This window comes from Anser brachyrhynchus (genome assembly GCF_964034855.1).
Source record: "Anser brachyrhynchus genome assembly, chromosome: 1".
Classification (NCBI taxonomy): Eukaryota; Metazoa; Chordata; class Aves; order Anseriformes; family Anatidae; genus Anser; species Anser brachyrhynchus.
The window spans coordinates 18,045,502-18,117,590 of record NC_137694.1 but is presented as its reverse complement, the minus strand read 5'-3'; the positions used below and the strand labels follow the sequence as shown (position 1 = coordinate 18,117,590).

The 72,089-nt window shown below is 37.6% G+C and overlaps 1 protein-coding gene and 2 long non-coding RNA genes across 6 annotated transcripts in view; 2 read left to right on the top strand and 1 right to left on the bottom strand.

The window, feature by feature from the left end:
- TAFA5 (TAFA chemokine like family member 5) overlaps nucleotides 1-5,364 on the bottom strand; it is a 440,326-nt gene extending 434,962 nt beyond the window's left edge. For 2 of the 4 annotated variants that reach the window (XM_080598081.1, XM_080598082.1), the window contains exon 1: nucleotides 4,420-4,552. In XM_080598081.1, coding sequence (XP_080454207.1) covers nucleotides 4,420-4,531 — 112 coding nt within the window. In that variant the 5' untranslated portion in view covers nucleotides 4,532-4,552. Of the gene's footprint in view, nucleotides 1-4,419 lie in introns of all 4 variants that reach the window. The other 2 variants (XR_013953050.1, XM_080598078.1) reach the window with 2 other exon arrangements.
- Nucleotides 5,365-11,997: 6,633 nt separating this feature from the next.
- Nucleotides 11,998-42,498, top strand: LOC308197538. The gene is made up of 3 exons (XR_013953061.1): nucleotides 11,998-12,371; nucleotides 37,289-37,353; nucleotides 41,277-42,498. It is a non-coding gene; the product is annotated as an uncharacterized lncRNA (long non-coding RNA).
- Nucleotides 42,499-50,034: 7,536 nt separating this feature from the next.
- On the top strand, nucleotides 50,035-71,106 carry LOC308197532. Its single transcript, XR_013953057.1, has 3 exons — nucleotides 50,035-52,882; nucleotides 53,295-53,392; nucleotides 69,574-71,106. It is a non-coding gene; the product is annotated as an uncharacterized lncRNA (long non-coding RNA).
- Nucleotides 71,107-72,089: the final 983 nt, after the last annotated feature.

Sequence of the window (72,089 nt, the reverse complement as noted above, 5' to 3'; positions counted from 1 at the left end):
AGGATACTATATAAAGAAACAAAACTTTAATATCTTTTCTTATTTAATGTCGCAAAAGATTAATTTTCATTTCTATACACCAACTAGACTGAAATAAAGTTTGAATTATTACTGTTGCTCTGTATGTCACATTAATTCTGAGTGCAGAGTTTTGGAAAAATACAAGCACAGTAATTCTCGTAGAAAAACTAATAAAACTACAGATCTGTTGTACAGATTTATTAATCTTTTTCATTTGTAAAAAAAAAAAAGACACCAGAGAAAAAAAAAAGACACCAGAGAAAGTGATCTGAATGATATAGGATCAGTAATAGGAGCTGCAGCCCTTCATTCAGAGGTGACTTATTTGCAGTAGTCTTTGCTTTCTAGACAGCAAGTAATTCCAGAACAGGGTGATGAAAAGGAATTTCTCAAGTGAGCAGTGTCCACTCAACATATAAAAACAGGATTTCAATTTAGGGTGAGATTAATATATTTTTTAATTAGAATTATCTTCATTTTCAACAGTACCAAAGTCTTTCAGATGCTTTTTTTTATTTGTGCTAAGGGCTTGATTTATGAATAGTGTGAAGGAACTTGCACTTTTAATGAACAATTGTATTGGTACATGAAATATTCTGCATCTTGATAACAAAAGAAAAAAATCTAAAAGTTCATTACTTAGCATAAATACTGGGCCTCATATTGCTCTCTTCGAAGCATAACATTTAAAACATGAAGGTGAACTTTCCAAGTACCACTTGGTTTTGATGCTGCCTTTAAAAGTATGACTTTAATAGAACAGCAAAGGCTATAACACCACAGGGGTGTAATGTTCTATTCCTAATGCTTTCAAAACAGTACAAAATATGGAAAGCCAAAAGCTTATAACAGTGACAACTTTAGTAAAGCTGAATCATTTGTTGTTTAAAAAGTCATCATTTACATATAAAAAGGACCTCTGTATTTTCAGCCAAGCTAACTGAATAAATGAACTAAAAATTGGTTCTGAATCAACCACATTGTTTGGATTTCTGATGTAGCATAAAGCTGTGATATCACAGAAATTTTCCTTACTTTGGCTGAACTTTGTAACATGGAAAAAAATGTAAAACTAAATTACAAAAGGAGAAAAAAAAGCAATTCAGTGTACCTTCACAACATTAAGACAGTAACTGAAATAATTCATTTTAGGTACTTCTGTGTGGTCTACTACTGACCATTAAACAAGCATGTCTGGGATCCAAAATTACCACAGCTCCTAACTCTGAATTGCAACTAAAGGTGTTCCCCCTTCTGCTAGAACAGCCTTTCTAGACTGCTTTTACATTTACTGATGCTTCTGCTAAGTAAACCAACTCCTTGGTAGTCACACAAGTGGACTTCATATATAAACATCCTAATTTACTACTTTACATTTGCCTTCCCTTGTTGAGAACCTACCAAATAGAACCACTTTTCTTTAGGAGGAGAGTATTACATTCTATTTATCACTATAGCAACTAACCTAACTGATTTGATGCAGGTTTCTCTTCCACCATAGGATGGAGCCACTATCCCTCAGTATAGTCTAAACATTTAAGAAAGAAAAAGTGATTTGATAAAGAACATAATTGTGCTTCAGAAACTGAAGTATAAATTAAAGTCTAATGGACTGTACATATACAGCCAGAACAGGCTTTATAACTATCTGTTTAGCTATCAACTGGAACTCAGTATGGTGTTTACTAGATGCCCCCAGTAATAGGGACAACTATTGAACAAATACATTCCCAGAAACAAAAGCTACACAAAGTAATTAGGGGAAGAAACATTTATATAACTGATTCAGGAACAAGCTTTGTCAGACTAGTATATTAAAAACTAAAATAAGCAATGTAGCTCAAAAGTTTTATTTATACTGCTATACAAAAAGTTCTGATTTTTTTTTTTTTGGAGCTACAGGGTTTGATGTAAATATAGTAAAATGATACCATGAGAGATAATCAGGTATGAGGTTCCTGCTATTACTTTAATAATAGATTTATTTATTTATTTTTAATAGAAGTGTGCTTTATATATGAAATATAAGTCAGTATACTTCCATATACCTGAGTATAAGGTGTATAGAAAAATACAGAACACCTTACCTGGTCAGGTGGTTTTCCTTTACTTTATAAGAAATACTGAAAAGCTGTTACTCTTAAAATGTAACTAGTTGTCATTTCCCACACTCCTACTATGCTTTTTCCTCAAAAAATAAGGCATCTAATGAAATAAAAATTGAATAAGCGCTATGTGATTTTGAAAAGAATTCAAAAAATTTGCAGTACTACTTCACCTAGAAAGAGCTGCACTTTTTTTTTTTTTTGATTTTTTAGACATCCTCAGCCTTTCCACAGAGCAAAAAACGTTTTTGCAATTTTTCAGATACTACAGCTAGATGAAACGTTCATGGTGCTTCATTAACATTTGGAATTGCAGTTGTCAAATCAGTGAAACATTATATAAATGGTGGAGTGTTTTGACACTGCATATTTTAAGCTGCATGGTGTTTTTTCAGCCCTATATGGCACGAAGACCGTACTACATGTTTCAGGAACACCAACGATGCTGGCTGAGAGAAGTAATTAGGAACTGGCCATTCAGACACATCAGAAATTGTCTTCATATTAGCAGCTAACATCTACATTGTTCAGCATCAGTAAACAATGCCAAAAATAAAGAACAAGATGTAACAATTCAAATGAACAACTCCACTCCTTAAAACAGGACATGTCAGACCTCTCATCACTGAATAGAGGTGATCATTAAGGAGTCAGAGTTTACAGTTAACCCCTTCTGAGGCTATGCTTATAGAAGATATGTTCAGAGAAAAATTCTTCTCATAAAAAGCCTAGGACTCTCCAGAGACTTCTAACACAAATTTAACAAAATATTTTGCATTGCTATCATCCAGCTGAATTCCCTTTACACTTGCATCCTCTGATATGCTTTTACTGAAGCACTTATCTCTCAGTATGAATATAAATTCTTTTAAATCTATGTGTTGTTTAGTATAGCCTCCATATTAACACACTGGATACGGCATTATGTACAAAATTAAATTATTTAGAAATGTGGCCTGTTTGATATGATTTTTAGTTAGAAGTGTAATGCAAAATGTGTTAAATTACAAAAAGTAATTACGAAATATGCTATTCCTTTTGGAATAAGCCTCTTTCACTGTTGTCAGTACAAGTCCCTGTAACATGTAAAGAAGTGAATTACAGGTTTTCTTGGGCAATTACAATCTTATAATTCAGAAAAAGAAAAAAAAAAAGAATTGGAGAATATGATACAGTTTGAGGCAATGGAGTAGAGGGTTAAGAAATGCAGCAGGCATGCTCCTGAAAACCAGAATTCATTTCCTAGTCATTACAACCGCCACCTATTACAGCCCAACAAGACAAGCCTAGTGCAAAGTCTTTTATGCTACAGCAAAGGAAAGGAATGCACACTATGGGAAAATTAGAGACCACATTCAACTCGGGTTGGGAAAATACAGATTATATTCACTCTGGCAAAGTTGTGCAGGCCACTCCTGATAAATTACATTTTTTATTGTTGTAGCATAGAAACTGTTTTTTTCTTGTTCTTCCTGTTGAAAAATTCTCACCCTGGTACTATGGACAAACTTGCATTTCACAGAAGTACAGACACTAATAGCATTTATACTGCACAACTTCTTGAAAATTACACTTGCTGAGGAATAAAAAAAACCAACAAAACTTTAAAAGTATTAATATTCCAGGTACTTGACTCTTACAGATTTATCTGTAAATCAGTGTGATTGACAGACAATCTACCAACCCTGAAAAATAATATGCAAAACTCTACCAATAACCTGTGAAGCAGCTCTAAAACCAATAGCATAGGCTCACTAAACTGCTGAGGATACACGTAGGAAGTTCCAGGGCTTGCTCCAGTGCAATTTCACAGTCAGAGGATCATGATGATCCCAGTAATGTAAAGACATCTGTCACTTGACTAAGTATGTTCTTCCTAAAGGAATTAACATAAGCAAAATAGCTCCTGTTGATGCAACGTGGCCTGGAGTAGGAGTGTGTGTGTGTGAAGCAGTGCAGGGAAGAGCTGGTACTATCTGATAACAAACAGCGAGCGCTGGGTCACTGTTACTACAACTGAAAAGTTCATTCTTAAGATCCAGTAAGCATTCCTGTTTGGAGTGGAAATGCCACATCCACAACCTAAAGGCACCTCATGCTCCCAAGAAACAGCAGTGCTAAAGTGTCGGTTTCCCTGCTTTACCGTGGGGGGAAAAGGGCCGAGGCAGTAAGCCTGAGGCACAGTACCTACGTCTGCCAGCCTCAGACCTCGGCCTCTGCCAGAAGCATCACCTCAGACAGGAAGGGCGTGGATTTATGTCCAGGAAAAGCACCAGGACAAATATGTACTTACTGCAGTAAGCGATTAGTAGACTGGCCAGGATCATGATAGCCCAGAAAGTTGAGGACATGCTTGGCAAGGCGTTGGCATCTTTCCTACTGCTTCTCCTGGGAGCTGGAGCCATTGAAGCCACTTCCCCAGAGGGGGAGAAAGTCAGACAGTTTCACCAGCCAGCTCTCCCCTTGACCGATGGCCTTTCTCCACGTGTAATCCCAAAAGCAGGCATCTTCCACAGCCCCTCAGGAGCAACACGGCCCTGCTTCAGGTCCTCAGCAGCAACACGGTCCTGCTGCAGGAAGCATCTTCCAGCCAGAAAGCCAAGGCACCTCTGAAGCACGCAGGACTTCGGTGCAGCGTCCACAGCCAGGCTTTCCTCCTGCTGCTGTGGCGATGTTCACAAGCGTGGCAGGCTTTATACAAACTCAGACACCCGGCGTGATGCTGAGCTTTGAGGATGTCCCACAGAAAAGCTTTTTTTTTTTTTTCCTCCTCCTCCTCCTTGTTAATTTCCACAAGTTGTCCCGCTAGCTTTTCTTCCCCCAGGAGAGGGAAACCTCCTCAGGAGGGCCCTGGGCCGAGGCGGGGCCGTGAGGGGCAGCCTCCCCCGCCCCACCGCCGCTTTAGGGCGCCCACCGCCTCACGGCGCACAGCGCCATGGTCGCGGAGAGCCGAGGGCACCTGGGCGCCCGCCGCCGCCCTCCGGCGGGGCACGGCTCCGCCGGGCGGCTCCGCGGAGGGCCGAGGGCGATCCCCCGGAGGAGGAGGAGGAGGATGAAGGGGAGGACGGCGGCAGAGACGAGTGCTGCGTTCCCCCAGTGGCGAGCCCAGCCTGAGCTCCCCCCTTCAGCTGCTCCTGCGCTGGGGGCGCCCGGCCGGACACTTTACAAGGGTCGGCGGGTGAGCGTCCTCCTCTCCGCAGCCACCGTCTCCGCTCGCAGGCTCTGCAGCTCGAGCAGCGCCGGCCCTTCAAGTAAAACGAAGGAGGAGGCGGAGGAGGAGGAGGAGGGCGGTCACGCCCACAGGTGAAGAGCGCATGGAGCCGCCCTTCCCTCGGCTCCGCCACCGGAGCCATCCCGGCCCGGCGTCTCCCCGCGGCCTTCCCCGAGGAGGGAAATGGGGGAGCCCTCAGAGCCCTAAGACGGTGTCTGGAAGGGAAGGGGCCCGGGGTCTCTTCTCTCCCCCTCACCTCCGCGGCTCGACGCCCCGCCGTGCCCCAGGGCAGCGGAGGGATGCATCGGTGTGAAACCCGGTCTAGGAGGTCCACCGGTGCTCAGTAGCTTTCAGGGTAATAATAAAGGGTGTTCAGAGGGACCAGGTCGTTGAGCTTTTCCATTTGGAGTCACCATGGCGATGTCCTCGAGTTAGTATTTGAAGTTCTGCGCAAGGGATTCACCTCAGGGTGCAGGTGGGGTTGGCAGAGTGGAAGAGGAGTTGGGCACAAAATATCTCAGCCACATCCTCTGGTGTTTTGCATGCATAATGAAAATAGTGTTAAAAAGTAGATCCATGTTCCTCTGATAGCCCCAGGTTTGTCTGATTGTTTACTGCTTAAATATATGGACCTCTAATTGTATGAGTGGTGCGTTATTTACAAGACAGAACTGTAGGGATTATTATTTATTTATTTTAGTACGGCCGCACTTGACTGGACACTTAGAGCAAAGTTCACTTTTGCATCATGAGGACATCATCAATGTGGTCACTTTGATTTCAGGTCTGATTATCTACTAGAATGGTCTGCATCCTTAACTGGTAGGGCAGTAAGCTCACGTGTTCAAGTGTGCTTCACAGAGATAAAGCTATAGCTATCACTTTGGTATATGTGCAACATGTGGCTTTCCTTCCCCTTATTTTCAGTGGAAATTTCTTTTCTATTACAGTTAAAAATCAGAATGTAGCATTAAGGTAACATGATAAGCTTTATTCTCCACCTCCGCACCATTTAAAAGAGCATTTTATTATTATTTTGTATTTAGAGACTAAATCTTTGTAACACTTTCAATCCCTACTTAGACACTAGATTTTCTTTGTAAGTCAATATAAATTCCATACCTCCTTTGGTATCCTCAAGTATTACTTCAATTTGATGTTGTAAAGTACTATTGCATAATGAGTTTTTTAAAAGAACTGGACTTTCAAATTTCCTGTTCTCAGAACAGATGTAAATAAGTATTAAGCAACAAAAATGTCTCAGCATGATGTGCTGCTGTTCACAGCAATTCCAGGACTAACATGTAAATTAAGCCATTTTCTGTATATAAGAAAAGAAATTTGATTTCCATTCGACCTGCATGTATTGAGCATACTGCTGAATGATATATTTTAACTATTGCAGAAAGGAGAAAAGCACAAGTAGCTTGACAAGAGACATATGACATGGCGTATAGATTAATAGACTTTAGAGCCACAGGGCATAGCTACAACTGTATACAGGCTTCTATACCTTTCGGTATAGTCCATAGAATTTTATAAAGTAAATCTTACATTTTACCCATTAAGTCATGGTTATACAAGAGGATTTCCCCTGGAAGTACATCCAGCTTTCAGTCTGAGGAGTGGGAGTCATGATTTTTGTTCACCTAAATAAAGCCTGAAGCCTGATGCAGAAATGAAAGTATTGCTTTGCTAGTTCTGAAAGTTGCCATGGTTCACTTGAGACCAGGTTAGCTCTGCTCGCTGAGAACTACCCAGCTACTCAGAAAGTAAGGTACCACTCACTGAAAACAAGGATTAGTGAGCTGGGGCCTTTGTGTTTCTATTCACATCCACCTGTAATAGTTTTATGTGAGTCATATTACTTTCTGATTTGTTTGTCAAAAGCAAGATAAGCCTTAAAACTCTGTAAAAATAAATTTATGTCACAGCTGCTTTGTTAGGAAGGTGTATGCTTTGAGCCCCAGTAATGGTCTGGCTTTTCTTCACTGTATTGTATTGAGAAGTACCTCACTGTAGAGGGACATTACTCACAGACTAAAATTCTGCTTGGTGAAAGAGTGGCAGGATGTGACCTTAAATTAATTTGCTTGCATATTTCCTGACGTGGTGACATGGGGTGGCATCACCCCACCGGTGGTGATTTTGAAGGAAAATGTGTGATGCCTTCTTTAAAAGGAAGTTCTTCCTGGGGTTTTCAGACACTACCTCTTCTTCCAACAAAGTCCCAGTATTCAGACCTTTGAGTGTGCAGAGATGTAGAAACAATGATTAAACCCACAGACAGATGTCTGAAAGCAGACGAACCTTGAATAGGAAAACAGAAACCCACGTTAAAGGCTGTATATCAAAGAGAAATAAGCTCATCAGAAACCAGATTTATTCCCATACAATCAGGGACACAGATCTCTTGTTCTACCATTGCTGTTGGCAGAGTTAATATCTAAAAGGAAATTAAAATAATAGTTATGCTATTTATTAAGATAGGGTGTGCCATTGCTCCAACCGAAATCACAAGCAAAATGTTTCTATCGACTTGAAACAAGCATCGTTTGAAGTCTGTTGTATGTTGTATCTGTGTGCCAGGCAGTTTGTCCATGATGTGTATACGCACCACTGCTTTCTGCTAGAATGTCAGACCTGGAAAGCACGTGCAGTGATGTTGACCTCTATTACAGGTGCAGTCTCAGAGGATAAATCCTGGCATTCAGTTAGCATAGAGCACTTAGAGTGTAGAGGGAAAGTAACATTTTTCAGATCCTACAGAGACCTCCCATTATTTCTGAGTTTGTTCATTTACTTTGATAATAGAAGTTTTAAGTAAAAAGTGGGTAAACTTTCATCCATGTTAGCGATTCAGTGCACTTAATTACCAACCAATAATATATATGCCAATAATTGAGTTTTAGCTTTAGGTAAAATGCTTTAGTTGATTCTAAATGTTGATTTTAAAGAAAGAACAGAATAATTTCTGAACAGAAACTATTGTTTAGATGTGTTAAAGTCGTGGGAAATGTAAGACAAATGGATGTAAAAAAATAGCGTCAAAACTTTTTCTTTCCAATGTTACAAACATGAATGAAATAAAAAAACAGCAATGTACCATCACTTGTTATTTTATCTCACAAGAATTTTCAGAGGAAAGGCATTGGAGCATAATACTGAGAAAGCAAGTACTCCAACTTTATTTAAGCATTTACATTTACAACAATGTTGTTAAAAGCCTGTATGTCTTTCTCTGACAATACATAGCATCTCTTTAACAACCATAACAAGTATCAGAAAAACTGCAAGGGAATTGCAATGTTTTTCCATCTTCTTTGAGAAGAAGGGATCAGTGGAGACTGGAAGATGATACAGATTTATGGTTAAAGAAAACTAATATTTTTAGTTAGATTTTTGTGAGAAGATTTGCTATCTTTGTTTTTACCAATCTTAAGCCATGTTTGGAAAAAAAAAAAGGCTTAAACACATACTTCAGTGATTTTATGTTATATATGTATTTTTATGCCTGTACGTTGATTTAATAGGGAATGTTATTAGTTCCTATTAGTTCCTATTAGGCAGAAAATTATTGTGTTTGTGGCAAAGAAAGAGGAAGGAGGATAGAGTGTGTAGATGCATGCTGATTTCACTGTCAAGTTATAATTTAGAGACTGAGTTCAGTCTTTCAATAACAGGAATCATGTTTGAGTCTAAATGGCTAAGAACTGCATACATCAGAAACTACTGAATCAGGAACTTAGTTCTCACGCAGTACTTTAGTAAAAGCCTTTATTTACAGGGTACTAAAAAAAAAAACGTAGAGAGAGATTTTGATACATTTTCATGCAACAGTTTTTTTTCAAGGGCAGTTATGGTAAGGTCCTTGAGAGCTGCCCACAATTCTCTAAACATATATTTAGAGGGAAGCTATTGACAACTCATTCTTTCAGTGACCAAAGTTAGGTCATATTGCTTACTGCATTATATCGCATATATGCCAGATGCTCTCACTGATGAGTGCTTTTGCTGGTTATTACAGACCTCTAGATATGATGTATCACTCCTAGACTGTGCCTTTTCACTGATCTTTCTGTAACAGACTCAAGCTACTGGTTGGCAGTATTTTTCTTGTAGCCATTATTTTTTTTTTATAATATTCCAATTGCCTGCTAATGACATGCTATATATAGTTTGAAAAACTGTACGTGTTTCCAATTAAACATTAATACTTTCATAAGTCACGGGAAACCCTCACCCTGTAAAACAAAATATGTAAAGTTGTTCACTGCAGCTGTGTTAAACAATTACCCAGTTATTTGCAAAGATGAATTTAAAAACATTTAAAAAACAAGATAGTGATAGTGGAAATACACTGCCAATACAAAACATGTTTTTATCTGTCTGTACAACTGATGTGTCGTCACAACATCCACATTATCATTCTGACCAAATACTATTTATAAAATTTACATTAAATTCCAGGAAATGTCTGAAGTAGAAACACTTAAGATCCATTTTAATTTCACTTTCTGTCAAAGGCAAGTGTATAGTTTTTAGGAAAATCTTGACACCAATAAAATATTCTATCAAAATGTGCCATTTTTTTCAAGAAAACCTAGCTCTAAATAACCAAAAAATTAAATGAAGTTTTGCAAAAATGCTATGTTCTCATTTAGATCCTTAAAATACTTAGGAAAAAAAAAAAGTAGTAAATGTTGATATGCAAAATAAAACACAGCCCAAATGTCAGAACTAAGATTGGGTTATAATAAAATACATCTCCTTATAGCACATACTAATAAAATGTTTATTTTTATGATGTGGGTGTGTAAGATTGTTTCTTTGCACTGAAGTGCCTACAACTGATGTGGTAGATAAGTACGTTTCTGTAACTTAGCAACCTTCACTGGTTCAGAAAAAAATTTGGGGTATCTAGAATGCTATTATTGAAATTGTCTGGAGTTTAGCAAATTACCAAATCATTTAGAAGTGAGTCATTAACTGAGCTACAGTGATGCAATAGACTGGATTTGACAGCAAGAACAGAAATAACTAACTTGCATACAGGGGTAATTTAGGAAGGTGAGTTATTTTTAAATATTAGGATTAAAAAAAACTGGACATGAAATGGCAAACAAAACTGAAATAAATCCAAATATAGCAAATTACTTTCATTTCAGTAAGTAGATAAAGAATAATAGGGATATGAAATCATAACTAACTGGGAGCAAATTTCTGTCTTGGAGATTATATAAATTAATCAAATATAGATTAATCAAATCTGTTGTGGGTAAGGTCTAGTTTCATTTAATGTATTAACGTGAAAGGGACATTGAATTCAATACCTGTTCCAAAGTGTCCAGGAAAATCTGCTTTTAATACATAGCCATTAATAAAATTCTTTGTCATTAGATTTTAAGTAAGGACAGAATAAACAGACTTTTTGATAATTTATTCCATTTTGTCTTTTGTTGTTGTTGCTGTTCTAATTCCTTTTTATATGTTTTCCTTGCATGACCTACCAAAATTTGTGATAACTCACTTTTTAATACCTGTGTGATATATGAGTAAGCTCACAAAAATAAACAAACAAACCCTCATTCACTCCTTGGTATTTTTCAGTCCTGTAGGAGATAGTTTCCCTGCATTGAGTTCAACAGGAGAGAGAGAGGTATATCCTTTACATCCTGTACACTCAGCAACTACCTATTTGAGAGAAATAATTATTTCATCAACTGCATGACCCTGGCATATGTCTTTCAGTACATGTGCTCCAAACAGTGATTGTTTCTTTTGATGCTCTAATACCCACCAGAGATGTAAGGGCGTATGTGGCTAACTGTTTCTCCCTGGCATTTGCTCGAAATCTCACCAAGACAGGAGAAGAAAGAGGTGGTATTGTCTGGAGGTAGAGTACTGGGTCACTTCTTCCTGTTGATAACTAAGCCAGTAAGTTTTCTGAGCAGCTATCTGGCAATCGTTTCAATGTCTTATTTCCTCAGTTTTTGCTGGAACCATGAATGTTTAAAGATTTCTCTGTAAAGTATTTAGAGCTATATGATGAAATGTTCTGTTTGAAAATAAAGCAAGGCACAAACATTTTACTAATACATTGTGAAGAACTCATGTCAATGATAGGGAAATGAGTATGTGACTAAGCTGGTACTTGAATTATTAAATTCACCATGCAGCAATGTGGTTTATCAGTGAATAGATGGGAGTTTCCCCAGAAAAGAAGATTCTTGACAAACTAAGAAAAGCTGCAGATATAAAAGCTAAAATTTTCATCTAGATCTGACAAGACTTACAGACAATGTGGTTTGTTTGCCAATTCCCATTTGCCAATTCAGCTACTAGCTCTTCAGAGTAGAATGAAATAATGTTTCTTGCATCATTACACTGCATTTCAGAAAGCATCTAACATTGTGTAACCGGGAAAGCTCTCAAACAAATCAGCACCTTCCTGAGTGGAAATTAGAAGCTATCAGTGTACAGTAAATAATAAGTGTACAAACTGTATCCTGGTGGACTTTTTTTGAGAAGCAGACAAACTGTCAATTTTTTTTTAATTTTTTTTTTTTGGAAGGCTCCGAAGGTGGATTAGTGATTTACTACAGAGCTTGATGGTAAAATCATTTTTCCTGTGGGATTTGAGGCTGTGTTGATTTGTGTTTGTGGCTTTTTGTTTGTTTGTTGTTTTTTTTTTTTGGGGGGGGTTAGGGAGGTGAGGAGCAGAAGAGGTGGCATGGATGCAGGGAATTCTGAATTACAAAAGGGACTTTTTTTCCATAAAACATTTAAGAACCGATTTGATTCTGAACGTGTTGCTCCTGTGTGCATCCTGTAAAATTAAGTCCATGATGAAGGATGGCTTTGGATACTATGTTTTTCTTTTACAGAACACTAAGCTCATGAAGCTCAAAAATAGGAAGTGCAAGATCCTGCACCTGGGGAGGAATAATGCCATGCATCAGCATGGACTGGGGGCCAACCATCTGGAAAGCAGCTTTGCAGAAAAGGACCTGGAAGTCCTGGTGGACATGAAGGTAACCACAAACCAGCAATGTGCTCTTGCAAGAAAGCAAGCCAGTAGCCTCCTAGGATTGCATTAGGCAGAGCATCACTAGGAGGTTGAGGGAGGTGATTCTTCACCTCAGCACTAGTGAGACAGCTGGGCTGCCACAAGAGGTAGTACGAGAGAAAGCAAGAGAGATATGTCCATCTCTTCTGTATGACAGACATAGACATATTGGACACAGTGGAACAAAGGAATCAGAGCATCTGCTGTACAAAGACAAGCTGAGAGAGTTGGGATTGTTTATCATCAAAAAGAGAAAGAACAAGGGGGTTCTTACCAATGGGTCATGTTGGGGGGGACAGACTCTTCTCCGTAATATACAGTGAAAGGGCAAGTGACAAAAGGCACAAATACAGGAAGTTCCACTTAAATGTAAGAAAAGATATTTTCCTGTGAGGATTAGCATATGCTGGAACAGGTTGTACCAGGTCATTTTGGAGTCTCCACCCTTGGAGACAGTCAAAACATGTCTGGACAACGTCCTTAGCAGGGTGCTGTAGTTGATACTCTCTGAGCCCTTTGAGTGCTCTTTCTAGTGCACTTTGAGCAGGCAGGTTGGACTACATAATCTCTAGAGGTCTTTACTAGCTGCAATTATTCTTTAAAAAGTAATTGAATAATGCCAAAAAAAATAAAATAAAATAAAATAAAGTGATGCACATTAGATGCTGTCATGCCTCTTTTTAAAGTAATTAACTATCATCTAAGACTTTGAGCAAAATTTATCCTTTTAGATGGCATGATGAAAGCTAGGCACTTCAGCACAGGATCTAAACATCAAGTCAGCACATGGATGAAGTTTAAGAAATATCTAGTTGATAGCCACTAGAAAATGCTGAGGACAAGGATTACTCCTGTCCCATCATTAGGACTATTTTTCTATTCATTTGGGTCTTCATCCCAGCTAGTAGGTAGTTGCCTATAATTCTAAGTGTTATGTCTAGGGGAGAACAAAGTGATGGTGGTAGGGCAGATGCCACGCCATGTCCTCAAGGCATCCTAGTCATTACAGTATTTGTTCAGGATGTATAGGAGCTCAGTTCAGTTCTCTTCTCTGCTTCAGGCAAATCTGCATCAATCAATGGTTCTATAATGGGGCACTTAAAATCCCCATGTTGAAACAGTGTCACCATACATATAATAAATCAAGACTCACAGGGCAGAAGGAGAAAGTATAAAAGTGAAACTGGTTCTGTAGCTAACTATTTATGTGGGTACTCACCTTGAGAGGAGACCAATCTTTTCTAGCCTGATCCCAGGATGGTTTCTGTAATTTTAACAATGACTGTATGATGTGCTTAATTATAAAAAAGACAGGCCATTGAAGAAGATTGATATCACAAAACTTTGATTTACTTGGTCTTAGCTCCCATGCTTTGTCTGTGGATTGGATAATACCTAGTGTGAGTGTGCAACATTCATGACAAATTTTGTATCACATTGCATAAAATGAGATAACCCATGACATTGACTTTCTGACTTTGAATCAGTTTCCACCCAATTCATAGGTTTTTTTTTTTTCTGAATGGATGCATTTAGGACAGGTTTCACCAAACAAAAATGTTATATTAATATTCACAATACGTTTTCTGACAAGATCAAAGAAATACAACAATTAATACACTGTTGTTCACTCGTCTGAACTCTCCCTTTCTTCAGATTCACATTCTTTTTCATTCTATCCAGACCAAGTTTGTTTTCTTTTATTAAGAGGCACCTAATTAGGAAATTGATCTTTCTGGAAATGCCATTTTTCTTACAAAAAATACTTTTCCCTTGTGCCAAAATTTTTTGCCTTCTCCCGTACACCTTCATTTTTTAACCTTCAAAATCTGCAAGTTCTATGAAATGAGAACTCAATTTCTTCTTTACTGCAATTCTCCATTACAATCCAAATTGAGCAGTATTATGTAGTGTTTATGCATGGCACTTCTGCATATAAACCACACCTGCATATAAACTATAGCAGCTCTTCATGCCTAGCACAGGAACCTCTGTAGGGAGTGGGGACACAGACACACCATGCTTTGCCACACTCCCATGGCCCCGCACCACTGGCCCCAGGCCTGATGGGGAGCAGCAGGAACCACCCCACACCTCTGCCTCAATAAGTTGAGTCTGGGATTTTTAGAGCAGGTCTTGGTGTGGATGAGGGGTGGGGACCTGGTGTAGCAGCAGAATGAGATGGTAGAATCAACTGCCTGTGGATCCCGTGGATGTTGTGGCAACTGAATGGGTGGATGTAAGAAACTGCAAGAGACTGTCTTTCATTAATTTTGCCCAGAGAAGCTGTGGAGTTCTACATCTGTGGAGATATTCAAAACCCAATTGGACATGATCCTGAGCAAGCTGCTTTAGCTTACCCTGCTTGAGCAGGCGAGTTGGACAGGATGCTCTCAGGAGGTCCATTCCAATCTAAACCTGTGATTCCATGATTTGGTAAATAAACAGCATTATCTTTCTTCTTTATAGAAATGGATACTATGTAATATCGAAACCTGTTGAATATATAGTGTAAGCGGGAAGACAGAATGGCTCAGCTGTACATGCTAATTTGGCATAGACACATTTGATTTACAAAGCTTTAATAAGTAACAATTCCTCAAAGTGTTCAGCTCATTAGAACTGGTTCATCACTACCCCAGAAAGGTCTCTATGCCTAGGGCAGTTTGGTTCTGTCTCCTGTTGGGCACACTAGCAAGAGGCTGGTCAACTCATGCCTCAGGCTGCGAATATTGATTTTGCAGGTTTCTTTTAAGATATCCTTTTGATGTTCCCCTGTAGAGCTTCACTATTTCCATCATGCCCAAAGCCTTCGATATTATCTCCAGTTGAATAGAATTGCTTTCAATTTGGAATAGGGTGACCCACACCATTTGTTAATACAATTGGAGCTACTGGACTGGAAAAATGATGCGCAAAATTTTAAAAATAATGGCCTTGTCTTCTAATGGGGAAGCAATGTATTTGTTTACAAGAACACTAACAAATATTTTACTTAATTTTTATTCCAGTGCTGAGGTTAGCAGGACAGTAAAAATGAAACCCAAACACATTTTCTGTGTCATCATGAATTAAGGCAATCAGTAGAATTCATTGACAAGCTGCCAGCCCTCATCATTAGGGGCTTTTCTGATGCTTATTCCACAATGGGTTTTTAAATCTCATCAGCTGCATAAGCCATCTTTGTCAGACAGAAAGGACATTAATAATGTCTTTATTTATTACATGAACATTGCAAACATGAAACTAACATGACACTTCAAGTCTGTTGTAAATGCCTGTATGTCCATAGACTCTCTTTTGAGCATGTTCAATGTTGGCACCTAGTATGACATGAACTTTGAGTTATCTGTGTTGGTTAAAATTATACAGAATTGTTCCTTCTGCAACCCTCCCCCACCCCCATAAAAAACACAAACCATACCAAACCAACCAAGCAACCAACCAAACAAAAAACACATGACCTGATATAACCAAAATGCCCTATCATATGCAAAAATCTTTGTGATTTATGTTAGATCTATTTTTTTAAAACAATATTTTAAGGAGGTCATAAGAAGTATTGAATTTGAGAACAGATTGAGTAAAAATCTTGCGTACTTTTAATGGCTCTTCTGAAAAGTTTAGATGCAGCAGAACTGTACAAGTTTTGATTGATGTGGATGTTCTTCAAACTTCAGAAGTGATAAAAATTAGAGTTAAAGGAACTTTTTTAGATAGAACTTTTCAGTGATGTCTTCATACATGATTTCTCCTGCCTTATGATTAACTGTGGTGCTGGATGAAGCTTTTCTATACAGTATTCTTCCCTTTCTGTCTTGTCAGTTTTAGTTTCAATATAATTTTAAGAGAGAGCTTCTGAATCATTAGACTTTCCACCTAATTGCAAAGCCATTACAGGCTTAAATATGGCAAGAGCTGAGCCTGTCACAGCATACATTTCCTTTAGTTTAATTGCAGTCCAGCCACCTTAGCTTTCTTCTAAGCTACTTTTAAACTTAGATAACATCCTTTATGAGATTTCCCATAAACTAAAATGTCATTCTCGGAAACTCTGATACCTTTCCAACGTTGCAGAATCACACCAATTTTTCTATGATGATTCTGATGCCAAATGGGAAGCAAAAGAATAGATATCTTTTAAATAATGTCATAATAAGTTGTCTTCTTGTCTCTTTCAGAAAGATGTGGTAAGAATAATTTTGACAAAACATTTTTTATCAGAAAATGTTGAGTTGGTAAAACCAAATCTTTTCACAAAAATGCAACTCTTTTCAATAAAAGTTTAGTAATGATTTTTTTTTTTTTTCAGTTCCAAAGTAGAATTTCTAATCAAATCCTGGCAGATGGAGGTACACCTGTCTTTGTGGTCAGTGCAAATTAAAGAGACATAAGCTTAAATCTCTCACTTTTTGCTTCAGCAGGTAGCTGAGCCTGGGTCTATCACTTTCAAAGTGACTGTCCTCAGCACTTGGATTGGAGGGTAATTCTTTATCAGCCTCCCTCCTTAATATCTCTTGAAAATGTTCTAAATATCTCAGTTCTTTCCCTACATGGAGATAAATAAAAATAAAAATTAAAAAAAAAAAAAAAAAGATGACTGTGTTTACTGAAATTAAATTCTTGTTTTCAGGTCAGTCTACTTGTCAGAGTGACAAAGTTGTTTGGATGTATTTAGATAGGAAGACTCATACTGTGCCTGTGAAGCTCTACTAAGCTTTGGGTCACAGCTCTGTGTTGATTCACAACATGTTATTCTCCTTCATTTAAGACGAATTATCTCTACGGGAACATGTAAAAAGATTGAGCATTTCTGTCTGTAAGATTTTACAAGGAAAAAAACTTTAGTCATACTAGAAGTGAGTTGAGATTATCAATTGAATAGACAATTTTAAGTGCATATTGCATATCAATACAAATTCTCTGCTTACAATACTCACTAGTTCCTCCTAGATAGATTTTAGTTTCTCCCATTCCATGTGACAATAAGATAAAAGAATTTAGATCAATCAAGGGATTAACCACATAGTTTAGGATTTAAAGGATGCAAGCAGGTTCTCAGTAGTGAAGAGTATTAAAATTGCTGATAACTTGTTACAACAGCAGACTGACAAGAAAAGGTACACGATATTGTTTCTTCGAAATTCATCTGTGGCACTCAAAATTGTGTGAGATGACTGCCAAGTGGGCAGTTGTACATATAAAAGTATCACAAGATACATTACTTGAGCGTAAATTTTATGAAATACCATGGCTTTTGGGAGTGATTTGCTAAAAAATAGCTGCTTAGAATGAAATTACCTTTAAGAAAATATGTGAAAGCCAAATTATGCATATTTTTATAATTAAAATAAGCTGAAGTGATTGATTTGATAATATATCAAGTAGTGCTACTGAACATACTTCTTTGGCTATATCAGTTCTTGATGGCATTTCATTCCAAAATCAATTAATTACAGACATTTTTTTATCATCCATATTTCCATATAGACTTAGGAGAATTATTATTTTTTACTGTTCTCCAATAAGCAGGCAAAAGGTGGTACACTGATTGTTTGATTCTAGGATTCTAGCTTAACTAGACCCTGCCTCTCAGTCTACTCACTTCATTCATGACTTCATTTGAAGGAGGGAGGCAAGAAGGAAGGAGAGAAAGAGGAGAGAAGAATGAAGCTAGTGAAAAGCATTTTCTTCTAAGACACTGGAAGCAGTGTGTTAGATACTGCTTAGACTCAAGTGAATTTTTATGAACTTACAAATTCAACTTTGTTTGTTGAACACATTAGAATTACAACTTTCACGATAGATAGCAGCATCCGTTTGAATGGAAGTTGGTTGTTCCTGTGCTTCTGTGAAATAACATAATTTCAGAGCACCATGTTGTATTTCTTCCTTTCCTTCCGACTCTATAAATGGCAGCAGGAGAGTTTAGTTGTAAAATTGACTACACAGTAACTGAAAAACTGGATTATTTCATCTTGGTGCTGACTTCAGCTTAGTGCACACTTGTGCACAGGAAAATCTGCATGTTCTATGGAGTATTTATCTGCACTTATTACTTTACATTTAGGTTCACAATCCGCATTGTAGGTAGACCTAGTCATGAAGGATGGCCTTTGGATATCCATACCTACTCTGCCTGAGAAACTGTGACAATTCTTAGTACTGAACAAATCTTCAGTGTGTTTTATAGTCAGCTCTTTCTTGGCTTTGAATCTATTCATGTCAAAGCTGATGGATTCTCTACATTTCTTGTAGCACATGAGCAAACAAATCTGGAAGGGATGTTTGCCTAAAAAAAAGGAAAACATTTTTCTAGAAACACGTCCGTCAAATCAAATTCAGAGGGGGTGCCCTGTCTTAAAGACTGAGATGCAATCCAAGACTCACAGGGTGAGATCAGAGTGGGACATTTGCATGGGATTTCATTGTTCTGTTGTAACTGCCTTGTAATGTGTAAGTGTAAAGAGTTAATTGGTAAGAAACACTCTTGTTAAGCCTATATTCCTTAGATTTATTGCCACATGGAATCAGGTATTTGTAACTAAGAAGCTAGAGTTTCATATGGGTCAGTGCTGTATGGTGGACAGAGACTAGGAACATGTCTAAGGAATTTGGCAGGACTGGGATGAGTGGGCTGCACTGTGCTATTATGTCAGAAACAAAGACCACACACCTGTGGGCACATCTGTGGACACAGAGCTCAGAAAATTGGGAATTCAGTATTCAAATCAAGAAGGCATTAAAATAAATGGAAATACATGGTTGGCTTCAGTCAAAACAGGTGTTTATTCAGTAAGCAGGACTGGAACACCTACTGAAAGAAAATGATGTTTGCTTTCAAAAAGTTTTTTTTGATCTTCTGTAGAGTCAAATAAATCTTCCTCTGCAGGGATTTCATTTTTCAATTGTTTTTGCTGTTCTAATATGATGCTCACTTCACTTCTGACTCAAATAGTAGCAAGTGAGTGTTTGACTTTAAGTTTTTCTGTGAAGCCAGGGGTGGCAGGAAATGGCCCACTGCTATTATACAATGAATTCAGTAGTGAGCTGCAGGGTGTTGGCATACCACAGGCTGTGGCAATACTGACAAATACAGCACACACAGTGGCTGTCTTGGAAAATGAGAGAATGAAATGACCCAGAAGGGCATATAACATTTAATTTGTAAATAGGATCTTATAGTATAGGCTGTATTGTAACACACTTGTTGTTTTGTACAATATGATCTGAAACACTATGAAAACCTGCGCTGATATTCTTGTTCTGAACTGTTCCATTCTAAATGCCAACTCTTTTTAGCCCACAGGGCCAAAAAGTATGTTCTGCATGTTATTCACATGTATCTGCACTTGCTAATGGACATGCAGGTGTAACTATTGTCTGGCTTTCTGCTAGAGCCCAATCACAAGAACATCTAATACACCAGCTGCCAAACAGCATTCCATAGGGGAATATGCAAAGTGATGTTATACTACTGGCTTTGGGCTTCTCTCTTGCCATGCACAACACCCTTTACGGGTATCCAGACTCTTCATTGCAGAAAAGGAGCCTGAATGACCATGACTCCTGGCATGTAAGAATAAACAGACACAAAGGAGCAGCCACTTACACCTTAGTTTTACATGTAATTTTTTTAAATTTTAATTTATTCACTTAAACCTGGTGCTGTAGTTACTACAAATAGGCTTAAGAACCTGGATCTCCTGGTTAATAGCTGTATTACAATGTAATAACCAAGAAAGAAAGACAACAGAAAGAAAAATGTTAAGTAACTGAATGGACTGGATTAACCTGGGAATATTGAAAGATATGATAAAGAGAAGGAAAAATACAAGAATGTAGCTCTTAGGCTGGTGAATAGAATTTATTTAAATTTCATGATCTTTTGTTTCCCTGAAAAGGGAACCCTGGGTGAAATGCTGCTTCCATCAACAGCAAGAGTTCTTTTGAGAAAAAAAGATCAGGTTACAATGTAAACCCTATTAATATAACAACCTATATTATCACAGTATATTAATGTTAGTAGTTGAGTAACTGTAGCTCAACAGCAAAGAAAATCAACAGGATGCATATATACTCTGACAGCATATAGACTGAGCAGTTCAATGGAAGGCAGTATTTGTCTTTATTTACTGAATATTGGTTTACACGCACAGACCTAAGCACGAGTAACATATTGATCAAGTGGCTAAGAACATGTTTGTTTATATCCTTCTCTCAAATAGTCTTCAGAAGAACATAATTTACTCTATTGATTCTAAAGACTAGCAAATCTAGATAAAGTTACCTTTGTAAGTACCCCTCTAACAGAAGGAAGTTTCCTTTCTTGAGATTCTGAAGTCTGCTAGTCCACTGAGATTCATGTGCAAAAACTATTGCATTGTTACTCTTTTTTTTTTTTTTTCTTTTTTCTTGTCATTGTGTGGCTACTTTTACTTTGGCATAAATTGGAACAGCTACATTAGGAGTTGGTTATATAGTCAACAGAGAGCACCAGATATTGCTAGGCATTAGTTCAGAATGCTTAAAATTAATTAAATTGGTATTCAACTAGTTCCTATAATCAGTGTAACTAGGGTACAGGTTTTATCATACCTTCTTTAACACTAGCAAGTTCAACTGGGAACTAAACATTAGTTCTATTGATTGTTAAGGTAGTCCACCTGTGACTAGATCTGACATTAAAGACAATTGAAGTTAGATAAGACGGACTTCTACACCTATGTCTTTCCTCAGCTCAGACAAGCCATAGTCAATACATTAGCTCCTGAATTTTCAGCCAGAGGAGCCCGCATTAATATACCCAAGCCTGTCTGCATAGATCAGTGTAGGTAACAGCTTTGATCTGTCTGCAGCTGTTCCTCTGCTAAGGAGTTTTAATTTTTCCTTTAGCAAAGGCTTTGATTGCTATCAGATCTCTCAACACACATCCATTCCGGTAGTCATTTAGCATAGAATCAAATTGTGAGTTAGCAAATCAACATTTAGGAAGAGCAGAAATAATTGCATCGGGAAAGTGCTATAGTGGGGACATGATAACCCTATTCTGCAGATCTGTTTGAGAATACCAGTCTGTTTCATCTCTAAATTCTCAGAGACCTACTCTTTTCTTGGTGCAGTTCACAGAAGTCAGGCTTGGTCCATATGAATAGTTGACCAACAAGCATTTGGATTTCAGAATTAATTCAAACCATTGAATGAATTTCAATGATTTCTTGGGAGTGCAAACTGAGGTTAATATTCATGTGTCCACAGAATTTATAAGAAATGATTGCCTGTAAGCATTCTGCTTCAAAGAAAATCTGGAAGTGCACAAGTTGACCAAATACGGTTTATATAGTTGATGTCTGCAAAACTCAAGTTTGGAATCTGAAAGTACCCAACATGGCTGAAGGAAAGAGCAAGTAGAGAATACTCGTTGACTAATCCTGAAATGTACTTGCCTATGCAGTGCTTAGTATGCATATTCACAAAAGACTTAGATGCCTGAATTGGAACGCAGGAGGGAGTTAGACTTCTAGGTACAACACCATGACATCAAAGCCTTATTTCATCCATTGTCTCTTCCAGGGACATATAAAGTCCACAAAACTTGTAGTTCCTAGTGAAATACCAACATTAGCTGCTGGTCCTATTCAGAACCAGTAATTATGGAAAGAAAATTAAAAAGCTTCTCCTGTTGTCCTGTTTTCCTGAGATGATATAAAAAATAGTCCCATGAACATTTTGACCACATTGGTCCCACTGGAAAATTTTTCAAGAGTCTGATCTATCTAAAAATCTTTCAATTTGCAATCACAATATACTAAACAGCAAGTCTATATTCAACTGCTTATACATAAGCAATTTAAAAGAGGTTGTTTTTCCTCCTCATTCTTTACCTCCATCTCATATTTACAGAGGATAAGACTATGTGATCTCAGCCTTAAACAAGCCATGTTTTTATATAATGTCATTTTTACTAACATGTCGTTTTTATGTTTCTCAAATTAGGAAGTTTTATCAGCTGAGATCACAGTGGTGTGAAATATTGTAAAAGTTTTACTTCCTCTAATGCTGTTCCTATTTATAGGCCTATAGTATGTTTAGAGAATGATGATAGGGCACATGAATCATTTGCCAATGGAAAGCAATTGTTGAACTGTACTATACTTTAAATCCTGACCTTCAGTATTAGCAGGATGTAAAGAGGTTGGAAGGGGAGTACAACATTTGTTATATAAAAAAAAAAAAAAAATCTAATTGATAAGGGCACATATGAACTTTGAAAAGCTCCAGATAGAAGTCTGGAGGAAAAAAAAAAAAAAAAAAGAACAAAAAAAAGCTGACTTGCTTGGAGTCAAATCAAGTTATGACTGGCATCTTCCTGTTCTAGGGTGAATTTCACAAGGCTGTTACCCAGTTTCTCTACAAAGTCAATGTTGATTTAAGTGTCATTTAAAAGGTTTGCCTTTTTACAAAAACACCATGCTTCTGCCTACTCTGCCAATACATATAAGAGTCTGAGTGGATGCAATTTACAGGCCAACATGACACAAAGCTTGAGTTAAGTACAGTCGGGTCTAGATAGCACACCCAGACTCTAGTTTGTAAAAATGGAATGTTGGATCTGACCTGCCTTTCAAAGAACCTTGAAATGGAAGTGATGTTAGCTCTTATGTACTACTCAGAACTTCTGGAGATTAGACAACCATGTAGCTTTACTGGGCTCTGTTGCTAGGTGTCAAACCAATACATACAGTTTCTTCTCTTTCAATGATTTTGTTCTGTTATTTAATCAGATGAAAATAATTGGGGTTGAGAACACTATCATGGATGAGTTGTTTGAGGACTTACCTCTGTGGAGAAAGGAGGAACACAAAACCCTCATGTGACTAATGATTGGATGCACGCATCATCACAGGGTGCCATGAGGGCTGGAAACTCACTGGAGCTGAGCACCATGATCCACAGGGGGTTCCTAAGGACCTCACCAGCCAGAAACTGTTCCGCAGACCCCAGCCAGGGTTCAGGACAGGCCAGGAGGGCAACCCCTAGCCCAGCATATCAGGCATCAATGCAGTAATATCAGCCTATGTTATCAGGCCAGGTTCAACATGGACTGGGACCCTGCTGTGGTGGAGCTGGAGACTGATGTTCCTATGGCATTTCTGGGGCAGGGACTGGTGACTGTGGGCTGAAATGGGGTCCTGGGGTATCGAACAGGGTTGGGTGGAGGCCCCAGGGTAGGCAGGGTAGGGTCATTATTGCCCTCAGGGCTCTGACAATGAATGACCTATATGTAAAACATAAAAGATCATTGAGTCTTAATCAAAAAGAATGGTTACATGGTTCTTGCCCTTCTAGGCTGATGACCTTTCTTTTCACATTATTTCCACAAAGGTGAAAGAAACTAGCAAGGGAAAACAAAGAAAAATTAATCAGATATGATATTTTTCAACGTTTCCTACCTGCACTAGCAAATATATATATATATATACACACACTCTGTAATTGATTTTTTTTTTTTTTTAAAAATAGGGTAACTTCAAAGTAAAGCACTATAGATTCTGATAACTTCAAAAGTGAGAATATTTTTACTTCCTACTTATCTTTTGGTGTTCAAGAATCAAATAAACACCCTGTTTGTTTGTTTGATTTTAACAGGGAGATCTGTTGCTCATGGCTTATGTTGCAGATTGCTTAAAACAATGAGATATGTTGCCACTGAATGATCTTTTTCTTACATTTCCTTTGAGAAGTTCACTGCTACACAAAAACACCTACTTCTTACTAGCAATAATATATCTAAAGGTGGTCTATATGTAATTGGTCTGACCAATATTAGTGTATATCTTTAAAATCTCAGTAATAAAAAGCATCTCAAATTATTAACGGAATTAGTGTTCACAAATATAATACATCACGTAGTTTGTTTGTTTACTTATTTACAACTTTTTAAATTAATGACTTAATGTCACAGCTTCATAAACATTACATCAAAAATCAACACATTTAAAACACTCAAGTAAAATAAGGGACAACTTTCTACCACAAAATGGCAAAGCCCATGAGAACAGATAAATTTGAATTGGGAGCTGGGCAGTCTTAATAAGGAGTTACATATCTTTGGAGTTTAATTACAATAGGGCCTGTGATGATAAAATTAATGATGAGCAATTTTTCTCTTCAAACGATTGCAATTGAATTAAGATAGTACCATTATTCTTAGAGAGATAAGGTCAAGCAAATGAGGCTATAGTGGGAAAAAAAAAAAAAAAGAGTGGAAAATGAAACTGTATTGAAAGGAAGGAACATTCTATAATAGATCAGGACCTTCAAACGCTTTACAAGGCTTATGTTTACAAAGGAACATTTTATAAAATGCTATGTAAAATAATGAAGAAAGATGATAAAATACTAAGGATTCTTATATGCTTTTTTGTTAAACATGTAACAATATGGGATCTAGTAGCATTTTCAGAACTGTGAATAGGCAATAACTTGGATGTTTGCATTTTTCCCTCTTTTCTGGAAATGGGAAAAACTATTTTAGAATGCATATATAATTCTTTCCAGTAGATATCATATACCGGCACTTAGAAGCAGGGAGAACACTTGTAGGCATGGTAGGGATAACCTTTGAATTGTTGACTATGAGGTTATTTTCTAATACACAGAGAACTGAAGCCATGAGAGTATTGTATCTTTATAGATAGCTACAAAAAGGCAGTAGCCCTTTCCCTTAGGAAATAGACATTTAAAGAAAGAAAATCTCAAAAGATTAGTTACTTCTTCTTCTATCTCAGAACCTGAGAAGAGGAAGTAGGGCCTATAATATTCCTGTTTTCTGGAGTCTTTACATTTGAGTGAGCATACATATAAACTTTATTTCAATCAGGATCTATAGTTTTCATATACTATATCATAAAATTTTGTCTAGAAAAGTAAACCACCTGAGCACACATATAGAGAAAGTGGAATTAAAATGCTCTACCCACTAACTCCATTAGTGAAAATCTTCCATTAGGCATAGACTGTTTTACTTTAGATTTGTTTCCAAGTTCTTTATTAAGTGCTGCAATGCAATTTAACAAGACTCTAATCAAATCATTTAAGGGAACCTGATTAGTAATAACATTTCTTTTTAATTTAACTTACATTTCAGTTTTCTGTGTTAGATATCGGAGATGATGTATTAGATATTATCTACCCTTCTTACTAATCCTTGTCTTTTTCCGGTTTGCTTGTTTGCTTGTTTGTTTGTTTTCATTGTTATTTTGTTTCTTTGTTTGTCTCTTGGCATTATAGTATTTTTAAAAATGCATATTTCTGTTTACTCTTTGCGGAATTTATATGCCAAGGTTTGGCCATTGCCTTGACCTCTTTTGGTAATTTTAAAGGTCTCTGCTGCCTTTATTAGTATAAATATTTATGAAAAAACTTGTAAAGTATGTGGTAAAACATGCCAAAATTTTTCCTTTAGAGATCACATCAAAGGTTAAATATTTCAAGAAGGATTCAGATAGTGTAAAGATTGTGATAAATATAGAATCATAGAATCATTAAGGTTTGAAAAGACCTCCAAGATCATCTGGTCCAACCATCTCCCTACTACCGAGATCACCCGCTAAACCATGTCCCTAAGCACCACATCCAACCTTTCCTTAAACACCCCCAGGGATTTCACCACCTCCCTGGGAAACCTGTTCCGATGTCTGACTGCTCTTTCTGAGAAGAAATGTCTTCTAATTTCTAACCTAAACCTCCCCTGGTGCAACTTGAGGCCATTCCCTCTTGTCCTATTGCTAGTTACCCCAGCTCAAACAACAACTTCCTTTTCAGGTAGTTGTGGAGAGCAATAAGGTCTCCCCTGAGCCTCCTCTTCTCCAAACTAAACAACCCCAACTCCCTTAGCTGCTCCTCATAGGACTTGTGTTCCAGACTCTTCACCAGCTTTGTAGCCCTTCTCTGGACATGTTCCAGGGTCTTAATGTCTTTCTTGTAGTGAGACGCCCAAAACTGAACACAGTACTTGAGGTGCAGCCTCACCAGAGCAGAGTACAGGGGAACAATCACCTCCCTGGTCCTGCTGGCTACACTATGCCTGATACAAGCCAGGATGCCGTTGGCCTTCTTGGCCACCTGGGCACACTGCCAGCTCATGTTCAGGCGAGCACCGACCAACACCCCCAGATCATTTTCCTCTGCACAGCTTTCCAGCCACTCTGCCCCAAGCATGTAGCATTGCCTGGGATTGTTGTGCTCAAAGTGCAGGACCCAGCACTTAGCCATGTTGAACCTTATCCCATTGGCCTCTGCCCATCGATCCAACCTGTCCAGGTCCCTCTGCAGGGCCTTACAGACTGACACTCCAGCAGATTGACACTCCCCCACAACTTGGTGTTTTCTGCAAGCTTACTGAGGGTGCACTCAATTCCCTCATCCAAATCATCAGTAAAGATATTAAAGAGGATGGCCCCAACACCAGCCCCTGGGGAACACCACTGGTGACCAGATGCCAGATGGATTTCACTCTGTTCACCATCACTCTGGGCCTGGCCGTTCAGCCAGTTTTTAACCCAGCAAAGTGTGTACCTGTCCAAGCCATGGGCTGCCAGCTTTTCCAGGAGAATACTGTGGGAGAACATGTCAAAGGCCTTGCTGAAGTCTAGGTAGACTACACCAACAGGCTTTCCCTCATCCACTAGGTGGGTCACCTGGTCATAGAAGCAAATGAGATTGGTCAGGCAGGACTTGCCTTTCATGAACCCATGCTAACTGGGCCTGATCTGCTGGCTGTCCCACACATGCTGTGTGATTGCATTCAAGATGACCTGTTCCATCACCTTTCCTGGTACCGAGGTCAGGCTGACAGGCCAGTATTTCCCCAGCTCCTCCTTATGACCCTTCTTATAGATGGGCGTCACATTAATATTTGTGAATACATATTTGGAAATACATATTTTGAAATATGTATTCTGTCTTTATTCCTCTATCTCTCTAAGAGAAAATCACTGTGGAGCAAGCAGAATCTAGCTGATACTTGGCCCTAGTCATACCCAAAAGCAAGCATAGGTCATGTATTAACAATTTACCTTGTTACCTAGCTTAATTCACACTGCTTTCAGCCTGTGAACTAAAGAAGCTACTCAACTTTCCTTATCGCTGACTGAATAAATTAATAAACATGAATTTATGTTTCAATTAAATTAATATAATTTGTTCTAATCTGTAAAAGAACAAAAGGGATAGTTTTCCAGCCCACTTCCTGAATAAATTAGTTTGTCTAAGAGCTGGTGCTTATTCTGAACTCTTCTGAATGTGATTCACTTATACAGGCATTTAAAACAGAATCATCTTTCAAACTCTCATTACTTGGGAATAACTATTTCATACTCTTGTTAAAAATAATTCATACACCTTTTTACATGCAACAGCATATGAAGAGAACATAAACAAACCCTTCTTGTTTGCTAATGTAATCTCCCAGAATAAGCTACATCTCTCATCAGGCATTACGTAAAATATGCTTCCTTTTATATAAATATAATTCAGTTAGTTGAAGGAATGTCATCTAAATTTAATTTTGTATTGTGATTATTGACATTACTACAGTGCCTTGGACCAGGTACTATGTATTGTGCAAATATAAACAAAAAAGACTCACTTCTTAAATATATGATAAAGGATAATAAATTGATAAAGACCCATGTAAATGGAGGCTTACAAGAAAATAAAGAGATGATACTGATGGGCAGTGATCCAAAACAAGGCAAAGTATACAGAATCAGCAGAAGTAATACAGAACTGCTACCCTTTAAAGAATAAGAAGTACCCACTGCATTGCAAGGGAACTGGGAGATATAACAACCTTTCAGATATAATGATAACTATAATAACTAAATATAATATAATTAAAATAAACATATTAATATATTGTTATGATATCATTATCATATCATATCATATCATATAAATAATAGCCTCTATTGTCTTTTCTCAGTTGCCTAATGTCCCCCAGACCTGCCTTCTTGTTTGGTGTTTATCTACTTGTCTTTAGAACATATCAATATTTCTTGTATTTCTTACTTCACTGTTTTAATGGCTTCTCTCTTTATGGTGTTTACATAATATGCACTTGCTTTTGTATTTCTTGTTAAAAGTATTGCCTGTTAACTTTAGGAACCAATCTGGTCATTCTGATTTGGTTTTAGCTCATTCTTTCTGAATCATAGAATCATAGAGTTGTTTGGGATGGAAGGGACTTTAAAGATCATGTCCAACCCTCCTGCTATGGGTAGGGACACCTCCCACTAGACCAGGTTGCTCAAAGCCCCAAGCAACCTGGCCTTGAACACTTCCAGGTATGGGACTTCGACACTTTCTCTTGGCAAACTGCTCCAGTGCCTCATCACTTTCACTGTAAATAATTTCCTCCTTATATCTGATCTAAACCTACCCTCTTTTAGTTTAAAGCCATTCCGCCTTGTCCTATCGCTACACTCTCTGAATGATTCTTAATAAGACCATTTAATAACTACTGATTTTACTGCAAATTTCATGCTACTTTCTGAATCAGAATCTGAAATTTCAGTTATTTAACAAATCTGTTTATAGTGTTTATGTTCTGTGCATCTGCTCTAGGCAAACACCCTCCTTTTGCTTTATCATCCCCCACAATAGATTTGGTATTTCCCAAACATAGAGAGATTTGCAGCAGAATCCACCAGACTGCAGTGAAGAGGTGCCCAGATACTGTACTCTGTCTGGGAACAGCCAGTCCCTGAAAGTTATTTTCTAGATCATTATCAGAAATACACTGCCTGGACTCTTCACTGATAATATATATAGGTAGGAATTGATTCTAATATACAGGGATGGAGGAGACTTAAAAGTACAGACAGGCAAACAGGAAGGAAGGAAAAAAAAAAAAAGGAAAGAAAAAAGAAAAGAAAGGAGGGAGGAAAGGAGCAAAGGAAAGAAAGAAAGAAAAAGAAAGGGATAGGGAGGAAGAACACCTGGGCCTTCGGTGACAAGGAGCTGAGGACTCAATCCCAGAGGATATCGTACTGGAAGCTGGAAGTTATAGACTCAGTGAACAGTGCTAAAACAGCATAGAGAACATAGCTCGAAGAGTCAGCTAGTAAAAAATAATTATGTGAAAAATCAATGCTTATTTGTATAACCATAAGTATTTCCAAGTAATGTGAAAATCCAGATAGAAAATTTGTAATATAATTTGGTGCAGAGTAAATTTGGGATTGTTACTTTTGAAACTGATCCATTATGTTGCAATGTAAATGGGACTCCTCTGATAATTGCTGTATTTAGATTTACTAAAAATACTGGTTTATACTGGTTTATATCCTCTCTTGATCATGGTGGGATACAACAGCTTCTAGGAGGCAACTCCAAAAAAAAACTTTATTATTTTCAATTTAATAAGTATTAGATAATAAATACTATTACTAGTAAAAATATCAATAATAATTATCTGTCCAATAGTGTCAAATGTAATGTCCAAATTATGTCCAATTTTTCTGTACAAAGCTGATAAAATGACAAGATCCTTAAAGTTCTCAGCATGCACATGCAGTTGTTATACTATATGCTATATGATGTGATCTGTTTGCAAATCCTTATAGAGTCTTAAGAATTTAAATTAAATGGAGAAAATGAACTTGGAAGAGATGTCCAAGGGGATTTGGTCCTGGCTCAGTATATATTAAAGAAGGAAAATACCTTCTACATGAGGCAGTCCAGAATGATGCTTTCCCACTGTGCAACAAGAGAAAGGGGTTGCCAGCTATAAAGCAGTTTTAAATGTAGACGTAATAGAAGCTTAGGAAAGAGTTTCTTCATTTTATTTATTTTTTTATGTATTTTAATCAAATACACTACTTCACAGAAAGAACGTATAGGAAATGCTGCGGTTGATAACAGAAAGCCCAAAGTGTCAGCAGTTTCTGTTGTCCTTGTTTATAAGAACATACACACTTTGTTGCTTCTCTTTATTCATACCTTTTTTTATCAGCCCTGCTGACAATTGTTTAGTTTTGTTTTGAATCAGGTGGCCAACTTCTCCTGTCTCCTATGACTGTTTGCTTTAAACGTTAATCTCTGGCAAGGATTTTTGTCACATATTTCCAAAAATCTAATTTGTACCTACTGCTCTTCTCCCTTTACCATTTGCTACCTACATAGAGTTGCCATTGATAGTAGTATGATGTCCTATTATTTCTTTCTCTTTTTATTTTTTCTTTTCATTTTCAACTCCTGTTGGCATATTTGTGACTATTTTTCTTATTTTCCCCAAATACACAGAAAAAAGAAAAAAATTTAATAGCTATATTTATATTTAATGTGGTTGTGTTTGGGTTGCTTTTGGTTTTGTAAAATTTTGTTGCTTTTGTAAAATTTACCTAAATTATTATTCTGTAAAATCCATCATATTTCTTAACAATCTTTTATACATGCTGAATTTCCACACATACACTTTTCAAACATTATTAATTGTTGTATAACAGAAGTTTGAACATTTTTTGCAGGGACATTTTAATATTTATATTGCTGATAGCTACAGTTTTTACTAGCAACCTCATAACATGGCGTATTTATATTCTGGGGTAAGATGGGCCATTAGTATCATTGTTTACTTAAACTCTATAAGAATATTTGTACATATTAATTTTAGTGGTACCATATTCTTTGTTTCTGTAATACGCTGAGCTGAATTCATCATTCAGAGCCTCCTTCCATTTTAGGTACTGAATCTTAGTGATATGGTTTAGTGGTTTAGTGGAGGACTTGTTAGTGTTAGGTCAGAGCTTGGACTAGGTGATCTTGGAGGCCTCTTCCAACCCAGACAATTCTGTGATTCTGTGATTCTGTGATTCTTCACTGGCTGAAGATGGCAATTATTTCAGGATCAGACTCCCAGCTTTTTATTTGCTTTAAGATTTTGATAGCATTACATAACCAATAGCAAAGAACTGAATCAGAGGACTGACAAATAAAAACTAAGAGTGATCTGCAATGGCCTCATATTTTCTTGCGGGACATGAGATCTACATGCATTACCCACATTATGACTAGAAAGTTGAAGAGACCAACATAAGCATGGGTCTGTCGTACTATCTCCCACATTAGTATATGGAAAGTAGATAAACAGTATCAGTAGAAAAGAGAGTAGTCAAATCACCTATTTCCAGTGCACTGGAGCAGCTAAGGCAGTTCAAAAAGCATGAAGATACCCTTGGTATGGAGCTAGCACAAATTAAATCCACTCAAGAAAAATGTGAACCAATAACTCTTTTTCTTTCCTACAGCATGCAAAAATAGCTTCATCAACTCTCATATTAAGCCTAGTTTAGTGCAAATGTATTATTTTAGTATAATATTTTTCTAAATATACATCCTTCTCTACCTCTTGCACATTGTCTTAAAACTAGATCATTTCTATTGTGCAATGAACAGTAATGACCAAAACTACTTAAAGGCCGTAAACATAGCCTATGCCCTCATGGAAATTACTTGGAACACAAAACCCCCCAAATCCTCTGCAGGAATGGGCTCTGAGGAGAGAATCAGCCTGTATATAAGTGTGCAAATTGTAGTGCTGATAATTAAACAGAATACTGTATATACATTTTCTTTAAAAAGACATAATTCTATCCTGTGAGTAATATTAAATCCATTCTGTTATTAATCCTGAAATGACAAAACAAAGACATCTGGGCATACAGTAGAACAAACAAATTCAGATTCCCTTCCCAATATCTCAAGATTATACCCTGCAAGACAAACAGTTCTCAGTTCAAAAGTCTACGAGACATCCTTGGCACAAGACACCATCCAACTCTCTTTTTTTCCTGATGAAGCTACATTGTATGTTTCAGTGGTTGTAGAGGAAATAAGTTTTAGTGTAGGAGAACGGCTTGTGAGATAACTAGTGGACAAGCATGTACCCAAACACAGTGTAGATGCAATTGGTATGCATCAGAGAAGCCCTGAGGCCTCCAAAGAGGAATCAACTAGACTGTGAACTCATACTTCAAAGTCTAGACAGCACATAGACACTGCTACTGAGGACAACACAACTGAAACCTGCATAGTCACAGATCATCTGTATAAAACAGGTGGTATTCCTGTGAGATCTGGCACAGCTCTATTTTCTAGTATATGGCACAATAAGGCTGAGGTATGTTTATGTTTAAATGCTATTTGAACCAGATATTTTTATGCACATTGCTGCCTTTCTAAAAGGCATATATATATATTTCTCTATATAGAAAATTATATATATATACATTTCTATATTTTACTTATATTATTAAAGGAAAAAAAAAATCATCCCTTTCCTTCCTAAGCTTAATTAAAAATAACAACTGTGCATGATGGGTGACCAACAGCTGTTATGAAGATAGTGTTAGTCACTATCTTGGAAAGAAAATGAAAAACAAAGTGCAACAGCATATTGTCTATAAATCAGAAAGCTTCATTTGCTAATTTATATTAGAGTATTTTTACTATATACATTGCGCTGGTAATACATAGAAACCATATATTTTATTTGCCTGGGGTGGTGTAAAGCTCTGATGGCAATAAATCTGGATATACAGGTAGTACTACTCTCTTTATCCCATAAATTTAGTAAACAGCAGAGTTCCTGAAAATATATATAGCAGATATAGAACTCCCTTCAGACAGAAAAGCAATATAGTAAAAATGAAGTTCTCCTTTTGCACAGTCCTTTTATGAGAAGGTATATAGCTCCTCTCATTCAATATATTCAAAATTGTATCTTTCACTCTAAATCATCTGGCATGGTATAACCAATATAACTTATATTATTTTTATATGATATTAAATTAAATGCAAGCTATAGGACAATCATTACTTTAATATCATTTAGTTTCTGTTGGTCAAATAAAATATTTCAGAAATTTGGTGCCAACTTTGTTCATCTATTTTGTATAAATTGTCAACTTTATAAAAAATGAAGTAAAAAGTATGAGTTTAAACAAGCTTGTTTTAAAATACCCTGAAAGAAGAATATACCCAGTACACAGCCAATTTGCAGTTTTTTTTTTTAAACTTTCACTATGATATAAATTGATGTAAAATGTCCTCTGAATTCAAGCTGTCCAAATACCATACTTTTCCCAGTGTTGCCCCAAGTCAAAACCAAACACAAAATATGGAGCAGAATTTTGATGAACTGTGCTTTTGTTGCTGTATAAAATAAGATCTATCTTAGACAGAATGTATATTCAGCCTTTCTTTCCCCGCTCAGCTTCTCCTTTTTCTTTTTTCTTTTATGGAAATACACTGGGAAGTGGGTTAATAATGTACCAAACTCTCGTTTATAGTTGTGTACATACAGTGGTTCATTACAGCTCATATTGGAGATGAGCATATGGTCTGGCTTTCACTTCTGCTGTGCTTCCATAGCTCAAATCAGTGGAACAGGTCGCCCAGAGAGACTGTGCAGTCTTTTTCCATCCTTGGAGGCTTTCAAGACTGCATAAAGCCCTGAGCAACCTGGTCTTATCTCATAGCTGACCCTGCTCTGAGCCGGAGGTAGAACTGCAGACCTCCTCATTTCCCTTCCAGCCTGAATTATCCCATGCTATTGTGATTCTGAGTGAGGTTTGGAAGTTCTTAGGGGGCAAATTCAGATATACACATTGTGTATCGTAGTGTCTCACAGAGACATAAGCAAGGCGTATCTTTGGAGAACTGTAATGTGCCAACTACCTATGACATAGTGTGCATCTTCTGAGGATATTTGAGCTACTGATTTTTTCTGCCAGTAAGAAATTACTTCACAATTTCTGAACGAAGCCCACAATTTTAGCTGCAAAAAAGACTGAAAAAAGCTGCAAAAAAGACCTCAAAGAGACTTCAGACATTCAAAACTAGACACTGCTCAGGAAGAAACTGCTTTTGTTTCTTATATAAGTAGCTTGGTTGGGTTTGCGTGGCAAGGTTTTGATAGCGGTGGGCTGCAGGGGTGGCCTCTGTGAGAAGAATCCAGCAGCTGCCTCATGTCAGATAAGGGCCATTTTCAGCCAGCTCCAAAAGGACCCGCTGGCCAGAGCTGAGCCAATAAGTGACATTGTTTGGGCCTCTGTGAGAGCAGGTTTAAAAAAAGGGAAAAGAACCTGCTGCACAGCAGCAGCTGGGAGAGAGGAGTGAGAAGCAGCCCTGCAGACACCAAGGTCAGTGCAGAAGAAGGGCAGGAGGTGCTCCAGGCGCTGGAGCAGAATTTCCCTTGTGGCCTGTGGAGAGGCCCCTGGTGGAGCAGGCTGTCCCCCTGCAGCCCATGGGTCCCACACGGAGCAGATCTCCACGCTGCAGCCCGTGGAGGAGCCCCCGGTGGAGCAGGTGGATGTGGCCTGGAGGAGGCTGCGGCCCATGGAGAGCCCCCGCAGGAGCAGGCCCCGGGCCGGAGCTGCAGCCTGTGGAGAGAAGCCCACGCAGGAGCAGGGGGTCTGGGGGGAAATGCCACCCGTGGGGGACACATGTTGGAGCAGTTTGCTCCTGATGGATGGACGCCGTGGTACAGACCCATATGGGAGCAGTTCTTGAAGAGCTGCTGCCTGTGGGAAGCCCATGCAAGATCAGTTCAGGAAGGATGGCATCCCATGGGAGGGACCCCACATGGAGCAGGGGCAGAGAGTGACTGTGAAGGAGCTGCAGAGACGAAGCATTACAGACTGACTGCAGCCACCACTCCCCCATTTCCCTGCAGTGCTCAGGAGGAAGACATAGAAGAGGGTGGATGGTCAGAAGGTGTTTTTAATTTTTGTTGGTGGTAGTGGTGGTGGTGGGTTTTTGTTTCTCACTGCTAATAAATTTTATTAATATCCCTATACTGAGTCTGTTTTGCCCATGACAATAATTATTGAGTGATATCCTTATTTCAACCCTTGAGCCCTTTACATCATATTTTCTCCCCCTTTCCCATTGAGGTTGGGGAGTGAGAGAGTGATTGTGGTAGAGTTCAGCTGCCCAGATGGGTAAAACCACCACAATAGCACAATAACAATAACCACTGCTATGGTTGAAGCAGCTACTCTAAATTCCTTAGGTAAAACCTTGGTGGGCAGTAAAATAAAGATTCCAATGTTTAATTTTTGAATTATAGCACTGGTTTAGATTACTTTAGTACTGTATTCCTCAAGTTGCAATGCATTTCATGGAAGTCTTCATTAAATAGTTATTTTTTTTCTACTCCTGCTTTGACGTCTGGATCACAAACTGCTATACCTGCTTTTGCCTTTTCCACCGTTTCTTTGCTTTCAGCTTCTCATCTTTCTTCTTTTCATGTCCACTGAAGCAGTACCTTTGGCCATGTTCCATCTCCATTCTTCATGCATAACTAAGCAAGCATGCATTTTCTTACTACTGTTATGAATCATTTCTTTTGTTCCATTGTTTCCATTTAGCTCCTGACCACATTGTTAAAAAAATTACAATAAATTCTTCTGCTTTCTAATTCAAAATATAATCTGTATTTATTTTGGTTTATAGATGCAATTTAACAGTGCTGAAAAGACCTTGAGTAGCCTACATTTTTTGTTGTTCCTGTAGTTGCCAAAATAATCTTCTGAACTACCAAACAATACTCATGGAAATTCTCAGTGACCAAAGCAAGGTGAAAAATCTGCTATCACATTATAAGGATGTCAGTAAAGAAACATCTGTTTCAAGAGTTTTGTCTCTAAATGCTATGTTTTTTTGTTTTATTTATTTATTTATTTATTTATTTATTGCTTAAAGTCTTGCCAATCTACAGTATAGTGACAATGATATGATCTACCTTTTCTTACTGTTTAGAGATTGTTCATGCTACAGTGAAAACCACTTTGTAAGCTTCTTTTGTCTCACCTGGATCTTTATTCATCAGAATTTGCAAGTGAAGCAGAATTAAATACAACAGTCTTCCCATGAAAGCCTAGTCTGCTGTAATGTATAGCACTGGTATTTTGAGGAATGCCACTTCTGTTTTTAACTCATTACTGAAGCAGTGCAGCAGCATGGTGATAAACTACTTTCTGTAGTGGAGATCTTTTCTTACAGAAAAAGGATAGAGCCACGCTTAAACAAGAGCACTGAGAGGTACTTCCTAAAATATAGCTCCATGAACCAAATATTTTATCTGGAAGAAATTTTTTAAAGTTTAGTGCATGCAATTGTACACAGTGCTAAAATTTACACTGACAACATTCATTTGAATATGTAAATTTAGAGTTGATATAAGCTATATCTCAGATGCAGTATATCAGAAGAACAATAATTTCTGCAGAAGCCAAACTGTAGATATAGAAAATCACCAAAGCCTTCAAAGAGCTGCATATTTCTAAAGCAAGCTTCCCAAATCAGTGGAAGTTACTGCCACTGTGGAGTTCTTGATGACTTTATTGCTTATATGTCCCAGTAAAGGGCTGATTGCCTTAATATAATTCAAATTAGCTAAAGGCAGTGTGTAATCTATTAAAAAGACACCCTGCATTTAACCAACTGGCACTAGCCTAAATAAACAGAAGCCTTAGCTTTCATTACATGACCCTATCCATTTTATTTCTAATCAAAAAGTATTGGCTTTCCTACTTTACTTTCCCTGTAGCACTGTGATTTCTAAATGGAAACTAACCGTAGTACTTCAGCTTTTTTTTTTTTTTTCCTATCACTTTTCCTTTAAACACATTTTATGGGTCTAATTTCAGCTGAATATTTGACACTGCCTGCAAAAATGAGTTTACACATGGCATTATCAACATTTCCCATGGGTGTCCTGGCACTGCATTTGCAGATGTACTCTTTTTTGTTTGTTTGTTTCTTTGTTTGTTAAAGGTTTAAAACTGATCTTAACTATATTGCTAACTTCAGATCTCAAGGAAGATGAAACCTAACACAAACAGGACGATGAGGTGCAGTTTTTGATTTCCATCTCAGTGAGTACTCTTACTTGGTACTGACAATTCACTAACAATAAACAGTTCTCCTAGTAAGAATTGTCTAGTTATAATTTATTACCACAAATTCTGCCATGATCATGTGTAAACACTAGGCTTCAAGCCCACCACAAAATCTTTGCAATACTTGATAGATTATATTTCATGTGTTTTGTTCTTTTAGCTTTTCAGTACTTGTAGTATTTACTTTTTATTACTGAAAGCTTTGTATCCTTGGAAGAGCTTCTTTGAAGATGGATATTCTTATAAAATGTTTCATGAGAAATGATTTCTGACTCAAATTTTATGGAGGCCTAAGAAAAAGATATGGAAGTCTTCAAAAAAGCTAAATGGGCAAGAAATATGTATTAACTTCTTCAACAGAAGCATAAAACTGAAAGGTGAACATCCAGGCCCTATGAACATCCAGATGGCAAGCAGGCCCAATGAGCACAGAAGTCCTTATTTTATTGGGTATTTAATTAGCTAAGCAGTAGAGAAGCAACGGAAGCTAAGGGCTGTTTCATATATTGTCAATTTCTACTTTTAATTCAGACATATTTCTAAATGATAAACCCATAGATCATAGAGCATATGTCAATATTAATCCTAAAATAATCGTGAGCTTAAATTCTTTAGGGAAGGGGCAGATAGATTTAAGACTAGACTAAGTAAGTAAAGCCTCTTCGTATGATTTCCAAAACTGATCCTGGAAGAAAAAACACCAGTGAAAAGAAAACAGTTTCTTCTTTAATCACTGACGGAGAGCACAGGTAACAGAATTGCCTGTATTTTGGTTTTAAATCAGTTAATAACCTGACAACATAACCCAATATCACAAGGAATATAAAGGAAGCAGTTCTCTGAGATGGAATGAAGCCCATGCTCACACTGTCTCAAGAGCCAGAGTCCACAGCACAGCTACATAAAGTCCTTGGGGACATTTTATCTTCTGGCTCTCAGCCAGTCTTAGGTTCAAGTTACACTATACTGTCAAGACATTTAGAGTTATGGTTTTTGTTGATTTTTGAGTGATTATTTTTTTATTTGTTTGTTTTTCCTACCAATGTCTACCCCTCCCATCAACATGAATCTTTCATTTCCTTAGCTACAGATAGTCTGTGAGAATTGTCACTCAGGTTTTCTGTCTCTGGACAGTATGGCAATTAGCAAAATGGAGTGAAATTGCATATTACCAACCGAACAGTAGCCAAGAGCTGTAATAACTGTCCAGGTTCTAAAATCTGAATTTGAGTAACTTCCTCTTAAAATAATTACATTGTAATACATTGCTCAATTTGCTAACTGACCACGTAATTTTTTTGACATACAAATAAACATTCATTAGTGATCTTTGTATGCTTTTATCATGGACAAACTTGCCACCGTTTGGCAACATCCTGACTCAAAAGAATATTCTAACTGCAGTTACATGTGTGCATTTGTGTACATATGTATGTATATGGCTTTCAGCAAAACCAAGTAATTCCTTTGAAACTTTTTTTTTAACTAGTTTGTTAGTGTCAGTATTACCTAACATTATCCAGCACTTCTCAACAAAGGAAAACTCCCTGCAACTTCCCTGCTTGTTGCCATAAATCACATTTAAGATCAGCTAGGCCCAAGTCTACAGCATAAGATACGTCCCAGAAAAGCAGGAAAGTAAACAAATAAAGGCCCTTTGCATTTTCGCTTTCTCCACACGGAGACTGCAGCTCACTGGGGTCTTTCAGAATTTGAATCAGGTACCTAAATGACATCTCAATCCTATTTTTTGTATATGCTTCCTTTACTGTCTCAAATCGATAGTAAATTCAACCCGAGATTTAGTCACCAAATTAAAATACTAATAAATATTCCTAAACCTGGATGCAGACATGCTAAATAGAGGAATGCTTTATTTCCCAGATCATATGATGAACAATTTACTAAGTAAAAAACAAAGCAAACAAACAAAAAACAATGACATACTTTAGCTATGACAGTCAAATAAAGCAGGTATAAATGGGTGTTCTCCAGATTTTGGCAACTGAAAAAAACCTGCATATACACAAATGTCTTATATAATGCAACAGGTTTTTATGACCTACATACATCTAATGTTGGCCTAGAAGGTAGGCCAGATGCACAAAACCTTGTTTTCAGTTACTCATAACTCAGTCAAATTTAACATTGAAATTTACAATGCCAGCTAAGAAATCTGACTTCCTAAAGATTCAGATTTGCTCTTTATTTCTCAAGAAAAATGCCAGAAAAAAAAAAAAAAAACCTGCTCTGCCCACAAGAGCCAATTCCAATAACCTTTTCTTCTGACAACTTCATGCTTATGCAGAGAGAATAAAATCTGGTAAAAGGTTTGTTAAAGAAGAAAAAGGAAGTGGAGAAAGGAATTGCAGAAGACAGAAGATATGATTAAAGGCAAGGAATCTGAGGCTAAGATTACCTGACAAATAGTCCACAGGGAGTGGGTGAGCATGGAGATAGTGGGTGAAGGGAGGTAAGACCAGAAAGGAGACAAAACAGAGGAGAGTAGATGCAGGAGATGGGAGTCATGCTTCTTTTATTTCAAAAGCTTAACTATGTGAAGGATGATGTTACATTTACAGAAGTTGAATGCTTGTTTGGAAACTAGGTTGTGCCATTAAGTTTAAATGTATTTGATAAGTCATTTCAGATATACTTTTTAAAGGTATGTGCTCATAACAGTCTGAATGTATTGTACTTCAGCTACAGAAATATTGACTGTTCACAGATGTAATTAAAGTTGATTTGCTGTGCTATGAATATATGAAGATCCATTAATGCTAATACTATGAAAAATGAGGTCATAGGTATTCCAGATGGAGATTTTTTAATCTCAGTCCCTCAGTGTCTCAGTTATCTATCTCTAAAATAGTGACAGTACCTATATGTGAAATTGATTTTATTAATGTTTATGACGCAGTAACACACCAGTGATGAATGTTGTAGAAACACTTATGAAGAAATTAAGAATTCCTTCTCCAGAGCAGGCTTTCAGTTTTAAAAAGTAAGCAAGAGAAGAGGCCGGGGGGACGAGATCAGGCACTGGACAATGAAGAGAATACAAAATGCTGAACAGGTGTGTGAAATACACACTGATCTTGAGTAGACATTGGTCCTAAGGAGAATAGAAGTAATTAGACAACATATCATAAAGCATATAAACATGAGATTGAATTAATTTTACAGTTACACTTTATTCTAGTAGAATTATTTTCAGTGCTTGATATTTTAATTTCAACATTGTTCATTTAGTGTGTTTTTTTTTTCAGTTAAAAAACAAACAAACAAACAAACAGAAAACCTCCTGCTTCTCCTCCTTCCTATGTTGTTTGTTTTCCAAGACCATATACAATTTGGGAGGACAGGGGAACCTTGTCTGTAGTTACCTCTTGCAAATAAAATAATGATAACTGAAACCAGCAGCTAAGTTGATGAGCTGATAAATGGTAACAGAAGAGATTTATAACTGATATTTAGTAAATTGCTGTTGATAATTTCTATGCTGTCAATTATGCTGCCTGATAATTTAATAAATACTTTCTTTGTAAAATCCTATGAGAAATGCTATATAAAAGTAGACTATTAACTAATATATTAAAATATTTTTTTTCCAAATTCATATTAAAATTAAATGTGCATTAATTTCTACTTTTATTTCTTCTAATGCAGGAACGTGTTAAGTACGTCATCTCCTTCAACAGAGAAAAAATGAGTACAACTAGTATTCAGCTTACGATGATAAAATATTCTCCATTCCTTTACACAGGAATGTAATCCTAAAAAGTACAGTACAGACTCTTGAAGATCTTGTCTCTACTCAATATAACATCCCAGGATGTTTGTCTGCTAACATAATAATAATAACTGATAGATACTTTTTTTTTTTTTCTTAATTGCAGGCTCTTTGTAGGTAGCATCTTTGGATTGGATGCTGTCATGGGCAGAACAGTCTTGACTCTGGGTATTTGGCAAATTTACTGACAGTTAACAAAACCTTTTGATCACTGATTTTGGTATTAAAAAAAATAAATAAAAAATTATATATATAAAGAATTAAACAATCACTTTCTTCCCCCTTCCCTGGGCTCAACTTCAATCAAGTACCACTTTCCCTCCTTCCTGGTCTCAGCTTCCCTTGGTTTTGCTATGAGTTACACTGCATCCTACCCAGTTCCTTTGAGGAGGTGATCGGTGATGCAAGAAGTTGGTATCAGTTTATTTCTGTTCCTGTCTTCTCTGCTCCAACACAGGTCATGCACGGCTACAGACACTCAGGGGTGTCTCTGCCCTGGCATGAGTCACCTGTAGGCTGCAGTTCTCTGGGAGAAACCCTGCTCTGGCATTTACCACCCATGGATGAAAATCCTCAGGGCCATTCATGCCCTCAGAGGGCTGTCCATAGCCACCGTCCCTCAAGGGTGTCTGCACCCCAGCACGGATCACCCATGGACCACAGTCCCTCAGGGACCACTCCTGTGGCACGAAGTGCCCCCTTTGAGTAGTGTGTCTCCAACCACAACCTCGATGTCTCTTTCCATCCATCTCCTCCATTACTCTTACATGCCTTGTCTGTTTTGTTTCTCCTCTGAGCTACTGCGAATATCTTCGAACAGAAGTAACACATGCTCCCCAGACTGTCAGCAGATTTGGCAGACAGGAGGTTGTTTAGGTTGGTCTTGAGCTGTCTGGAACCACCCATGACAAGCACAGGGCAGCTCCTGGCTCATCCCACACCCTGCAGCCCACTGCCACCAAGACTCTTCCAGATATGCCCAATACAGATGCTCACATAAATGTGTTCTTTTTGAACAATATATCTACAATATATCTCTATTTTAAAGCTAAAGGGGATTATGAGAATAGTTTGTCTCACCTCTTTGTCCAGCTTTGTGATACCTTTTTTGAGGAACTGGGTTATTTTCACTTGACCGCAGATTGACAGTTTGGACAGCTGTCTGCACCTTCGTAAAGTATGATTATCAAATATCTGAATGAATTGTCTCCTTCTGCCAGGTTTCATCTCACTTTCTGCTAGCATTGCTGTGTTTTTCTCACTTGCAATTATTGGAAATGAAATAGAAAATATAAAGTTAAAAAACGAAATAGTAAACTGCACATACAATAAACATCAGACAACTGAGCAGAGGCACTAAATGAAATATAAACAGAAAATAGAAATGATCTGATGGATTAATATATAGAACAGTGCTTCTCTAAAGATGTCCAATGCATTGTAGAATGGAAAATCAATTATCTACAAAAGTAATTCACCATAAAATTTCTACAGTTATGGTAACAGTACTAGTTTGTTTTTTTTTTCTTCCCTGAAAATTGGTGCAGAATTAAAAAAAATAAAAATAATTTTGTTCAAATTTGACATGGATATGTATTACTGAAAACCAATTAATTAGGGATTAAGAAGGGCCCAGCATATTCACAGTCAAGAATTACTCCCTTGTTTCCACAAATGGAACCCCTTTGCATGTGGTAGGAAAACACCTGGTTGATTGACTTCGCAAGAGAGAACTGAACTGTGATGCACTTAACTGATGTGCCACAAGGACAATCTTTTTAGGACTTTCTACCACTGTTTTTATCATCTATTAGCAAATGTGTACTCCATAGAAATCTTTTCCAAAGCTTTGGCCTCCAGGGAAACTGGAGTTTTCAGATGGCTTTGCAGAGCCTTGCTAGATTCTGGGCTCAAACCTGACTACTTCTATCAAGACTCGTCTCTGTGCCTCACCCACATGATCACATCTGACTTTAATCTCCTAGGACTGACTCACTTTCTGAAGTTACTATTCAAATGCTATTGAAGAACAATTACAAGCCTAATGTTTGAAGCCCAAGGTGGGTACCTAAAATTTACACAGAATTAATCCAGGCATTTCCCTCCACAGTTGTGTGAAATCCTGCCAGTTGATGGCATATTGGCATAGCAGGCTGCAACACTCTCACTGAGTTCTTTCTGCTCTGAATAAATTCTCGACTATTTCTTTTTAGAGAAAATCTTCTTACTTGCACTATCATTTTCTAGTTAGGAGAACAGGATTTTAAGCTGATATATAGAAGCTATTGTCCAATAACGCATATTCATAAGTTAATAAATACATATTAAAATCCATAATGTATTTATTTTGTCACATTGGCAAATTAAAAAAAAAAAAAAGTGCTCCAAATATGTTGTACAATCGATGTATAGCAAATCATTAGTGGAAGAATCAGTTTGAGTGGCAAATTATTGATTTAGACATGTAATTAAAATATAAATGAAATTCTTTAATGTAATTTAATTGTTAAGGTTTCCACATAAAAAAAAGGAAAATATGGCATATAAACTACTGGATTTTTATACCAGAAATGTCCTCACACACATGGCTTGTCAGTATGTTGGCATTCTGTATTTCCTGAAATATGTGGGTAATATGGCAATTGCTCAGATAACTAAGAATTTGTACAAGCCAAATAAAAAAATACTAAAATATTTGTAAGAAGACATAAATTATAAAAATGCATCATCTTTTTGTGTGCTGTTGTGGTTTAAAATGGATAAAGCTAGACACAAGTGCTAAAATCCAATGAAGAAAATGTGTATTAAAAGATAAAATTAAAAAATCTTATAATAGTATAATTAATGTTCATTGGAAGACAATAGAAGACTGTAGGCTAGTTTCTGCAATTTCTCTTAGATTAACTGTTCAAACTTAATCACAGTCATTCTGGCTACTTCCAGTGTACAAAATTAATTTTTCAGAAATTTTGTAACTGGTGATAAATCCAGATGTAATTAGTAGACCATGAGTCACCCATAAATAATGAGTAAAGTAGATCAAGCTCTCCCCTATGCAGTTACTTAATTCTCTCATTTTAGTGCCATTATGGTATCCTTACAAGCCAGTATCTCGAGGAATTACAAGTTCTGATTTTCTGTGTTTCTGCTACAACTAACAGTCTCAGTGATGTCTGTGTTATATGCCATGACATCATAAGGTGCAAATTAAAGTAGAATAAAGTTAACCATCTTGATTTTCAGTCTGGATATTTTAAGTCATCAATTTGACCGTCATGTTGAGAATGAGATGAAAAACAGTTTTTCAGCCAAGACAGTTCTAGTAACAGCTGTGTTCGGATAAACTGACAGTACATGAAAGAAAGAGTAATAACAAGAAGAAACTAAAAGCACATGTCACAACAGTACTTAAACATTATTGGATTTTTTTTTTTAAAAGAACAACAAGCACTTGGAGCAGAGATCAGAGCCCAGGTCTTTCCACAGCAAAGGCTGTAACTAGTGTGCTATAGAGTAAAACTCTGTTTTTCAAGTCCAATAAATCTTAAATTGTTTTCTGCAAAGAAACTGCCTTCAGCAGACTAGCTTGATAATGCCACAATAAGAGAGCAACTCAAGACTGCATTTTTAGGAGTTGGGAGATGTGAATTTTGATCCTTATAAAGAAAACTGAACCTTGGCATCTGCAACATTAGACTGGTATGTTATCAGGGAACAATTCTGCTTCCCTGTTATGCTTTCTCCTTGTGCTTTGAATATTTACCCTGTTGTTGCTGCCTCTAAAGGCCAAAGTGGTTATATCATAAAAAACTTTGATTTCATAGCAACTTGGTGTTTTGTCCTAGAGCAAAAGTTATGTCAATTCATGGGTTCAGTTCATTTTTGAGGGAAGCATATGATGCCTTGGCTGAAGTATATTATATTATGGAATGCAAATATATAGAATACATAGATTTGATAAGTCCTTGTGTGAGGTATTTGGAGTAATTTTATGCACAGTAAATATTACATTTTATTGGCTAAAATATTTACAAATTCATAAAGTGTGGGTTTTTAAAAATATTGCAGGTCAGCATTCTGCCCTTCAAAACAGAACCCTGAGGTATTGGGTTGAAGAGAGCGTCTACATTTTTTTCCACTGCAATCACTAAAATGAAGACATATGCATCTGGGTAAATGTTGTGAAAGTGGCAAGCAATTAACAAATTGACAAATGAACAAATTAAGAAACAAAACCTGACAAATAAACCAGTCGGTAAACTGGAAAACTGACAAATTGGCAAATAGCTTGGTAAGAAGAGGGACATGCTTGAAGTTTATTAGATAGGGCAGCTTAGGCACTGTAGGTTGGGAAAATTGATTCAAGATCCTTTCAGACAGTGGATAGTAATCTTTCATTACGATGTGAATGAGAAAGGAGTAAAATGTAAGACTAGGATGAGGGACTTGGACATTCTCTGTTCAAGGCATGAGAATTAAAAAATTTTAAAGAACTTGGCAATCTTCTTACAAAAACCTACTACTTTACTGCACATAGTGTTTTGATAAAGACAAATAACTACCCCACACATCAATATGTGATAACTAAATGGTTATCTACTGGCTGTCTACTGGCTATCAGGAGTAGCTCATATTTGGATTACAAAATTTGCATAACCATGATCCTCTTCTTGGGCTGCGGGGGAATCTCTGCTCCAGCACCTGGAGCATCTTCTCCCCCTCCTTCTTCACTGACCTTGGTGTCTGCACGGTGTCTGCATGGTTGTTTCTTTCACATTTTTTCATTCGTCTCTCTCAGAGCTGCTGTGCAGCCTTCTATCACCCTTTCTGAATATGTTATCATAGAGGCTCCACCAGGTTCACTGATGGACATAGCTTTGGCCAACAACTGGTTTGTTTTGGAGCCACCTGGAACTGGCTGTCTAGTGTGGAGACAGACCCTGGTCTCTTCTCAGAGAGGCCACCCCTACAACCACCCTGCTACTGAAACCTTGGGACATAAACCCAATATAGCCCAGAATCACCCAGCAATGCCATCATAGTTGGGAAAATACTTCTTGACTCTTAAGGCAGTAGTTTGTTCCACAAAATGTGTCACACCACAGGTTCTGTGCTTTAATGGCTTGCTCCACTGGCTTCAAAAGCTACATATCACCATAAACAAATTGAGAAATGTGCTTTGAAGAAAGATATATGACTTAAGGGAAAGCTATTATTTACAGTTAATGCAGATGACCCAGCTGATTTTAGTAATTTATTTAAATATTGGAATGGACACTGTCTAAAAAGTGATGAAATTACCTAAAATCATCACTTCATTTATTCTTTTAATTATTTTATATTAATTCCAATTATGCAAGAAAAAACCCTTTGCAAGAAAAAAATACATCAAGTTTATAAAAGAAATAGATATAGAAAAAAAGTCATGGGAAGGTAGATCAGAAAAAGAAAGAAATATATTCAGAGAAAGAAAACACATCTAAAACATATCCTTTCCCTGCCACAATTTTCTTTGAACTGAACAAAACAAACAGTAACAACAACAACAACGAAAAAAAACACATCAGAAGAAGGCACCTCATTTCTTCCTCATTTCATTTGTTCATGAAATAAGGTGAGAGAATCCTGTTATCACTTTCTGCTAGTGTCACAGTGTCACATAAGCAAGCAAAAGTAAGGACTGTGTAATACAACACATGAAGTGACCTCCATGGCAGTACTAGAAGATTATGATGTATGGGTGATTGCAGCAGGTCTTGAGAAGGACACGTATTAAAAATGTTCTGGAAAAAAAATAATGTGGAACCATTGTAAAAGAGTAAATGCACTGCAAAATAAATAAATAAATAAATAAAATAGGAGTGGATATTAAAACAAACAAACATTCTGAAAACACTGCTCCAAAAGACTGCTTCCATTTTCATGACTTTTTCATGCTTTGATGACAATTATGTAAACTACATGGAAATTGAGATATGTACATGATACAATACCTTATTTTTTGGGGTCAGTCTCCTGCTGTCTAGCCTGTTTGTTGAAATCAACGTGAGAATAAGATGCTTCCAAAAGCAGAAGTGAAAGTGGGGAGCTGTTCTACGAAATGCTGAACTTGAAGGATAGATCCAGTTCATGCAGCGAGGCAAATTCTGTCAGCAATCTTCCTTCATTGTCTCAAGGGGAACTTGCGTCAGGTTCCCAAGGGCAATGATGGGCTTTAGTGGTTCTGAACAGCATCACCCAGGGACAGCCCACACCCACAAACAGGCTCAGGAGCCTCATCTTGGTTCAGCCTGGGACAATCAGCCCCTGCTTGAGATTGACTGTAGGTTTACCAGTCTTCAGCTCCAGTTGCATTGCAGCCATGCCTGGGCTTGAGCCTGGGCCTGGCCTGGCCTGGCCCGCTGGTGGCTTTGTCCGCCTTGGCTACCTGTCCTGACAGAGCAGCTGGACTGTGCAATGCCCTGACACTTTGACATACTTAGTTTCTAAATTCTGACTAAGCTGAGGGATTTTCCAAGCTGTTTAGTCAGGGCAGAACTGGATATGCTCAAAAGTAGGATTTTAGTAAACTGGGCAATGTTATTTATTTATTTATTTATTTATTTATTTATTTTAAAAGGAAATCTACTAGCCATATGGGTTGCTAGCAAGTGATCCAAATACAACTGGGAAATAATTTTAGAGTTGGGTGTCTCAGTTCAGTGCATCCCTATGAGTAAGAAGGCAAGCAAAGGGGGCAGGAGACCTGCATGGCTGAGCAGGGAGCCCCTAACAGAAGAAGGAAGTTTACAGCAAGTAGAAAAAGGGACAGGCCACTTGGGAGGAATACAGGGACACTGTCAGAGCATGTAGAGATGCGACATGGAAGGCCAAGGCCCACTTTGAATTAGATCTGGCAAGGAATGTCAAGGACAACAATAAGGACTTCTTCAAATACATCAGTAGCAAAAGGAAGACTGGGGACAACATCGGCCCACTGCTGAATGGGGTGGGTACCCTGCTGGCAAAGGATACGGAGAAGGCAGAGTTGCTGAATGCCTTTTTTGCTTCAGTCTTTACTGCTGAGATCAGCCTTCAGGAATCTCAGACCCTGAAGACAAGAGAGGAAGTCCGGAGAAACGAATACTTTCCCTTGGTCAAAGAGGATCAGGTCAGAGATCATTTAAGCAAACTTGACATCCTCAAATCCATGGGCCCCAATGGAATGCACCCACAGGTGCTGAGGGAGTTGGCTGATGTTATTGCTAGACCACTCTCCATCATCTCTGAAAGGTTGAAAGGTTTGAAAGGTGTACCACAGGAGAGGTGCCTGAGGACTGGAAGAAAGCCAGTGTCACTCCAGTCTTCAAAAGGGCAAGAAGGAGGACCCAGGCAACTACAGGCCAGTCAGCCTCAGCTCCAACCCTGGAAAGGTGATGGAACAGCTCATCCTGGAGGTCATCTCCAAGCATGTGGAGGATAAGAAGGTGATCAGGAGTAGTCAGCATGGATTCACCATGGGGAAATCATGCTTAACCAATGTGATAGCTTTCTATGATGAAATGCCTAGCTGGTTAGACGAGGGGAGAGTGGCGGATGTGGTCTATCTTCAGCAAGACTTTTGACACTGTCTCCCATAACATTCTCATAGACAAGCTCAGGAAGTGTGGCCTAGATGTGTGGACGGTGAGGTGAATTGGCAGTTGGCTGGATGGCAGAGCTCAGAGGGTTGTGCTTAGTGGTGTGGAATCTAGTTAGAGGCCTGCGGCTAGCGGTGTCCCCCAAAGGTCAGTACTGGGTCCAGTGTTGTTCATCTTATTCATCAATAACCTCGACGACGGAACAGAGTGCACCCTCAGCAAGTTTGCTGATGACACAAAGCTTGGATGAGTGGCTGATACCTCAGAGGGCTGTGCCTCATTCACGGGAACCTCGACAGGCTCGAGGGTTGGAAGAGAGGAACCTCATGAAGTTCAGCAAGGGTAAGTGCAGGGTCCTGCACCCAGGGAGGAATAACCCCAAGCACCAGTACAGGCTGGGGGCTGACCTGCTGGAGAGCAGCTCTGCAGAGAGACATGAGAGTCCTGGTGGACAGCAGGCTGACCATGAGTCAGCAATGTGCCCTTGTGGCCAAGAAGACCAACAGTATCCTGGGGTGCATTCAGAAGACTGTTGCCAGCAGGTCAAGGGAGGTGATCTTCCACCTCTACTCAGCCCTGGTGAGGCTACACCTGGAGTGCTGTGTCCAGTTCTGGGCTCCCTAGTACAAGAGGGACATGGAGCTACTGCAGCAAGTCCAGAGAAGGGCTGCTAAGATGATTAGAGTACCGGAGCACCTGCTGTACGAGGACAGGCTGAGAGAGCTGGGCCTGTTTAGCCTGGAAAAGAGAAGACTGAGGGAAAACCTCATCAATGTGTATAAATATCTGGGGGGAGGGTGTCGAGAGGATGGAGCTGGTCTCTTTTCAGTTGTGCCCAGCAAGAGGATGAGAGGCAACGGGTACAAACTGAAGCACAGGATGTTCCAGTTGAATACGAGGGGACACTTCTTTACTGTGAGGGTGACCAAGCACTGGAACAGGTTGCCCAGAGAGGTTGTGGAGTCTCCTTCTCTGGAGATGTTCAAAACCCAGCTGGATGCTATCCTGTGCAATGTGCTCTAGGTGATCCTTCTTGGCAGGGGGTTTGGACTACATGATCTTCAGAGGTCCCTTCCAAACTCAGCCATTCTGTGATTCTGTGATTAGGTATTTAAGTCCTTAACTGGGTCGAAGTATTAACATACTGCTGTTTTGCAATTTTACTTTTTTAGGAAACTTAAAACACTTGTGGTAAAGAAGGAAGTCTAGTAAACAAAGAGAAGCCAAGAATCGGGTATGACAAATGTATATATTATTCCAATGTGACACAGTATCAGGATGATATTTGAGAACTGTATCTCCTGATATCCATGTTTTGATGTGACTACTGCTTAGAAGAAGGTGTGTTGAAGTGGGAGTTTGGAGCCTCCTCTGCTGGGCCATGTTTCAATATAAATCATGTACTCTGAGGCTGGCACGCTGTGTCTAAGCCATGAAAGACCCTTAAGTGCTTCTCAGAAGTAGTATATATTATAGTCCATGTGCATGACATGCTTGTGACAACTTAGCATCATGTTGGGACCAGTGTTAGGTGATGATTGGACTTGGCGATCTTATGGGTCTTTTCCAACCTATTCTATGAACATCCTTCCTGCACTATGGTTTACATGGGGAAAAAAACGGGTGCAGAAATCAAAAGGATATATGATGAATTTCAACTACTTTCTACTTTGGTACCTGTCTCTCAATAAAAGCATAGCAACATAGAGCCAGATTTCCTAGCTTCAGTAAGTCAACAAAATCTTACTAGATATTAATTGATCAAGAAGTGCTATGCAGGAAAACTATAGGGATTGACTCTATTAAATAAACCAGTTTTATACAGTTCCCTTCAACAGGGATATAAGTTTAATCAGTATTGCTCTAACGTACAAAAGTGCTGTGAGTCAGAGATGAATTGTACCTACAAAACAGCCTGGGATAAGGCTGTTTCAGATTTGCTTTAATGAGTTCTGTCTGTATCAATTATGAGCTCTGATTTGGCATTGCTATCCAATATCTCTCCTCAAAAGCACACATATCTGAAATAAATTTAGACTAGAATAGAATACGCTGTTGCTGTCAAGCACTTTGTCTCCCAATACGAAAATAACCTAATCACAACAAATAAATGTTCAGCTACCCAGAAAGTACGACAGTTGAGACAGGGAGAAAAGCAATAAGATTATTGTTTCATTAGTGCACAATAAAGTGCTGAAAACTGGGATTTGATCTCTGTATGGGTGCCTGACTGTAATATTTGAATATTTTAGGATCATACCTGTTGAGAACTTATCATACCAAATAAATGTCTGTCCTGAGACAGAATGTTCTTTCAATTGCTCTAGCAGGTATTTGGATTAATTATATTATAGTAAATGAAAATATTGTAATTGTTCCTTATTTGACTGAAATAAGTTAAAACTGTAGCTGTAAATAATAAGTCGAAACAAGCTGTAAATATAAAGAAAATCTATGATTTGGAAAAAAAAAAAAAAAAGATCTAAGTTCTCCAAGGGTTTCAGTTTGCAGCTGCCCTTCCATGGTACTTTCTACTTCCACACAATCCTCAAAGACAAAAAATGAAAGTATATTATTATTAAATACATCTACTGAAAAATTTATAGTTTATGTACTTAAATGATTAGGGTCAAACCATTAACCACAGATATAAGTTCATCTCAGTTTGAGGAGGAGAAATTCCATGATATTGAAAAATTAACCACTAGCTTATATTATCCACTTATCTGAAGACACTTTCCTTTCCTTTTTTTCAAAGTAGTATCACTCAGTAGGAAAAAAGTCATCAAATTTAGTGAGCTAGCAAAAGCGCAACCAAGAGCATGGTGACGGCACAGCTTCCTGCATTCTCCTGTTACAGAGTCTTCATGCTTCTTTAATAAGCCTTTAATGGAAATTATATTAAAAATATTAATAGTATGTATTTATTGTGGTTTAACCCAGCAGGCAGGAAAGCACCACACAGACATTTGCTCACTCCCCACAAAGTGGGTTGGGGAAGAGAATCAAAGAAGGTAAACTTGTGAGTTCAGATAAGGAGAATTCAAAAAGAAAGAAAAAAGAAAAAGAAAAAAATAACAAAAACAAGAATAAACAAAGCAAGTGATGCACAATGCAATTGCTCATCATCAGCCTCTGAGCTATGGCAGCCCCCCAGCTAACTCCCCCATTTCTGTAGTTGAGCATGATGTCATACAGTATGGAATGTGGCCAGTTTGGGTCAGCTGTCCTGGCTCTGTCCCCTCCCAGCTCCTGCTGCACCCCCAGCCTCCTTGCAGGCAGGGCAGCACAAGAAGCTGAAAAGTCCTTGACTTCATGTAAGCACTGCTCTGCAACAATTAAAACACCAGTGTGTTATCAACATTATTTTTCTCCTAAATCATGGCACCATACCAGCCACTATGAAGAAAATTATTTCTATTCCAGCTGAAACCAGGACAATATTTTTGAATCTAGCATTCTTTTCAGCTGTATAACCACTTTGCTTTTCAGAAACTCATTTGATTAACTCTTTGATTAACTGTGACAAAGCTTCCACAAAACTACTCTTTTTGCGTACTTTGAGAGAAGAGTGGTTATTGTTCACTTCTTTGAAACAACACATTTCTTGCACAGATACTGAAATCAGCATTGGAGGGACAGAGATGTGTGACTCAAGGTGGTAGGATAATAGTTATGCCTAAGAAGTGGGTAGTGCTTCTGACCTTAATTTTTTCTTGTGGCGTAAGGACCACACGGACACCAGGGTTCTTTTAGGATCAGTAACTGCTGCTCTTTATTGATGACAGAACTTCATTATATATCTCCCTTATCGAGGACAGGCTCCCTTTTTATACCATTCGCCCCACAGCAGTACTTTCCCACTAACCATTCATTGGTCAACAACTTTGCCCGGCAACCGCAAACACCCAGCAACTTCCATCCCTTAACGGCTGGAGAACAAGCAACCCGAGACGGCAAGGCGTCTCCTCAATCACCCTTCTTTGTTCCCTCTAAACTCTTTACATTCCTGATGGCCTCATCGTTAAGAGTCCGATGTTATCACTAACCATGGGGCTTGTCGACCCCCATGGCCACACTCCCACGTTTTCTGGTAAGTGACCAACAGTGCAATGACATTAAGTACGTTAAGTGTTGATGTTATGTTTCAGACCCCATCCCAAACTGTACATTTTTCAAGTGTAGCACAGGTAGCTAACTGGGTGCATAACAGCATTCTGTGTTCTCTTCCAAGGTCCCATTATCTATTAGTTTCAACATCTAACTTTTAGGGAAACAATTTCATTTTTTGATATGATTCTTAAAGACAGAAAAAATATTTTTATATTTAAAGCAGAAAAACATACCCCGTTCCTCATACTTGTTTCAGTCATTCTTTATCAATTGTATCAACATTTCTGCAGTAACCGAAAACATTGGGAATTTTGCTTCAATTTCCATGGGAGAAGAAATGTGGGTTTGGTTGCAGTGATATCCAGAATTAAGTAGAATACTTTGTCTTTCAGCTAAATCATTTATCTGGGAGATGTCTGAATTAAGCAAATACTGCAATGAAGTGTGTCCCATTTAAATGAAGACAGCAGTACTTCATCCTTCATGCAGGGTAAGAGTAACAAATGCAATACAGAAATAATGTCACAGAAGCTGGTTAGTCCCCTAGATGAATATAATGGCTTTATTGTCTTATTCAACGACCTTTTATTAGGTTAATTGGTTCACAACTGAATATGCGTTCCTTATAGAAGTTTGCATATTTTCCAGTTTCTCTGACTGTAAAACCATGTTACTTGCCCTCTTTGCTAAATCTTTTGTGTTAACAAAAACAGAAAAACAAAAAGCAGAACAATTATTGATGACTTTTTTTTAATGACTTTTTTTTTTTTTTAAGCTACCATTGCAAGAACTGAGAACCGTAATAAGTTGTTCTTTTGCAAGGTCACATATCAACTCAAAGATCTCAATTTTTAAAGACTGTTTAAATCTATCATTAACATACTAGGTTGCCTAAGAATCATGCCCCCTGTGCATTTTTTCTCTCTCTCCTTTGACTTATGGGCTTTCATTATTGTCAAAAAACACAGGAAAACACATTTTGAAAAATCAGTCTTGATAATTCTTGGTGATAAAAAAAGACGAACAGGTCACAGAAGAAAAGTATGTTGAAACCTCAATTTGCATTATTGACTACAACTGTCTCAGAAGACTCACTTTAAAGTGACCAACAGCTTTTTCCCTCATAGCAGTATGTAAAAGAGGAAAGAATTGAGGTTATGCATTCATTTCACCTCATACAAAGTCAAATGTAGTGGATGTCAGGAAGAGCAGATAGGTACAAGTTGTCCTTTTCACTTATATACAGTCCTTAAGGATTCATAATTACAATGACTTTAGGGGTTGCCTGTGGCTGATGACATATCTACAAGATTTTCCTTGTGAAAGGCTTCACACAAAAAAAAAAAAAAAAAAAAAAAGACTCCCCTAAACTTTATCAGAAAAGGTGAATGAAAACACTTTGAGAATTGTCAATATTCTTACTGTTGACTTCTCTGGAGGAAATAAGGGATGTCAAGACTAAAAGGCATAGTAGGGAACCAAATAGAATAAGCAGAATCTTTTTCATCTTTTTCAAGTTGAGGGGAAGGAAGACTGGACTTCGAGATTTCTCTTCTGGAAGAGTAGCAAACTGTCATTTGTATAGACAGAAGTTGGTTGCTATACTGTTGATTCCATCCCTGGTGGCCTAGGCTCTCAAAGAAAATATGATTCAGATGTCTATGGATGATAGATGAAAGAAAAGGGAAGAATGGCTGGAGTATTGCAGGAAAAGATCGTGTTTTGGATTGCTCAATATCCTTTTGTGGATATCCTGTTTGGGTCAGCTGTTCTGGTTCTGTCCCCTCCCAGCTCCTGCTGCACCCCCAGACTCCTTGTTGGCAGAGCAACAGGAGAGACTGAAAAGTCCTTGGCTTTGTGTGAGCAATGCTCTGAAACAATTATAACATCAGAGTGTTATCAACATTATTTTTCTCCTAAATCATGGCACCATACCAGCCACTATGAAGAAAATTAACTGTACTACAGCCGAAACCAGGACAGGGTGCTGATTTTTCCCTACCACTAGTCTTTGGCTTAAAGATGTAACCTGTTGAGATTTTCATCTTTCCCCTACCTGAGGAGAAGTTTTTTGATGAAGACAAGACATTATACTTTTTAAGGAAAGACAAGAAAAGTTCATTATAAAGTGGTTCATACATAGTGTTCTGAGGGATGTACAAAAAAATGCTGTTACAATAAATGTTTTCAAGAACATGCACTGGATGTATTTTTGGTGCTTTAGAGACATCGTAGAGCCTGCAATGTAGAGGCAAATGAATATTCCAGCCAAAGGCAGCCAGGTACCCTAGAGTAAAGCATGTTCAATGTAAATTATAAGGTCAAGATTTCTTCTCTTCCACTGCACATCTTAACAGTGAAAATGAAAAAAATAAAAAATAAAAAATCCACATCTGATTAATGTCAAGAACAGATATGAATTTCAGTTTTCTATGTAGTGAAAATAAAATACTAGGGTTCTCTTTACGTAAATAAAATATCTTAATTGTGGCTTACTCTGTATGATTTTGTTTAAATATATAGCAAATTAAAACCAAACAAACCAACAAAAAAAACACATGCAATTGGAAATGTAGTCTCTTGGAATCTCATGAGGAGCTAAGCAAGCATGGAGTAATTTTAACTCCTGAGTAGGAAAGCTTCAGAAAATTAATAGATGTCACAGGAAATGAAGTTGGCCATTAGTGTAATTTCTCTCCAATTGCAGTCTCTCCAGTGAGCTTGATGACACTAAGAGAAAGATATCATTTTTTTTTTCTGAAATATAAAAAAAAACACATTTACTAAACCCTTTCAAATTGCTAAAGCTCCCAGGATGTATTTCATAAAACTATTAACTTGCATGCATTGGCTGAAATCCAATATAAGTAATTATATTTTTCTTACATAAATTGTTCCCATAATTTCACTGAATTTCTACCTCTAGAATTCTGGATAGTGTAGACTGGCCCTGTTTTAGAATCCTTATGCATAAAAAAAACACTGATTTGCTGAGGCAGTTAAACCTTATGATAGGTCAGACTCTTTTCTAATATGTTAGAATTATACCACAGACTGAAATGCAAATCAGTTTTGATACTATTTTTAGGTAGCACATATCATAGAAAGAAAACTATAGAAATGTCAAATAACATTAAAGAAAAACACATAGGAGGAGCAAGTATTTCTAATTTTTTATATTGAACAGCTGAAAATGTTCTAGAACTGAGGTTATTTCCAACAGTTAAAAACCATGAGTAGATCATCCAGACAACAGTTTTGTGAAAAGAATTGATTAGCGTACATGGGATTATTTTTATTAAGAGCTAAAGAAGCATAGAGTAGATTTTATAAACAGTGGTTTTGGAAAAATAATTATGTCTTATTAAGTTGAAGAGATCATAAATTTAGTTTAAAATATTGCAATGATCATGGGTTAAAAATTAATTACTAGCTAACACATCTTCAGTGAATATTGGTTCAGTAAAGAGTTTTAATACTTACAATGTAGCATTACTTTCATTCATTTCTGTATACTAGCTCCTGGGGTGGAGTCCTAAGCAACCTTCTGGGACTCTTAGAAAGATCATGAGAGTCAGACAGTTTCAAATAAGATCCCCAGCACACAGACTAAGATGCTGAGCAACTATAATACTTTGAATTATCCTTGGCCTCCTGAAAAAATAGAGTTTAAAGATTATGAGCTCACTTACCTATTTGTGGAAAACAGATAATTGGCAACAGAATGCTCTTCAAAGCACTAGACTAAAGGTAAAACAAAAGTAAGATTATTTTGAATAGTGATGGCAACTAACTACTGGAATAACACATGAGAAGTTTTCTCTCTTGCTGACAAATTTTAATTAAAAAAAAATATGTTTTTGAGTCATTACAACATTTCAATACATTATTCAATCAGAAAACAACTGATAAAGCCTATTATACATGGGAAAAGACTGTATGACCATTAAGGCTATTTGAAGATTTATAGCCCGTGACATCCTCAGAACATTTAATTAAGCACTATTAGATTGTCTGTCTGGTGATGGAAAAAAAAAGAGATACCCTTTCATATCACTTGGAGATCTGATACAGTGTAAAAGTGAAATTAATTTCAAAATGTTGTAATAAAGCCAATTAAATAAATTATGGTTTTTTTTTCTATTATTGTGAAAGAACAAATATCACTTTTGCGTGATTTTTTTTTCATACATGATTTAAAATGAGGAAAGATAGCAGTAAGAACAAAAATTTATTTCAATATCATTTATGGAGCTTTAAGACAAGTACTTGCCAGACAGAAAAACTGAACAGCTGCACAACTATCTGTATCTCACCATGTAGATCTGGGGTCTGATGTATTGTACCTGAGCTATCTGTAGTAAGAATACATTCTCTAGATATCTGAATCCTGTCTGAACCACCTTTCCCTCCTCCACTGGATAATGTTTATTAAAAGAGCTGTCTTTATGTTAACAGTTGATAAAGCCAAGATCTCCAATTACAAAAAGGCACAAAACAAATCCTACCTCCTGAGACACCCAAGTAGGTGCATGATTGCAAACATGTCAGGTTAAAATGCAACAGCTTTTGATTTTATTATTATTATTATTATTATTATTATTATTATTATTTTCTAAATGGAAACGCTTTATCGTAGAAACCTGAGGAACCTTAGAAACCAAAGAAACCTGAGTTGCTACTCATAGCACCAGGTAAATTTACAGAAGAAAAGAAGTCTATTCTAGTATAGGGTTAACTTTTTTATTACAAAATCAGAATTACTCTTGCCTCAAGGAATAATAAAGCACTACAGTTTCTCTTTACTTGGTCCAATGAATTAAATAGCTTTGAGGGGAATTGCTCCCTTCTGTCACAGTAAGTCTAGCTTCCTAGTGAGGGCTTTCCAAGGCCAAATCATCTTTTCCTCTGTATTTGTGATAGCTTCACGCAATCTCTTACTTACCTGCTTTTGTTTTTAACCTAATTCATTCAGTCAAAATGTAAAAGGTAGGGCATTTTGTCTCCCAGAAGGCTTCTCTGACACATGATGCTATTATGTATTTAGTTAGTACTTACCTCTGAACCTAAATGGCCTTCTTGCCATTCACATTTTCAAGATTGCCACAGCAGTTTATAAACTGTATATCATAAAAAGTATTAATTGCGTAAACCTGATAAATCTTACAGGCTGTGGAGTGACATGACAGCTTTGACAGTAGGATTGTTTTTCCATTTGTCCCTTTCTTCACTGCCACCCTTAGACAATTTTAGGGCTTATTGGTTTCCTGGATGCGTAAATTTTAGAATCTTGAAGAAATTTTTTAACTATTTTTTTTTTAATTTATTTGTACAAAAATATCAAAAAGGGTATTCACTTTCACTTTCAGAATTTGCTTCTCATTATCATTTGAGATCCTTTGTGATCAGGAGAGTGCATGGCCATACCAGTGAACAAGCATTTTGTCGTAGAAAATAGTCTAACCTCAGAGCCTACTTTGAACCAGCCACGTGATACTGTAGCAGGATATCAGACAAGGATCAAGTCATTATTTTTTTTCTGTTGTATTTTCTTTTAAGTAAAACAGAACAAATTGTATCAAACAATGACAAATATATTTTTTGCACTCATCTATATTTTCCACAGACCATCATGTCTAGCCCTTTTCTCACCAACAATTTAAAAAATAAAAGGATTTATATAGAAACTGAGATTGGAAAGAGAGGTTCAAGTCCCACTGAGAGGGCCCATAAATTCTCTTTAGTTTGAAAATAATATGTAAGTGATAATTGATGTATCCTATCACTTCTTCATTAACATCTGGTGATCTACTTTAACAACAACACGTTCTGTACACATGAATACATATATTTGCTGTTTTTGAAACACTCCAATTTCTGTTAAGCAGAGTACTAAAGTGCTAAACGTACTAGATTTAGCAAGTTCTCCAGCTGTTAAACTTTTAATGAAACCATACCATGATCATTTCTTAAGATTTCCATTAGTCACTTATCTTTTGAGTGAATAAAGTACTATTAATTGCATTTATATGCTTTAAATGAAGTACATCTGATGCTCTTTACTGATGGTTTGCCAGGCAATTTCCATTATAATGAACAAAATCCCAAGGATCTTACGTATAGTGGAAAATTAATGTGGTCAATATGCAAATATATATATGAAGTTCTTGAAGGTCATGAAGGTCTGAGATGTTGTATAATTACACTTTAAAAGAGAAGCAATGAAGAAAGCTCTGTAAAACTTAATTAAAAGTAGCATTTTGTTAACCTGAATTCTAGCAATGTCAATTAATGTTTTCTACTCAATAGAAAATTTACTTTTCTTTGGCAGTTGGATTAGGAACATGTAAACTGAGGGATCACAACATGTCCAAATTGAAAATCACTTGCATTCTCATTTTATTTGAAAAATGGACATTCAACTTGCCATAGCATAACTTGTTTTTTTTTTTTTTATACAGTTTTGTTACATAACTTGTAGGAAACGTTTTATGATAAACTAAGCTAACAATTCGAAAGCATACTTCCAGCACCCAAAACACTGCGGCTTTAAGGCTGTTATATAAGTGCTTCCAAATTCAGAGTGGATGGTACTGAAGCTATTGGATACCTTAGATAATATTTGCCATGGAAAGGAAAACGTGTCTAAACACCACTTCCCTGTGAGGAAAAATAATGCTGTGTTAAAAAATGCCTGAATTCCATATTTGCTATGAACAGATGTTAACAAGAACAGTCATTATATTAAGACACATTAATTAAATATTGACAGAACAACCTTAGTAGGTGAATTTATAAAAACAGCGTGGGGTCTGATTAGCAATTAGTAGATTGATATATTCATGATTTTTTGCATGTGACAGCAAACAATCACAATGTAGAGAGAATACTTCCCACATTAAAATTCACGTTATCCTTTTCTCACCATTTGACCCAGGAAATTTCCCACTGGATTAGCAAACTGAGTTAATGACTCTTAAATTGTTCAAAAATTTATGTTAATTCATATGACATTGTTACTACTGATTCTGTTAAAAACTTTCCTGTCAACCCCCCTCTCACCCCAAAAGCAAGCAAGCAACCAACCAAAAAAAAAACCCATCTGTAATGTGTTTAGGGGTGACAGACCCAAAATGTTATACTGGAAGAACTAAAAAAAATAAAATACAAAATCGGAGAATGTTTTTTGCTCTGCAAAGCAGGTAGATAAGTTAGTCAAAACAAAATAATATTCCTTTTACTTTTCCTATTACACTAAGACAGTGCTCTCTTAGTCTAAGAAAATTAGCACATCCATGCAGTTTTCTTTCTTTTTAATAACTTTAACCTTTCACAAAAAGGTTGAAAGGTTTCTGAATGGTACTAGCTGTGATCATAATCAACATAATTGGATACTACCTTTTGCATTGATTCAAAGAAGGTAGGTAGTCTTAATACATTTTTTCTTTGAAATAAACTTTCATTTAGAAAATCTCTGGAAGGTGGATAATTATCCACTCTTAGTTTAAATTTATTTTTATGTCTTCTAACTGTAATAGATGGAATTATTACAATTAGGTTATACAAGAGTACAGTATAAATGTGTGATTATATTGTTAAGCAAAACTTTTAAATACTGTTTTTTATAGCTGTATTCATGCATATTCACTATTATGCTCACATCTTTGTTATCTTCCGTAAGTGTTTGTGTGATGGTAAATAAAGCAGTAAATGCCAGTGTGAACCCAAGAAACCAATCCACACAGAGATATCTAGGGCTACGTATGCGCTGAGTATTTTCCTGTCATGGCTAGTAAAGGTGAAAAAAAGGTGGACGTGAGAGTCCTAATCTGTCTGGCTGCGTATGAAGAGCAAAGTGTAAAGAGTAGAACTGATTGCTGAAGGGCATAAAGCACCTCCTTTATTCATAGTGTACTGTTCCCAGTTCCCATAACCAACATATATTTAACTGAAGACTCTGGTCCATGATGATACTTCTATAGGACTTTGGATCCAAGAATCTAAATGGTTGTTAAGTTTGTTTCTACAGCAATGAAGAGTCTGAAGTTTGAAGCAGTTGATATTGAAGCCACTGCAGCTATACCAATACGAAGTTTGAGAATTTACTTCAGATCAGCCTGAATTTGTACTGGTGCCTTATACTGATTGAGCCCACAATGCATATGTCTAAAATCTAATCAAAGGACCAATGAATGTTTAATCCCTATGTTCTCTTTAGGTGCTAAAGAGCATTTGGTGTCTACACAGAGAGAAACTTCTGGATTAGTTTCTACTTACAGAAATTTAGCTAGAGCACACTAAAACTTGTATTGAACTAAAATGCTGTATTGTAAGGGTGGACAGCCAGGGGACTTTCTAAAAATTTGCACTATTTCTCCAAATTGAATTGTTAATGTAGTTGCTGTATTATTAGCACAAACAAAGCACTCCTCCATACTCTATTCAAAACAGCTTCTTCAGGAGCTGTTCTGAGTCAGGAATAACCAAATGATTCCCTGTATGCTATGCAGCAGTGTAGTAGAATAACAGTGGAACTGGGAGATAATCAATCTAGGTCAAGGCCTTGACAGACCCTCCTTACTTTGAACAGATCTTCTGATTTTATTATTTTGTTTTATTTTATTTTCCTGCTGCCTAAATGGGATAAGTAATGTCAATATGTGGCTTTGATTCACTCTTGTTGAGGTTCCCTTTGGGGAAAACCGTCTGAAACTTTCCAAAACCAAACAAGTGAAAAGGTTAGCCACAAAGAGGTCTTCAGACATCATCTTTAAAGAATGTGTGTTTTCACCAGAAATTGATAACTTCAGAAAGGTCAGTAAAATATTTAATAGTTATGCTAGATGATGCTAAGATTTATATGATGACCACTGACTGGAATCTAAAAATCTGTTTGAAATGTTGTAAGTAACGAGGAGTTCCAAGCTACGTTCAAGATACATGAATTCTGAAGAGTTAGTGCCTAAAGCTAGCACACCAGATTCAGTCAGAATGGAAACACTGGAGGTATAAGCAAGTTCTAATATGCTCCCAGATATGTCCTTCAGGCTGCTGCAAAGCATCTCCATCTACTTGGCATGTACAACCCACATATTAGTTTCTACTTTGTTTTTCAAGGACTGGAGAAGAATTCAATGTTTTCTGATAAAATATAGTAAAATGATGGGACTTTCAGCTTGTAAAATAACCTTTTTGTAAACACATTCAAAGAGAAACCATTTCATTTCAGACTTTTCTCTGTTGAAATAAATGCAAATCCACTTCTAAAGACAGAGTGGCTGTCTGCCTGCATGGGCAGTCATATGCCCTCCACTTCTCTTGTTCAAGTCCTGCCAGGTAGATAAGAATTCAAGAAACAGTGCTTTAGAAACCAAATTATGGTTAAGCATTTCTGTCACCAGAAAGACCACTTTCTTGCTCTGAGAAGACTGAGACTATGTTCTGTGCTCCAGCGTCTTAACGTTATTGAGAAAGGGACTTTGGGAAGGGGACTTATCATGACCAAAATACGCCACTATCGCAAAATAGATATACTTTAGTTAAATGAACAATGAATATATGTTTTGCTTAGCTTTTAGAATGAGAGAGCTATAATGAGACTTGGCTAAAATGGAACCTAATACGGCATATTTTTTCTGTAGTCTTTTTGTCAGAATCTTTGTTCTATTACATCAGCGCCCAATATCTCATTTCCATTTCTGTCTGAAATGATTTTCTGAAATTTCTTACTTGATCTAATATAAATTACTACCTTTAACTAGTCACAAAAGAACTATGAAGGCCAGACATATTAATAAGTCAGCAGAATTTCAAAGGGTGGAGCTCATCGTCTCTGTAATTAAAGGCTGCCATACCTTTATTCCTGTACAAATTTTGAAGTCCACCAGGCTAATGACTATTACATGAAAATGATAAATTTTGCTTTCAGTTTGTTTTTGCTTTTTTAATTGTGTGAAAGCTGGAATTCTTTATGTCTCTGTGAGATCTCCAAAGCAGTGAGAGGAATTGTGGTAAATTTGAAAATCCGCAACAGTAATATAGAGAATACCTAGACTTCTTACAAGTGTCAAGCACCAGGGACTTCTGCTAATAGTAGATAACAACAATTAAATGTTCCAGTGTCTACTGATGTTATTCTCAGAACAGAATACAATATGATTTATTTTTTTTATTTAAAAACAACTGACATGAATTGTAATGAAACATTAATATAATTTCTCTCTTAGATATAAATAAATAAATAGAACAATAAATATAGTTCCTAACTATGTGTACGATACAACTGCCAGTAAAATTCAGCTTCACTTTGACTTTATCATATACCTTTCAGGATGCAAGTCAACTACGATCCCACTTGCACTGGATCCCACAGCAAACCTCTGACTGACGTTTAAGATTTTTTGCTAAAGTAAAGAGCTCAGGATTTTTCCTTAAGTCATAGAATCATAGAATTATAGAATGCTTTGAGATGGAAAGGACCTTAAAGATCATCTAGTTCCAAGACCCCTGTCATGGGAAAGGACAACTCCCACTGGACCATGTTGCCTATAGTGACATCCAACCTGACCTTAAACACTTCCAGGGATGGGGCGCCCACAGCTTCTCTGTAGAACATGTTCCAATGCCTCACCACCCTCACAGTAAAGAATTTCTTCCAAATACCTAATCTAAATCTATGCTTTTTTAGTTTAAAACTATTACCCCTTGTCCCATTGCTGCACACCCTGATAAAGAGTCTCTCGCTATCTTTCTTGTACTTTAGGTACTGGAAGGCCTCTATTAGGATTCCTCAGAGCTATCCCTTCTCCAGGCTGAACAATCCCAATTCTTTAAGTCTGTCTTCATAGGAGAGGCATTCCAGCCCTTTGATTACCTTTGTGGCCCTCCTCTGGACTCACTCTAACCATGTATTTCTTATGCTGGACACAGATATTCCAGGTGGGGTCTCATGAGATCAGAGTGGAAATAGAGTATCTCCTTCCTCCACCTGCTGGCCCCACTTCTTTCTAGGCAGCCCAGGATACCATTGGCTTTCTGGGCTGCAAGCGCACATTGCCAGCTCATGTCAAGCTTTTCATCTACCAAGACCTTCTCTGCTGGGCTTCTTTCAATGAACCCCTTGCCCAACCTGTGTTCATGCTTGTGATTGCCCCAGCCCAGGTGCAGGGTCTTGCACTTGGCCTTGTTGAACTTCAAGAGGTTCACAAAGACCCAGCTCTCAAGCCTATTTAGGTTTCTCTGGATAGCATCCCTTCCCTCCAGCATGTGGACTGCATCACACAGCTTGTTGTCTGCAATATTGTTGATGCTGCACCTCAATCCCACTGTCCATGTAACTGACAAAGATGTTAAATAATACTAGTCCTAATACTGACCTTCAAGGAACACTACTCGTTACTGGTCTCCACTTGGACATCAAACAATTGACTGCAGTTCTTTGAATGTGACCATCCAACCAGTTTGTTATCCACTGAAAGGTCCATCTGTCACATCTATGTCTCCAATTTAGGGAAAAGGATGTTGTGTGGGACAGTGTTAAGTGCTTTGAATAAGTCTAGGTAGATGACATTAGTTGCTCTTCCCTTACCCACCAGTGCTGTAGCCCCGTCACAGAAGGCCATCAGATTTGTCAGGCACTATTTGCCCTCAGTGAAGCCACACTGGCTTCACCAATCACCTCCTAATTTTCCCTGTGCTCTAACATAGTTTCCAGAAAGATCTGCTGCATAATCTTGCAGGGCACAGAGGTGAGACTGACTGGCCTGTAGTTACCTGTGTCTTCCTTTTTTCTCTTTTTAAAAATGCGAGTCATGTTTCCCTTTTTCCAGTCACTGTAAACTTTACTGGACTGCCACAACTTCTCAATAATGATGGATAGCAATCTAGCAACTGGCAAAAAGATGTAATCAAGATCTGCTTTTTTTTTTTTTTTCCCAATCCTTTTTGCAACTCAGTAATATATTAATAGCACATCTTTATCTCTAAGCTGTCTCTCCATCCAGAAAGTCAGTGTACCAAGGGATTAATGTTTAGGGAATTTCTTTTCACGTTACGGCCTCTCATCTTGAACTGACACTACACACCACTCATCACCATCAGCATCATAAGCTGTGTAGAAACCTCACCATCCTTTTTTGTAAAAGACATATTCTTTTTTTACTCATAGGTTAAAATGTCATTAAATCCAAAACTCTGTAGAAATTATTCTAACACTCTATCAAATGTTAGAAAAAAAAATAATAGATTTTTCCTACTAAACCATCCTTTACAACTTAACTAAGGAGATTATTTCTCATATATAAATGTGGAAAACAATAAAAGAACGTGGTTATAAACTCCTACTACATTACATAAGCGATTTCTGTAGGATAAAAATATCTCTTATCCTATAAAGTCAGTTTTCATAAGCACGCACCAATACCTAACATAAACAATTCATTATGGATAGGCATGGCTGGGACTTATTTACTGTGCACCTACCTGTAACAGAATGAAAGCACAATATTTCATTCTGAAACAGGGATGAAAACTATGAGAATATAAGAATATATATATATATTACATAGTTTTTGCCATTTCAGTAGAAAATGACCTATACACTAAACTAGGTTTTTGAATGCTACTGGAGCAGTTATGCAATTGGGTCTGACATGTAACTAATAGGAGTAGTTTAGAGAAATCGTACCTAAGAACAGAAAGAGCTTTCTGGCAAGTTAGTTTCCTAAAGATGAAAGTATCAATACATTTATAAACTGCTTAGGAGCACAGTATCAAATATGGTCTGCTACATTACAGACTAAAGTTCTTTGCTCTAATTGTCACTCATATTTTTTTGAATATTGATAAATTTGTATCTTAAGTATAGCTAGGGGATTTTTTTATTTTTTAATACCCCATTTGATGAACTATTCCACAACTCATCTTATATTAAAAATTAATTTCTGCTTTCTCTTCTAACAGATACTTTATACATATATATATATTCTAGTATGCATATGATTATTTGTGTATTAGCTCTTCATCTTTTGTTTATCAGCTGGCATATTTATAGAGTGAAACCATAGTTGACAAGAAAAGTCTCTTCTGTCTTTATTGAGGTAACCTAAGTAATCTGAGCTCTCATATTTCTTTTTGCATGGTTGGTCATAGTTTTGGTCATGGTAGTGGTTTCCCCCGAATCTGTTCCAATCTGAACTCCCTTTTACTAAAGAACGGTGGACAGAACTGTCCACTTAGCAGATGAGGTTCCACCAAGTGACTTGTACAATGGCACTGACACTTTCACAGTTCTTCTGCACTTGTTTTAGATTAAATTGTTGCTTAAAAAGAACAATAGAAAAACAACATTACACTTTAAATGGACTAACAAATGCCTAAATGAATGGAGTCTAAATACAAGCCTTACTGGAATCACTTCCAGGAAAGTTATTTCTTACATTGATCATTTACAAACTATATGCTATTTAATATGTATCAATGACATACACAATTTTTAGATAAGACAGAGACAAGAAAATGTTATAATAAGGACAGGTAAAAGATACAGAATTATATGTTTTATTTAATGGTAGAGTCCAAGCAAAACAGAATGTTTCACAATAGACAAGTAAAATGATATCCATGACCAAGCAGGGTGAGCCATAAGTATAGAATGGGACTGTTAGACTAAGAAGTAATGAATCTTACATATAATTGTTGTGTAATAGCTCAAATAAAAATCTAGTGAGATGCAGATATTCAAAAGGTTGATATAATTTTCAGTGCAGAAGACTTAAGATTTACTGGGCTGCATACAAATAAACACAGAAATAACAAAACCCAAGATGTGAAACTTAGGGTTCATGGATTAGAAAAATGTCTTTTTTAACTATAATGATGAAAACCTCTGGGATAATTTCTTAATGATTATGAATAAATCGACAGTGTTAATGACAAACAGACTTATGCTCTGAAAGATAAGTGATTAAGTGATTTTTTTTTTTTACTGTCGGACATGTTTTCATCCATCTTTTTTTTTTTTAATTTTTTTTTCCTGGTACAAAACAGTCTAACTATGAACAGCCTGAGATAAATGTCTGCTGCAGGTGCATACACTGTCTGTGGTGCACTGTTCTTATTCAAGAGCAATAGATAGTATTAAGTTCCACAGCCTACAAAATCTGAAGTATGAAAGGTCAGTATCACCGGGGTAGTGTCTAGGAATTGGGTAACTGATGTATTAAATATTCTGCTAGAATAAACTTAAAACCAGTTCAGGAAAACTGACAAAAAAGAAAGAAACCCAAGATTTTAAAAAGTAGAAAGCTGGAGTTGAAATAATATCTAGGTAGAAGTGCCTTTCAGAAGGTAAAATTAGCTACTGGTGCTTACTAGGGATATCACTACAGTTGCACAGCTGTGCATTACAGTCTGGTATTTTATGACATCAAAATTCGTTATATGAAAGAAGATCTTTCTTACTGTAAAAATTAATTACAGTGATATGGTAATTCCCATGTTGAAAGTACCTTAGAAGTAACGAATACACAGAAGAACTTTTTGTTATTTTATTTCTGCCAGTAAAATACTGGACATCTAAAATGAGAGTACAAATTAGCAGCAGGGCAACCCAAACATAAAAGATGAACATCAATTTTTGTAAACGCAGAGTCCTTTTGTAAATAGCAGAGTCCCAAACATGGTAGGCAATCTGTCAAAATCAGTAAAGGTCAGATTTTTTGTAATGCAAGACCAGTATCTTCAAAAATGATAATTAATTTCAGGGTAAGCAATCAAGCAGAAACTGCAAGTTACTCTCAGAGCAAATTCAATAAAATAATATATATGTAGGCCATGAAACTTTCCAGCTGCCAAGAAACTGCCCTCCCCCCTGCCCCAAATTATATGGGACAGGCAAATATACCTATTCACAGTTGAATAACAGCTTTTTATGTACATGTATACTCTGAAGGCACTGATTGCCCAGTATTATATTTATTTTTGAACAGAAAGATTGCAAAACTATTTATGCATTTTACACACATATTATTGAAGAATATATTTAAAAAATACAAAAGAATATTTGCTTCTTGCTCATTCACTAAACAATGATTTTGGTGGAAGTTGTTGCTTATAATTATCTTAGAGTTCCATCTTGACTTTAAGCTATTGTTCCCATTAGAGTAAGCAAAATGTGGAGATCACTGTTTGCAATATTATTTATTTATTTTTAAATACACAGATTTTTCACTTTATAAACTGGAGATAAATGATATGTTTCAAATTGTGTTTCTTTCACTTATTAATGAAATCTGTACAGCATTATCTGAAGTTGTTTATATCTGAAAATTCAGCATCAATTGTTCAGATATCAGCCAATTATTTAAAAACTCTTACAGAATCAAAGAACTGAAGAATGTTTGAAGTTGGAACATATCTTTGGAGGTTGTCTGGTCCAACTCTCTTGCTCAGGCAAGGACACCTAGAGCAGGTTGCCCAAGACTATGTCCAGATTGTTTTGGAAGTTCTCCAAGGAGGATGATTCCACAGCCTCTCTGGCCAGCCTGTTCCAGTGCTTGGTCTACTGCACAGTAAAGTGCTTCCTGATGTTTAGATGGAACCTCTTCTGTTCCAGTTTGTGCCAATTGCTTCTTATCTTTTTACTGGGCACAACTGAGAGGAGATTTTCCATCTTCAGTGCACTGCCCTTTCAGGTATTTATATGTATTGATGAGATCTGCCCTGAGCATCCTTTTCTCTAGGTGAAAAAGTCACAACTCTCTCAGCATCTCCTCATAGTCCCTTAATCATCATTATCCTGTGTTGGAATCCTTACAGTATGTTTAGGTCTCTCTTGTACTGGGGGGACTAGAACTGGGCACAATACTCCAGATGCAGCCTCACCAATGCTGAGTAGATTGGAAGAATCACCTTTCTTATCTTCTGCCAGTACTTTGCCTAATGCGGCCAAGAAAACCGTCAACCTTCTTAGTGGCAAGGGTACGTTGCTGACTGACTCAGATTCAAGCATTGCTGACTCTCATGTCAAATTTATCTAGATTTGCTGATTAAAAGATGTAAAAGATGTCGCACTTCGACAGTTGCTTTTCAGCAAGTCCTTAATTACTACCCTAAAGCAAACTAATTCAAAATCATAATATATATGTATGCATATGTAAGTATAATCTCTTTTTTCTTAGCTACAGAACAGATATATTTCTTGAATTATATTATTACAATTAGTGCCATTTCTATCTGGTAATTAGCTATTGTTAATAATTTATTAAAAATTCTAGTTACTCTCTCCAGATGTGCTGGCCATACATTTTTTTTCTCTCTCTCTTTTTTTTTTTCTTTTCTTTACAAGCTTTCTGAAATTTTTAGCTTATAATTTATGCTAAGTATTATCAGTTTTCTCTTTATTGATTTTTTTTATTGTTGCTTTCTCCTTGCCTTCAAGGCAAAGCAGTTTTTAAGAACAACTGGAGCTTTTTGGGAATCTAGTAAAATCTCAAATATTGATCATTTTGTAGTGTTTATCTTTTCTTTCAGTGTATCTATCTTAGAATTGTTTCTTACTTTGAGAAACAGCACCTCTAAAGCATAAAATATGCATAGATTACCACTTGGGATTTCGCTTTCTTTGCATGCAGAACATGTAGACAAGTCACTACCACTTGTTTCTAATTACAGAATCAAAGAATCACAGAATCACAGAATGGATGGGGTTGGAAGGGACCTCTGAAGATCATCTAGTCCAACCCCCCTACCAAGCAGGATCACCTAGAGCACATTGCGCAGGATGGTATCCAGGCAGATTTTGAACATCTCCAGAGAAGGAGACTCCACAACCTCTCTGGGCAGCCCGTCCCAGTGCTCTGTCACCCTCACAGTAAAGAAGTGCCCCCTCATATTCAGCCAGAACTTCCTGTGCTTCAGTTTGTGCCTGTTGCTTCTTGTCAACCATGAACTTTCAGTTCTGTGATCTGCTCACCTTTATTTCTTGGAATAAAAATTGAAGTAGTGTTCAGCAGTTACAGAGTATGTGGACCCTTGATTCTCCTTACATGTAGCGGTAGTTTTATGTAAGTCTTTACAAATTCCAGTTTTGTACCAGTAACCCTAAGCTTTTAGTGCAAAATGAAGTTCATCATAGCACTGTTTGGTTTTGTTTTCTTTGTTTTTTTTTTCCCGTGTGTTTGTCATGGGTTTACATGACAAGGGCTTGGTAGCAGGGGGGCTGCAAGGGTGGCCCCTTGGAGAAAAGCTCAGCAGCTGCCCTATGTTAGATAAGGGCCAGTTTCAGCTGGCTTCAAAAGGGACCTGCTGCTGGCCAGAGCCAAGCCAGTAAGTGATGTTGGTTGTGCCTCAGTGACAGCAGAATTAAGAAATGGAAAAACTCCTTCACCACAGCAGCTGGGAGAGTGAGGAGTGAGAACCAGCCCTGCAAACCCCAAGGTCACTGCAGAAGGAGGGCAGGAGGTGCTACAGGTGCCAGAGCAGGAGTTCCCTTGTGGCCTGTGGAGAGGCCCCTGGTGGAGCAGGCTGTCCCCCTGCAGCCCATGGGTCCCACATGGAGCAGATCTCCACGCTGCAGCCTGTGGAGGAGCCCCCGGTGGAGCAGGTGGATGTGGCCTGGAGGAGGCTGCGGCCCCTGGAGAGCCCCCACAGGAGCAGGGGTTCTGGTGGATGGGGAGACGGTGTTTTTAGTTTGCTTTTAGTTTCTCACTGTTCTGGTTTACTAGTAAAACTATAAACTATAGTTTTTGTATATAAACTATAAGCTATAAGTTATATTAAACTTCCTGCACTGATTTGCCTGTAACAATAATTGGAGGCTGATCTCCCTGTCCCAACCCTTAAGCCCTTTTCATTGTATTTTCATAGAATCATAGAATGGTTTGGGTTGGAAGGGACCTAAAAGATATCTAATTCCACCCCCCCAGCCATGGGCAGGGATACTGCCCACTAGACCACGTTGCCCAAAGCCCCATCCAACCTGGCCTTCAACACTTTCTGGGATGGGGCATCTGCAACTTCTTAGGGCAACCTATGCCAGTGCCTCACCATAGTAGTAAGGAATTTCTTCTTTATATCTAGTCTAAATCTACCCTCTTTTAGTTTAAAGCCATTACCCCTTGTCCTATCACGCCACTCCCTGACAAAGAGTCCCTCCCCAGCCTTCCTGTACCCCTCTTTATGTACTGGAAGACCACTATATGGCTTCTCCCCTTTTCCTTTTGAGGAGGGGGAGTGAAAGGATGGTTGTGGTGGAGTTCATCTGCCCAGAGTAAACCACCACAATGTTACAGACAATACTTAATGAATATTTTTGTTTCTGGAGGATAGCTAATCTCACTCCGGTATTCAAGAAGGGCAAGAAGGAGGATCCGGGAAACTACAAGCCAGTCAGTCTCACCTCTGTCCCTGGAAAGGTGTTGGAACAGCTTGTTCTGGATGCCATCTCCAAGCAATTGGTACAGAAGAATGTTATGAGGAGTATTCAGCATGGATTCACCAAGGGGAAGTCGTGCTCGACCAGCCTCGTTGCCTTCTATGATGGCATCACCAGCTGGGTAGATGGGAGAAGAGCAGTGGAAGTCATCTACCTTGACTTTAGCAAGGCTTTTGATACTGTCTCCCATGACATCCTGTTAGCAAAGCTGAGAATGTGTGGAATAGAGGAGCGGACAGTTTGGTGGGTTGAGAACTGGCTGACTGGCCAAGCTCAGAGAGTGGTGATCGGCGGTGCAGATTCTGGCTGGAGACCTGTGACTAGCAGTGTTCCCCAGGGGTTGGTGCTGGGTCCGGTCCTGTTCAACATCTTCATCGACAACCTTGATGAGGGAATAGTGTCTGCCCTCAGCAAGTATGCCAATGACACAAAGCTGGGAGGAGTGGCTGACATGCCAGAAGGCTGTGCTGCCATTCAGTGAGACCTGAACCGGCAGGAAGAAACCAAATGAGGTTTAATAAGAGCAAGTGTAGAGTCCTGCACCTGGGAAAGAACAACCGCACGTATCAGTACAGGCTGGGGGACGACCTGCTGGAGAGGAGCTCTGAGGAGAAGGACCTGGGGGTCCTGGTGGATGACAGGTTGACCATGAGCCAGCAGTGTGCCCTGGTGGCCAGGAAGGCCAATGGGATCCTGGAGTGCATTAAAAGGAGCAGGGACAGCAGGTCAAGGGAGGTGATCCTCCCCCTCTACT